At 36.6% G+C, this 72,089-nt stretch overlaps 1 protein-coding gene across 1 annotated transcript; it reads left to right on the top strand.

The window, feature by feature from the left end:
* Nucleotides 1-15,860: 15,860 nt before the first annotated feature.
* CNGB3 (cyclic nucleotide gated channel subunit beta 3) lies at nt 15,861-68,656 on the top strand. Its single transcript, XM_032442595.1, has 17 exons — nt 15,861-15,968; nt 17,716-17,791; nt 26,657-26,777; nt 41,099-41,256; nt 42,725-42,910; nt 43,498-43,710; nt 45,612-45,658; nt 46,578-46,664; nt 47,350-47,414; nt 49,789-49,911; nt 55,848-55,989; nt 57,666-57,825; nt 58,259-58,356; nt 59,423-59,506; nt 60,975-61,093; nt 66,030-66,176; nt 68,431-68,656. The coding sequence occupies exons 1-17, from the start codon at nt 15,861-15,863 to the stop codon at nt 68,654-68,656; spliced, it is 2,160 nt and encodes a 719-aa protein (XP_032298486.1).
* Nucleotides 68,657-72,089: the final 3,433 nt, after the last annotated feature.

Below are 72,089 nucleotides of genomic sequence, written 5' to 3'. Positions count from 1 at the left end.
ATACTGCATAGTGCAGTCTGTTGGCCTACTTGGGCACCTGGCACTTTTCATGTCCTTGTGAACTTTAGGTTATGTCCTGTTTCAGTCTCAGGGTCAAGAATTCCACTCTTTGTATTCTGGACTTCCAAAACATTTACCAAAATCTACTTATCTGCCTCATCAGGATGATTTTAACGTGAAAGGTATTCAGCTCTTTTTAACTGCTCAGTCCAGCAATAGACTTTGCACTGAATTATCCTTCTGCTTCAGAACTTCAGAATTTAAAATCTATATTTTAATTACTTTATTTTAATTAATAATTAAAATTAAAACTTTAATTTATTTTAATTATAACCTTCACATCTTCTCCAGAATTAACAATTTGAATGGGATTGCTAAAGTGGAGAGAAAAAAAAATAAAATTTACAGATATAATTATAGGACAACTGATTAAAAAAGAAGATTCCTTTATTTAATTTGAATTCAACATTTGATTACATATATCTCTGCAAGTATGTTCTGCTTCTCACCTTTCTGGATTTCCAGAATAATTTCATTAATGCTCACATTGAAATCTTGCAAAAAAATATATAGAAAAAAGGGGAAATGTTTAATCTGTTAAACATTAATGGTAAATTTCTGTCACTGCAAAGGTTACTTGTGGCCCAAAAAATATATATTAAAATGAAATTTGTGAGTGTATATTGGTGATGTATATTATAATGCAATTCCCATATATAAGCCTAATTTATAAATGTGGGTCTATCTGCACTATTTCTCTTTTTTTTTTCTGATTAAAAAAACCCAACATTTTAATTAAACAAATTTTCATATTAATTACGAGTTTTTGTTTTCTGAATCCCCTTGCACATGGCAGGAAGAAGGAAATGAAGACGAGAAACAGAGATTTGTCCCTGTGGTGTCATCAGGTTGAGGCATCTGTCTCTGAATATTTAGAGTATTACTATTATTTTTTCCATTATAAGGGTTTTTTGCTTAAAGAACAGTAACTTTTTGTTAACAACATCACTCAAAATCCTACACTTCTAATTGTAGTATTTCAGTATTTGTGAACTCAAATTAAGTAGCTTAACAACTGCACTTGTTTTTTCTCTGCAAATGAAGGAGTAGAACATAATTACGACTATGTGAGTGTCTTGGGTAAGTATTTCCATACTCTAAAACAGCTGGATTTAAATTCATTCCTCACACCAAATTCCCCAGATGAATAACATTTGGCTTCCTAGCAACCTAGTTTGTTCTAGGTCATTTGGACAAATTACTACAATTAAGTTCTAAACTGTTCTGGTTTGAAATTATAAAGATCACTCATGTAGATGACGTCCAATCTCCTTTTCTGTGAAACTCTTACACTGTATAGTGCAAAGAAGTTCAAAGAGATGCTAAAGTATTGTGTTCTCTGTTCACATACTTTCTGTTTTTTATGCCCAATGAAAGGATGTTACATGTATAAACCAGGAAAAAAAACCGTCCCTTGCTCTTTGTGTATAAAAGGAAGATTAGGAGAGACTCAGATGCCACGCTGAAGTGAGCTCAGGAAAGACAACCCAAGTGGTTGGTGGATTGGGGTGTGTGGCATAGGAAGTGAAGAAAAAAGCTCCAGGCACCTTCAGTTTCTCTGGCTGCCGTTACCCCATTGAACTCTATATCTGAAATAATGTCTTATTTCAGCTTCAAGAAATAGCCAAACACAGTTGTTTGCACATTTCTAATCTGGGTTTATAATGTTTAATATCACAATTCTTGGATTATTTGTTGACGTTGTTTTATATGGATAAATCTCAAATCTTGATCAAACCTGGGATGTACTATACAACCACTCAGACATTAGAGTCTCAGCTTTTGTGTAACACGATTTGCACCATTTTGAATACCTTCACTTAACAGCAACAACAAGAAGAAGATAAAAAAACAGCATGGCAATTTACATACCACGGATATAAAAAAAAAACTGTATTTCCCAGATATCATATCGTAGTATCATAGTCTTGTGTGGGTTGGAAGGGACCTTAGAGATCATCGAGACCAACCCCTGGGATTCAAGCCTCTGTGCTACAGAGCAGCACTTCTACCACTTGCGCCACAGAGGGATTCGAACACCCAGGCCCCGGTGTTGCAACGTGGCATTCCTACCACTGCGCCACTGGGGCACACTGATATGATACACATATGATGCCTAGTGATCAGAAACTATCCGTTTTGAAAGAGAAAGAAATGCATACAAGGCAGTCACAGAATCAGCACTGACTTCTAAGGAATATGTTGTACATCTAAGCTGAAAGTATTACATACCATTGTAAGGAGCATCTCATTGATTGCAAATCAATGGGTTCAATCAGTATTGAAAGTAGTGTGTACACAGTGGTACCCAAGCTTCACATTCATCCGTCTACAAGACAGAATGTCATGCAGAAAAGCTGAAGAAAATCTGTTTTCTCCCTGATTTTCAGACTGAAATATGAGCACACTAACTATGTTAGAGTTCATACAGTCACATCAGACAGCACTTCCTAAGTGTATTTAGGCAGTGTAATTTACAGTTGGCTTGTGTTTCTGCCCAATACTATTTTTTACCTAAAACTGGCCATAAATAAGATTTTTTTCTCCATATGTAATGTGTTGTTTACAACAACTAATGATTTTTTAAAGTGATAGACAATGTTTCTTACTTGTTAAATCATGTTTTTTTAAAAATCTGCAGTACAGAATGTCTCAGTTTTTCCTCAAGAATGACACCTTAAAATATCTTTATGAATATTTTATCATTACAGCTAAACATCATAGTCTGGGGAAAACTAGATGCAAACATCACAGGTGTAGTTATGGGTATGGTTTAGACTAGTGATCTAAAAACCCCTGCCAAGTACAAGCCGGTCATGGAAGCTGGATTAGATGGAGCTCTGTAGAACCAGTTTGACCAGTGTTTCTGGTACAGGCACAGAGAATAACAACGAAAGAAGACATGTCTAGCTATCTGTGCATCAGAGTTGCCTGCACTTCTGTTTACCCAGCAGAAAATTTCAAATATGCTGAACTGCTTTGCTTCCAGTAGCTATCCCAGTCTGGCTTATAGAATTACAGAAACATAGAATGATTTGGGATGGAAGGGATCTTAAAGGTTGTTTAATTACAGCCCCATGCCATGGGCAGCCTGATCAAATCAGCATGCCTAGGGCCCTTTACAATCTGGCCTTGAGCACCAACAATCCACAACTTCTCTGGGCAACCTGTGCCAGTGCCTCACCACTCTTAAAGTGAAAAAATTTCCCCCAACATTAATCTAAATCTCCTCTCTTTTAGTTTAAAACCATTCCCCTTTGTCTCATCACTATCAGACCATGTAAAAAGTCTGTCTCACCCTGATTACAAGCTCTTTTTTAAGTACAGGAAGGCCACAGTGAGGTCTCCCTGGAGTTTTCTCCTCCATTCCACAGATATGTCTTTGCTCTGTTGGACCTGGACTCATGGGTGTCTCTGTAGTTAGATCGTGTCATTCTGCAGTAGGAATTAGCTTTATTCTATGTTAAGGGTGAAAGTACCGTTACTTCTACTTACCCAAACCTGTTTCTCCTTGGAGCTCAGGGAGAACAGAGAAAATGGGCCAAACTGCAGTGCTATCAAATATCCCTTTAGTAACAACTGAATTTTTAATAGTGACAAATTGGAGAAAAAGGTATTTCTATTTTTTCAAATGAAAAATAGAGCATTTACACAATTCATACAGCACAAGAAATACGTTCAAAGTTCTTGATGCTGAAGTACATGATTTGACTGCCAGACTACTACTATTTTCACATAGAAAATGATCATTAATATCTTTCAAATAGAGAGATTCTGAAGGAACCAGAGGGAAGCCATCTTCAGTCTGATCAGAGCTAAATTTTCCCTGATCTGATGCTCTTCTTTTCTAAGATGACTGGGAAACTTCACTCACCTGTCTTCCATCCTTTGGGTCTCACTGTGCAGAGATAAGTAACTCACTTTTAAATATTTGAACATTGCAAACTCAAACTGTTAATAGTTGCCTTCGGTAAGTACAATATTCAGAATGTGACTAATGTATTTACTCAATCGATTATATTCTCTGAAGTAAAGAGTGGTAAGAGAGATATCCTGCAGAGACTGAAGTAGCAATATCTAATTATCATGGGTAAAACTGCCATCATCTGTTCTGTAGTGCTACTAACTAACTGGCCTGATTACCCTCACAACAGAGCCAATTTTACACTGGAATGACTCCACCATCTTCAAAGAAGGTTGTCTTCATTTAAGTTTAATCTGAGGAGGAAAGATTATGATTATCTTTTAATTCATATAAAATCATAAGAAACTTAAAGTAGGTCAGTTTGAGTCTTAAGCTATTTGATCTTGCCTCTTATAAAAGAAAAAGTCTTTTAGCACTGAAGAAGAAAAGTCAAGAGATTTATCTATCATAATCATTTGACTTACGCAGATGTATTTTTTATACCTTTTGCTCTAAAATTGTTATTTTCTTCCAATTTCTGCTTATTTATGCTACTTAAAGTGTAATCAAATCAATACTGAACAAAACCCATATTTTTCAGGTTTCAACAATACAGTCTACCAGAACATTTCTAAATACATGCTTTTCTATATTCAGTTCTTTTTTTGCTTAAAAAGAAGAAAGAAATAGTGCAGCCACTCTCCCAGGGGCAGTAAATTCTTCTTCCCTTCCCTTCTCCAGCTCCCAGATATATCATTCATCATAACTCTCCTCCTGGACCAGGCATAAACCACCACGCAGTTGGTTGATTTAGCGCTGTGTACAAACTGATAAGTATTCACAGACTTCTTGACTGACTGGATTCTCTGATCAGCTCAAGGCTAACCTTCAACACTAGCAGGAACAAAAATTTGGATCTTTATCTAATTTTGTGGGAGTTCTATATTTCTTAGCTTTTGTGCTATTGACTTTAACTGGCCAACACTAAAAAATTATTGGGGATGAACTAAATATGAGTAACATGGCTGTCTAGGACTCATTTTGTTTAAGTGTAAGGCTAAAAGCATGAGCACTTTGTTGTTGGAAGTAATGCTGTTCTGTTACACTTTGAGTCATATTTGTTTTGGGTAGTTTAAAGAAGTACAAAAACACAGAATAAGTATATCCTGTGAATTCCAATAAAAGATTGTTTATCCTTCTCTGGAAGTACTTTCATCTGGTTCTGTGAAAACTTTGCATGATGTTCCTAAAAGCTTAATGCAATGCTCCATCTGTCTTTGACCTTAAAGTAAAGCTGAACAGCGGAAATGTTATGTTTGCAGTGTTGTTTATTTGACCTGAAAATGCCTCGAGATTTATTGTAAATTTGGAAGCTGCAGAGCTCTGGAAGAAGCATTTAGCAATTTACCAAATTACTCTCTTTGGACATACCCTGAAAGGTAGAGATACACAATTTATGTTTATTCTTTTGCTCAGTCTTGGACTCTTTCATGCTTACATTGGCAAACACAAAACCCTTTATAAGGAGAGAACTTATTTCCAGGAAATTAGCAAGACTCACAGATGAAAGAACAACAGCAGTTACCTATACAGGACTGAATGTAATACTGCTATTTAATTTCAGAGTGAATGGGGCCTTCAGGAAAAAATAAAAATGTATGATTGTTAAGCAGTAGAAAACAGAACATTATATATGAATAAATTACAAACGTGGAGATAAAGTAACACTGAATAAAAACAGCTATCCTCATATAACTTTATATCTGCCTTGTCCAACAGTATGTCTAATAGCCAGCTGGCCCGTGTTTCTCAAGAGAGTTGTTTCCATCACTCTGTTAATCAAATCTGTTCTACGATAGAGGGTACTTTTCTTAAAAATTTGGATCATAACTTAAGCAGATTAACTCATTTGAAAAAAATAATTTAGCATTTCTGACATTATTTTCTATCCAGTTCTGACACTCATACAAAATACTTTAATGGTTCTTTGAAAGCTGTGTATCTTTTATTATAGTAGGAACTCCTGTTTTAAGGAAAAAAAGTGGAAAATCTTTGGCTACTTGTAGTAGCCAATATCTCAGTAGTACACATACAAGAGCTGTGAGGAGGCATACAATTGAAGTTTCCACATAACACAGGTTGGAGTTGCCCGCAAATCTCACGGTCAGAAAAAAAAAACAACAAAACAGCATGCTATGAGTGACCATGCACAGAACTGACTGATTCTGTTTGTGGCTGCTCATCTTCCTTCTGTAATCCTTTCTACTTTTATATAGGCAATAAGTCAAGTTACAAAGGCAATGCACATTATCACTAACTGCCTTTTTGAAAACAAAAATAAAGTATTCTAAAAATCAGCCTCTGCTGCATTTCTCCCAGTGAGAGATTTCATTCTTTACTTAAGGGTTGTTACTTGTCAGTGTGTGCTTTTCCAGGACGAGTTCCATTTTGCTGAAGCAGCTTGTTCTGATGGAAAAAAAATAAAATACTGGAAAATCCCCCATTAGCTTTAATTCCTCATTCCCTTCCTTGAGGTCACAACAACAAAGGAGAGAAGAGCAATTAGGTGGTTTTTATTTTGTTAAATTGTTGTAGTCTTATGACACTCCTTCAGAATATATTGCTGGTCTCCTTTCAGCATCACTTCAAGTTGGAGGTGCTGCTATTCAGGGGCATCCCCACGGGCCCCTCCAGCTGCTGCACAGAGGTGTTTTGCCCATCTAGTAGCCAGTTAAAGCGGAAGCTTCCCCTGTCCCTTGGCAAAATCCCTGCTGCTGGAGATGCTGCGGGTCGCCCGCAAGAGCCATTGCCAAACCCCGAAGCTCTCGCACGGTTCAGCTGCGCCACGTTCTCCAGCGCCACCTCCCGCCCCTCTGCGCCTTCAAAGCCGAGCTCGCCAGGCTCGGCTGTAAGAGCTCTGCAAGATACATTTGTATCTCATTAAGTTTATCACAAATGACTGCGAAAACGAACAAAGCTGTATCACCGTCCAAGCTCAAGAAATTCAGCATCATTTTATCACCTTTTATGGGAGTAATGTGTAAATGACTGCAAATATCGCACCCCGTGATATATTCAGGATATGCAATGCAGTGCTACCTACAAGGTTATTTATGTGACAGTGGCCTTAACGATAAATAAAGTGGACTTGACAAGGGCAGAGCTAATGATGTGGCTCTCTCATTTTACCTCCCATTCTGTCTCAGGACATTGGTTAGAATTCATCCATTCCTAAATTGATTCTCCTAGCAAGAGCTCCCATTAACCTCTTGTGAACCTTTTATAAGCTGAGGAGCATAGGAATTGTTCTAAACCAGTAAGTGGCAAAAATATGAAGCAAATGTTGCAGAAACACAAATCCGCTGGGATTTATTCTTTGAAATCTTTCACGTTACATGGCTTTGAAGATGATGACTTGCTTTCCCTACATAATAGGTGTAATTCAAGTGACTGATTGCAAGAAATCAAATTTCATATTTTCGAAATATGCTTTATTTAAGAACCCAATATATTGGGATCTTCCTCTGTTTATGGCTCAGTAACTGTTCCAGTTGCTTGCTTCCAAAGATGCAACAATTTTTCCCTATGCTTATGCTTGGTTTCTCTAGAAAACTGCGTATCTTCTTTAATGATTTTCTTCTCAAGATCACTTTCAAGTAATTTGAAACTACTTCTCTTTCAAATAAAACTATATGAAGAAATCCTATAAACATTCTTATCACAAGGGACTGTTAAGACTTATGTTTCCATCCAAGTACAAATTCTCATCACACAGTACAGTCTGTGATTCAAAAATCTTATGGGAGTATTCCAAAGCATAAAAAGCACACATAGACAATTATAAATCAGGAAAAAAACAAACAGTGAGCGGAAGCTGCAGATAGCAGAGATCCTGCTGTACAAGGACAGGACTCCAAGGTTTATGGCTTCACAGAGTGTAGCAGAGTTTGTAGATAAATAATGTGCTTTGGTCTTTAATTTGTTTTCATTCCCAGGAAGACACTTAAGGAATGAATAAACACATCTCAAAATTGCTGTAAAAGATAGCAGAAACTGGAGGGACACTCTTCAAGCCTAAGACACACCTCAGAATTAAGACACCACTCCAAGCAGCTGAGAGTTTCCTCTTCTGCTCCCCAGTAGCCTGGGGAATCTGAATTCACCATCAAGTCATATTTACATGGTTTTTTTTCATGTATAGCCATGAGCAATCTTCATGTGCTCCATAGAAAATTGTTCTTCAACAATATGTAACTATCTCAACGTTTTTACACTCAAAATTCAGTGTAGAATGCTCTCTCACCTTTTTTTTTTTTAGTCTAAACATGCAAATAACCTCTTGGTTCAAGGCAAACTTAGCAATCTCATTTTTAATAGCTTATTTAATTGCTGCTTCTATTCCCCTTTTATTCATTCATGTCACATTCTATCCTATTTTCTTCAGCTAAGTCTCTGTTGAGATCCCATTTAAAGTGAGACTATGTCATTCTCCACATATGCACTTATTTCTTGAACTTTTGAATATATCCTGCTTTCTTTATGTCTATCCTTTATATCATTATCTTTTCTTAGGAGACACTAAGTTTAATTTGTCTATTCAGATTTCTGAAATGAACTTCTGACATTGAAAAATAGCATAGTGTATAGACCATTGATCTGAACAGATGAACTGAACTCTTTATTTCAGCACTGTGTAATTGTATTTTTGAACTTCATGTGTACATCTGGCCAACTGACGTTAGGAAGCATTTCTGTGTTAACAGATACAGTAGCTTCTGAATAGCTGGTCAAAACAGAAAATAAGTGAAATAACTGCATGGCAGTTAAATGCATGGCATTATGGATAATCCTTTTAGTACAAGTAAAAAACCCCTGGAATTTGGAATTATAAAATAATCTCATCCCAGTTCTCAATCTGCCATGACAACAGAGAGTAGATCCTCTTCCTTGAAGGAGTAAAATTCAATTTTAATTGTGTTTTTTACAAACCTTGAGACAGAATCTCAGAATTGCAGGAGTAGGAAGGGATCTCAAGAGATCAGTGAACTCAACCCCCTTGCTAAAACAAATACACTAAAATAGCTCTTCAGGTAGTCATCCAGGTGGGTCCTGAATATCTCCACAGAAGGACACTCCACAGCCCCTCTGGGAAACCTGTTCCTTGGCTATGTCATCCTTACCATAAAGAAGATCTTTGCATGTTAGTACTGAACTTTCTGTGTTCAAATTCTAGGCCAGAACTCCTTGTACCATCCTTACACACCACCAAGAAGAGCCTGGCCTCGCTCGTTTGCCTCCCACTTTCCTTTAGGTATTTAGAATCATTAATCAGATCCTCCCTCAGTCTTCTTCTGGCCTCACCAGGTTAGAGTAAATGGAAACAGTCACTTTTCTCGACCTACTGGCCTTGTATTTTTGAATGCTTTATATGCACTTATGTAATATATATCTGGTCCTCATGTCTGGTAGGCAGAGTACATCAGTTCATTAGATAAATCCAGCATCCAAAACCAGCAACCATTATAGGAGTTTTTCAGTCTATGCTATGTACAACATGAAGAGCTGGCAAGAAAATGACTGGTGACTTAGAGCCTACTATTTATCAAAAGCTTAAACATAATATGTTGTTGGTATTACTGTGTTTTTCTAGCAGCAGCATCTGGCTCCTTGACAGATTCTGTAGGGAATAAGTACTTCAAAGTCAATTTTAGCTTTGCACGTGGTTAGGCTACTGAATGAGAATGGATTGCAAGGTAAACCCTTCTGTATAGCTGCTCCTATAGGACATTTATCTTGCACTATTGTGCTACAGAACAGTACAGCAAATTCAGCCTATTCCTATCCCAAAAATAAATACTTTGAGTAACATTCATATTCAAATGTTTGTAGGAGTACTGCTCCAAAACTAATGCCTCCTATTTTATTTTGTTTGCCCACAGCATCAGAGGTTGATGTGGTGGCTCGGATGCAGAGATTGAACTTACATTGACTTTAAAGGGGGTTAAGCAATTAAAGCCCCTTTTTAGATAGAGAACTTGGCTCTTGCTAAAATATATATCACCTCTAATTTACTGTTACAGAAAGAAAAAAGTTATAAAATCCAGTATTTTTCAGGGCTTTGGTATTACCTTCATAATTACATATGTGTAATGGTGTAGACTCTTGAACTCATGTCCCATTAACTACTTTTTGTCAATAAGCTGAGAGTTCTTACCTAGCAAACTTTTATTAAACAAATTTTTGTTATCACTTCCAAACAAAGTTTGCCTCCATAAAACCTATTTAAGGAGCTGTAGTGATAATTTACTTTAGACACCAGTTGTCCAAGCTACACTGACCTCTACAATGTGCTCACTAACAGAACATCCATTGAACAGAAAAAACAATAGCTCTCAGCTGGTAAGGGATGCATACAACATATAAATAGGCATAGGATATGACTATGGCAATGGGAGCTATGATAAGATGAAAGGAAGTAGAACTTAGTTATCTTGGAGCCCGTCGTGCTTTGCTTCTAGAATACAACCATCAGTCAGATGCCATTAAAAAGATGGAATCTTCACCAAAGATCAATCAGCCGAGTATGAATAAATGAAGATGATGAAACTAAAAACAACTTTTCCAGATTTCCATCTGAAGGAAAACTGACTACTGGTCTGCTGTTTTATAGCTCTAAAGAAACTACAATTTCAAAAAGATAGATAAATCTTCTGCTTTCCCTGATAAAATTTACTGCACTTCATAAACTGTTTAATCACAAACTTACTAGTGCTTGTGATTAATGACTGGAGGAAGAAAAAAGGTCACACTTTATCTAAACAATAAATCGCTTCTCTGTAGCATTGAGAACCATAACTAAGCTAACTCTATAGCAGAAGGGAAATGGCTTCTTTCCAGCTTTAATGCAATAATTGAGCTTTTAGATACTAAATAAAGCTCTTTTCCTACTTTGATAAAACCTCAATTGTTTAACATGAGATTCTGTCAAATACATTAGAAAATCTGATATAATTGAAAAAAAAAAAAAAAACAAAACCAAAAAAACCCAACCCAAACACTAGATATGAAAGCATACACCAAAATAATAATAATAGTAAAAATAATAAATCACTGCTTTAAATATTTTGGGGCTATTTTTCCTCTCCTTAGATAGAAGTAGACTCCCAGAGTTAGCAAATAAATAAATAAATAAATAAATAAATAAAAGATTGCATCTTTCTACAAGAGATAGTTTTACAACCTTGGATTCTCTTTATCTAGGTTTATCTCCAGCATGCAGTACTGTAGAGTATGAGAACATTCAAGTTTAACCCATTAATACTTGAGACTCAGTCTTGCAAAAACTTAGGAATGTACTGAACATTAAATAGAGAAAGAATCCTATTAGCTTCTTCCCACTTCTTCAGTTCAGTAAAGGGGAACTTACCTTTTTTTCAAGTTAGCCATACACAGGCCCAGTACCAAAGAGCAAGATAGTTGACTGAAGTTAAAATATCACTGGTGTAAGTAACCATCTCTCACTGCTGATGCTTTTACGTGAGAATCACTCTAGTGTTAAGCGGGGACAGAGGACCAGTACCTCAGATGAGTGCCGTTTCAGTTCATTGAGCTCTAGAAGGTTAAATTGTCCTTCTCCTTGAATTATGTGACAGCTGAGTAGAGGTAACCTTAAAAGTAAAGAAAGATGCTTTAGCGGAGTGGTTGGAATATTAAAATAAACTGTCAACTAAAATGAGAAGAACCCAGTTAAGTTTAAAAATATTTTTGTTTTTAGCTGGGCTCCAATAGATATTGTAGGAGTTTTTTATCTATATGGTAAGTGTCTGAGTCAATTATTTTTAATCAGCAGAGTGTATTCCAGTGATGATGTATTTAAAATTTTCAAGTGGAGGCACAGCTTATTGTTCACATTGCCTCGAAAACTTGTGCAAAAAGGCAGCAGGAAGTATTACTTCTCAGAAAGGGTAGTCAGGCATTAGAATGCAACTGCCCAGGGAGGTGGTGGAGTCACCAGCAATTGGAGTGTTCAAGAAACGTTTGGATGTTGTGTTGAGGAATATGATTTAGCCGGGAAGTATTGGTAATGGTTGGACTAGATGATCTTCTAGGTCTTTTCCAACCTTGATTATTCTGTGATTCTGTGATTCTTCACACTATTACCTGAATCTCAGTAAATGACTTCCTGTCCTTGTGTTTTAATCCATCCAGAAGCTCAGCACCACTGAGCTGCTTGCTCATTCTCAACACAGTAGAAAAATAAAAAGGCTTCTGAAATGGGGATGACTTCTGAGATATCTCAAATCATTACTGATTGCACAATAAGATAGAGAAGAGACAAAAATGTATCATAGTTTGAGATTATGTGGTCTAGTGATAGGGGCTATTGCAAGCCCCACTCTTCCATTGAGCTAGTCCTTTTTTAGTGCTCCAGGTAGGTTTCACAACTACTTTTCAGGAGTTGTTCCTGTGTCCCTTGGTCTGTGGGAACTCCTTTTGAATATTCATTTCAGTGAACAAATTGTTGACAAAGTTCTCTTGTGATGAATCAGATTTTAGGCAGCAACAGAGTTACTAAAGAAATTCTGCCTATAAACACTCATAAGAGGCACAAATACGTAATGGTGATGCTTTTTTTCTTTAGGAGCAGGGAGAGATGAGGGGCAGAAAGAGGGAAAAGCAAAGACATACAACAGAGATGCACATTTACTTGTAGTCAGGACCTTTACAGAACTTTCATTATGCCTACAGACCACTGGCATAATTAAACAAAAGTAGGCTTATATTTTCCTTCTGTCTTATACTCCATTTCTTTGATTCACACATTACTTGCATCAAAAGAGGTCACCAGCAAGAGCTGCCATAAGCTGTTGTAATATTGGCAGGCTGACAGTCAATTTTGCCACCTCTTCCAACCCACACATCACATTACGGCAAGATGATTGTATCTCTCACTATGGGCTAAGCCAGGGAACATTCCAGAAGATATGGCTCCTACCTTAAATGAGTAATTTTATACAGAGAAATGTGAAAAGAAATAGGAAATATCAGCACCTCGTCTTTTCCAGCCTATTGCTAAAGAAGTATTCCCATCTGTTTTTCTTGTAAACTGATCAGATTCTGTTAATTGGATTCAACATATAAAAGTCAGTTGTAAAGGAGAAAGTAGGATCTTCTTGAAGGCAAAAACAATCAAGATTATTGTACATTTTCAAAGTACTCCATACCTCATTTGTGGCCTTCCAATACTTGAAGGGAGCTTATAAACCGGAGGGGCAACGACTGTTTATGAGGGTGGACAATGATAGGACAGTGGGGAATGGTCTTAAACTCAGACAGGGGAGGCTTAGGTTAGATATTAGGAGGAAGTTTTTCACACACAGGGTGGTGACGCACTGGAACAGGTTGCCCAAGGAGGTTGTGGAAGCCCCATCCCTGGAGGCATTCAAGGCCAGGCTGGATGTGGCTCTGGGCAGCCTGGGCTGGTGGTTGGCAACCCTGCACATAGCAGGGGGTTGGAAACTACGCGATCATTGTGACTGTGGTCCTTTCCCACCCAGGTCATTCTATGATTCTATGATAAGACCTATTACTGTCTCAAATTTGAGCCATAGTTATTGATTCTGATAATTTTGTGTCACTATCTATATGCAACATAAGAAAGCCCTTATGAATCAGCGTAAGAATAACTGTATCAAAACAGGGAGAAGTCATCTTTTAAGTAACCTACACCCTGACATATACAGTTGTACATGTACATATCTTTATTATTTCTTATGTTGCCTCACTGAATGCTGCCAATACTAATTCATATCTCATCATTACTGCAGTAAAAGGTGTAGAGAGACATTTTCACTATAAGCGTAAATTCATCCTCTTTGTAAAGGTATAGTTAGTTAGATGATGATAGTTGTTTTAAAAACAAGAGTATAAGTAGATATGGAAAATATGAGCTTGAGAATATTTTTTGTAAGCATATATTAAAAAGTCCTACTAAAGTTCTCAAAATTACAGAAGACATACATTACTGCTCTGATTTTTGTTCTATAAAAACAGGGAAAAATTTCAAATGTTTTTCTACTCAGAGAAAAAGTTCCGATAAATGTGAGATGCAGTTTCTGACTACTACTGCATTACTTCTAGTTGTCAAGATTCTTGAGTCCTAAAATGAATCTGAAGACAAATACCTATGGAAAATATCTGCACATTACATTTTGCATTGTGAGAGAATGGAAAGTGAAACACAGGTTCTGATGTTTGTAATATGCTACACGTTACTTAATACAAAAATGAAAACTTCAGTGATGGCTATTGGTCCATACATACACACAAACATAGCAACAGAAACTGCCAGTTGAGAATACAAAGCCATCCTTGGGATTCAGACTAAGCCCATTAAGTATACTGAAAGTTAAGTCTTGGCTCACAGGACTCATGCATTTTATAATGAGTGTCAGGTGGGGGGAAGAAGTCATGCAACCTTTTGTATATTCTTATGATTTAAGAAGTATTTCTCTATTTAAAACAGTTTCAGATGGAAAAGGTTCATGCCAGCTGTTTTGGAAGTGATTACATTTCAAGTGGATATGCAGGATTTAAATGACCTAAGCTTCTAAGACACCTGCTATATTTCCTGAAATATAATCTCTTGCATAAAGTTTAAATGTAAAATCCAGTCTGCGAATGCCTTGCTCCAAATTCACTTATTGATTTAAAAAAAATCCTTGGAAGAATAATGTTACCCAAAGTTCAGAAAGTCTATACATATATGATTTTTTTAAATAGGAAAGAAAATGATGTGGGCACATCATTAATAAAAATAGGATATACTCCACCTGTATGGACAGAAAACTTGAGGCAGATTTGAAATCCCTGTATTCTCTAAGGTTTGTCATAAATACAGCATGTAGTAAGAAGTGGTCAATGGCAACATAGCTAAGCTAACCAGATACATGCTGTCTGATTTGCTGCTGCACTCTTAATCTTCTTACTTAACAGAGCATTATGATATTCAATTAAGTGAATTGCTTTTAGCACATATAGAGCCTGATAAAAATAACTAAATACCCATACTACATGAGAGAGAAATGAAATAAAGGCAGATTAATCACTTTACTAGGGTCAGGAGGTGAACTTGTACCTCTACTGGTATCAAAATATTATATTTGCTATGGTCTGCCTATTGTATCACATTAAGTGGTTGCAAACATCTATTTCATTAGTCACAGACCAACTCAATAACACACTCATTGACTATGGATGTCAACAGTTATTAACATGTTCCCAAGGGCACTCTCCTATTAATGCCTGTTACATTCTCTCTTCATGTCTTTTTATTATAAATTAAAACAAAAAATACATTATCTAAAAAAGAAAAAGAAAAAGAAAAAACACAACATTTTGTAGCTTGGTATGAGAAATAAGAAATACACATAAATTTGCAGAAATTCTTAACAGTTATATATTCTCCACTAATGCATATTACTTCCATTATATTATGCTTTATGTACATCTTTATCATAGTCAAGGAATATTTTTGATAATAACAAGGAATAAAAATATTTATTAAAAAAGTAATGAAAAATTATATTTTCATAATGAGAATACTGTTGATCTCAAAAAGGCTCAGTCTGCAAATAAGCAATGTTTCCCACATTAGCCAATTTAATCCACTAAAATTACACATAAACATAACATAAATAACATAAAAAATAGGTACAAGTGGTGAGCAAAAGCCACAGCTAGAACAGACTGAGAAAGGAATTTCTTTAAGGCATCAATCAGAACTAAACCTGATTAAGAATTTAATTGGCTTGATTACTGACAGCAAGAAAGCATATGTTACTTCCTACTCACGGTAAAAGAGTTATAGAGGCTTCAGGACAGCTGAATGGGCAAGATGTTTAAAAGACTAAAAGGAGTGTTTTCTAGAACAAAATTATCACCCGAACAAGCAGACGGTGAAAATGGAGGCATTTCTCCTCCATGCAAGCCATCTACAGACCAGGTATAGTGCATTGTTTATAATCTTTTGTTTAGGGAGTATTTATGTTTAAACAGATTTACGGCAGAGCATATTCATCATTATTAAGCAAAATCAAATACATGCCTTTATTCCTTTCTTTCTTCCCACCTCTTCTTTATGAAGAAAGATTTCCTCCTTTAGCAAATGACTTGCCAAATAGGACTAACCTAACACTGAAAACAGGGAATTAGAAGCATTATTATGGCCACTTTCTTTGTGCTGATATATTCCTCTTTCACCTTGTTCTCTGCAGGCAAAAAATGTCAGTATATGTGTTCTTTATAGTGGAGTGACATACAGGAATACATCACCCTGCTTTTCAACTGTTTTGTGAAAAATAATTTAGTAACCTTCTTTAAAGCACATATTAAATTTGGCTTGCTTTTAATAATATAATTCAATTTGAAAAATACAGCAAGTCATTTAAGTCTACAGTCAACATTTTTTTTTAGCAGTTCTTTGCTATAAAAATTAACTCATTCTTTTCATTTCAGTTAATGGATTTTTTTTTTTTAAAAAAAAAAAAAAGCAGAATACTCCTCCTTTGTTACCTTTGAAATATTTTATATTTTTGAACCTTCTACCAATAATGTCAGAAAGTGTTTTGAGTGCTTCTGTAGTTTCCTTTGTTTCTTTTATTTCTCTTATCTTGACATAATCACAACTTCACAAGAAAAATGCTAACAATTTACGGTTCAATCAAATAGATAGGAATGCAAAACCTGTTATTTAGTATCAGTCTGAGCTATTGATCTGAAATCAGGCTTACAAATCAATAAAAAAAAAATCATTAGAAGGCTAAGTTTAAGTGCCTTTTTACAACAGCTGAACACTGTTGTAGGAAAGAAATACGTATTTAGATTTCCCTAGAGACATGGGTTACTCTTCACACCAGAATGATTCCACACATCAATGCAAGATCCAAATGGTAGTATTAAAATGATACTGCTGAAGTATGGATAGACAAATGAACGAGTTAAGAATTAAGACATTTCTGTTTGTGAAAATATATTCTCTAAAGAGAAAAGGAGACAGGTACTTAACATCTGGTGACTGTAGAGCAGTAGACTCACATTGACATTTTAATTTTTGCAGATGAATGTATTGTTTTGAGAAGGGAAGAGAAGAAAGCAGGAAGCCCTGAAATCTCCTGAAGTCAAATAATTTTCCAAGTTCTTACAAAACACAGTATCTTTATTATTACTATTATTAACTAGCATGATGAACAACAGGCAAATACATTTAGTCTGGGTTGGCAGATTCTCATGGGATTGATTAGATCTGTGCTATGATACAGTGCAGTGAGCATATAAAAATCCCTGTGCACTTCTCATTCGCACCCCTCAGACCAATGTTAACACTACATAAAAGCAAAGTACATGATGTGTTTTAATTTAAGGATGCAAACTAGCTTGTGAGTGGCAGTACTGAACAAGCCAACCTTGACAACATTAAAGAAGATCTAGGATCAGGCAGAGGCAGAATTCTAGACCACATAACTATAGTTGTGCAGCACCTGTGAAGACATCAAATTTTAGTTTCTGCATTTGAGTCTTTTTGTGAACCTAGCTGGAAATTCTAATCCAAGAACATACACAAAACCCAGGAAAACAGCTCAGTAGGTGTCAGCTTGGTTAGCCAAATTTGTAGCAAATGCTGCAAATTTCAAACCATACTTATCATTCTCAGCAATAACCATCTAATTTCTATTCCTCCTTATTTCCTTAAGGATGAAAAAACAAAAAAAGATGACCCACAGAAAACTGAGGCCAATAAGAAGGCAGATCCTTCACCAAAGGAACAAGGTCAGTAAACCATTTATGAGTGCACCAAGATCATCTGGAAAAAATATATATGAATACTGCATACAAAATTGTTCCTCTTAAAAATGCTGAGGAGGCTGGCCTTATTTTTCATTTCTGAGAATAATTAAGAACTCTGAATTCTCACTGAATTTGAGCCAACAATTTGCTGTAGGAATAGCAGCACTATTCAACCATCATAAAAAGGCAACAAACTTTTCAAGCTTTTCACAAACTCCATTAGCTTGTCCACTTTTATCAGTCTGTCTAACAAAACCTATTTTCTATTACTCTAAGCCTGATTTCATCTTCTTAGGAATTCTTATAATACTGGCTTAATTAACATTTACTGGCTTAAGTTAAAAAAGCACATATTACAATGCATCATCATATAGATGAAAAAATAAAAATTAGAAAAACTCTAGCCTAAATGATATTCAAATCTATTGAGGAACACAATCAATTGAGCTGTTATTCTACAAACAGAAGAATTCAATGCTATTAAAGATGATTTGCCATCACAAGATGTCCATGTTTGGATTAAAGAGCTCAGGGCAGTAATACAGGGTAATTATTTCCCTTAACAGCTGGTTGTTGGGAGCTGTGACAGCTGGCCATGGCTATTCTCCTCCTTCATATACCTCTTTACTTATCTATTTTAATAGACATACCTTAGATCAGAGTACCATAGCTCTGAAAGAAATATATAAACAAAAAAAACAGTCACTTAGAACGAACACTGCAACAGCTACCAAAATAAAGTTTAATAATGAGTGAAGCAATAATCATTCACTGACCATGACCCCTACATCTGCAGCATCTCTTTCCATCCTCCAGTAGCGAAGGAAAGCCTAGAGCCTATGTTTTTTCAATACCTCATCCTTTTTCTTTGTGAGGACAATTCAGGTTCCTGTCAGCGAACCTTCCACTTTCTTTCCATAAGTTATCTTTTTAAGAGAAGAGCATTGCAAAAAGATCACAAGAAAACTTGTATGATCACTTCTTGCACTTCGTATAACTGTATATCACATCCTCTTTCCCCATATCATAAAACTTTAATCAAAGTCCATTGAATGTAACTATCCTATTATATGTATTCGACTGTATTAATAAAACAATGATTAAAAAATCTGAATGGATTAACTGCAACTGTAAGCCAAACACTGTAAAATTAAGTCAGAAGTTACGTGTTTCTCTAGCAACATTAAATCACAGCTGCTACTCCATGGCAAAATTAAATATGGTTATAGAAAATTATTCTGCTTCAATCCAAAATCTGATCTACTTTTATATTGTTATGAAAATTCATGGATCCATATTTCAAGGTACCAATTACTACTTCTTTCCCCTTCTAAAATGAAAAATATGAGAAGTGGTGGCACAGAAATAACTACTTCACTAATTATTGTAGGACAGTGTAGCAGCTAGCAGTGCAGATACTTGTCTGCTTGTTTTTAAAATCCACAGTTCTCTGGAAGTCTAAAGGTCCTATTTTCAAACAACAAGAAGAGAGCTGCTCTTTTGCATGTAGGTAACGATAAGTTAGATAGACAGTGGATATACAATCCAAAGAACTTGCACAGGCACCACACTGAATAAGGAACTCCATTAACTCAGGGAAGGAAAGTGAGGCTAGTTTCAAGCAGATCATGCCAAGGCTGTTCCAATAAATAAAGTCTCCTACAATACTTAGTAATCTTTCTAACAAGTCTAAAATCCCATAGTCAGCTGTTAGAAGTAGAAAATAAATAATATCTGTGGAGAAGCAAGTGACAAGAGACTAGACACAGCATTTTATGATGTATGTATGTATTTGGACAGAATTATCAAAAGTACAGACATAGCTCATCCAAAACTAGTTAAAAGAGACCAGTTAAGGTGAGGAATTCAAACTCAACAGAGAAAAGGTTTTATGAGATTTAATCAGCATGAAACAGAGAAGTAAAACCTCTAATCACAAGCTCTTAGCTCAGCTACACCAACCTGAAGTACAAACCAACATCCTGAGGAGAGCTCATCTTCATCCCCTTCTTGTCACATGCCCAAAAGCAGCCATCACCTTCTCCCCTCCTCCTAGCACTTCACAAGTCAGCATGATGTCCCCTGCACTCAGGAGGCACAATTGGTAGAAACTTGGTCATTTACATCTCCCAGCAGCTCCTCTTCTGGCTCCATTGCTGGCTGCTCATTGCCTCCTCCCCACCTCCTCAGTTGTCTGCTCTCACTAATTAATTGCTTTCTGATAGCTCCTGCATAATTAGCTCATTCTGTAATTCACTGTGCTAAGTGGATTTATGTCATAATGGATTCACTTTTTAATTTTTCCCAATATTGCTTTATGTACTCAACAAACTATGATTCAGCTAATTAGAGGTTATCTGTGATATTGAATACAAGTGCTATAATTTCTTTGCATTCTTATCAGTCTCCATAACTGCCTGGCTATACAAACGCTTCACTTGTTTTACAGTTTTCCAATATCTCTGCTGATGGTTACACTATTTAGAAAGTCATGTCCAGTCTCCACCTGCTAATATGTCTGTTTTATCATCCTCCATAGTCCTGCTTGCAACTGTATGATTCTTTCCAACCTGTCCTTTTTCTGTCCCTTTCTCTTATTTCTTCTTATCATCACACATAAAGCTCTTCCAGAGCCTGTTCTCTTTTCATTTTTCTCACTTTTCCCTCCGTATCAACTGTCCTACCCAATTCCAATATCCTTTCAGTCTTCCTACCTCTGCTAAAATAGCAGTTATCTCAAAGATTTTGTCCAGATTCATAGCCATATTTATTAAGCTTTCCCTAAAGCCCAAGTTGTCATATCTTCGTTCTTGATAGAACCTGATTGAGAAAACCAGTCTAAAGCTATCATTGATATTTCTATATATGACATTATTGTATATCTGAATCATAAAGTAGACATAGCATCCCATTTAGGAGACCATCATTTTCAAATTTCAAAGGTATTTAGCCTTTTCAGAGATGAGGTGCTTTGGAAAATATTCATAAAATGTTATATACCAACTTCTAAGTGAAATGCAAATGCCATGTTATAATGTAAATAGGAATTTGATCTTTATGTTAGACTCAGAAAATCTGTATTCCAAGTGGGAAGCCCAAGTAGAATAAAAAACAAAAAAATTAATGCAAATTAAATCACCATCTCTGAATGCCTAGCACCTCTAAGTCAGGACAGCTCTAAAGGAATTTTAAGCCATTCCAGATTCTCTCCCAACAAGTGCACTTGGATCCTCAATGAACATTCACTTTTCCACTAAATGTTTGGCTAAACAAATAAAAACAGCTTCTACCTTTTGTATGCTAGCCTAGCCTAGCTGTTGTGGAGACACGTTCATATCAAAGCAGCTCAAATCTAAATTTTTCCTATGCCAGTGCCCTAACTTCCCATGAAAAATCTGGATTAGAGAAATAGGGGAGGAAATCTGGTCACCTTCCTAATTGCTGTGCCACTATGCAGAAATGAATTCAAAATCTGTGAAGACTGAGAAGACAGTACAACACAGAGGCTGGGTCTAAACTAGGAGTTTCTTGAAATACTAAGCTAACCTTGTAAGAGGGAAGAAGTTTGATATTTACATTAAATCATTTTTCAGGAGCTAAAACCTGCTTTTGGCCAGTTATGAATCTTTCTCTTCAGCTATTTTACATAACCTGGCCCATAAAACACAAAAATCCATGATATTTCAAAAAACACAGATTAAACACAGTATTTTGATATAACCTGCAGCAGCTCCATGAGCCAAACCTGTCAGTGTAGATGCTTCTATGCAATAATCTTATTCCTTGTCTTTTGATAATTTATACCCTTCACTGGCACACAGTCAACAGACAGCTATTATTCTGATAGAATGTATTTTTTCAAGATTATCCAAGACTTGAATATGTTTAATCAGCTTGCTTCCACTCCTGCTGATGCGAAGCTTTTTAATTCCTTTCAGATATCCATTTTTCATGAGAATGACAGAGCTAAAAGCTGGGAAAACAAACTCAGCTTCTTTAAATGATCCTTCTTTTTGTTGTTATTAGTATGCAAAATAAGCTTTTATAATACTATAGTTAGCCACTGAAGATGAGATTTGTATTAAAAGTTAATGTACACCTTCTTATTGTTTTGCTCTGAACCACTGGTTTCTGTATAATTTTATCTTGCTCAGAGCATTTGTTCCAAAAGTTTTACTTGGAAAATTACAAATCTGTGTATTTTGTAATGTCAGAAATGAATTTTACCTCCTTCTTCCATAGGTTTTCCTTCTATTTAGGTTTCTAGGCATTTTCATTACCCTACAGGCACATTTTTCAAGTATTTATGGATGCAGATCCACTTCTGGGAGGCAAGGACGATTAGGCAAATTCCTTTGACAAAAGCAACCCAGGAGTATTGTAGATCCAAGGCCGGGGCAATACCAGATGTTTATACAGACTGGTGGAACTCCTTGAAAGCAGCCCTGTGGAGAAGGATTTGGGGTCCTGGTGGATGAGAATCTGGACATGAGCCAGCAGAGTGCACTTGCAGCCCAGGCCAACTGTATCATGGGCTGCATTAAAAGGAGTAGCCAGCAGGGAGAGGGAGGTGATTGTCCCTCTCTACTCAGCTCCTGTGAGGCCCCATCTGGAGTACTGTGTCCAGGCCTGGGGCGCCCAGTACAGGAAGTATGTGGAGCTCTGGGAATGGGTCCAGAGGAGGGCCACTAAGATGATCAGAGGGTTGGAGCACCTCTCCTATGAAGAAAGGTTGGGGGAACTGGGCTTGTTTAGCTTAGAGAAGAGAAGGCTCTAGAAAGACCCCTCTGTGGCCTTCCAATGTTTGAAGGGAGCATATAAACCAGAGGGGCAACGACTGTTTAGAAGAGTGAACAGTGATAGGACAAAGGAGAATGGCCTTAAACTCAGATAGGGGAGGTTTAGGTTAGATATTAGGAGGAAGCTGCTTTACAAAAACAAGAACAAGGGAGCTGCACAGCCTGGGCTAGTGGCTGGCAACCCTGCCTATGGCAGCGGGCTGGAACTAGCTGACTTCTATGATCCTTTCCATCCCGAGGTGTTCTGTGATTCTATGACATCAGTGGGCTATTCCACTGTTAACAGGAAATAATTAAAAAAATCAAACCCCTTTCCTATTTAGTCCTGGAACCATGTGTTTTGAAAACTGCTTTAGATGTTTGCATCTTGGCACAATTCTGCCTTCTTTTGCACTCTCATTACTTCTTTACCGTGTTCAAACATATTTAAAACCAATAGAAGCTTTATTGGCTATTCCACAAGCCTTGTCATTCATTTGATGGATTGTCATCCATTTTAGAAATCAACTCGTGCTCTGGATTTTCTCTAAAATGACTTACACATTGTTCTTTAAAGGCATTCCCTTGAAGCTGGTCTCAGATGTTAAATGGGTATGATTTAGATTTTCTAAGCATTGAAGAATGTCTAGGGCTTTTTAAATGTGACTACACAGAGAACACTCCCAAATTCACACAGAAAGAAGCAACTAAAATGTGGCATATAGCTGGCAGTGAAGCCAGGCCTGGATATCCTAATGCAAGTAAGCTTTGTGCTTGTACTGGAAATTTATGAACTCTAAAAACTTGTGGAAGTTTGAAATACTTATCTATTACAATGCTTTCCGTCAGTCTAAGTGCAGACAGCATTTAAAGATTTGTGTAGGCTGAGACCTCAGACTGAGTATCTTCACAGTACTTGGCAGGCTGAGAAGCCATTATCCTTCTCAATTGGGATGCTTATAAAGAACCTTACGTTTTGTTCCTTGGTGGTCTTCCTATACAGTATACATGTTGCAGTGCCAGAGACTGTTTCATCCAAGAGCCTGTTATTCTGTGTAGTGTGTCTAAACTGATACTATATTTCAAAAGAATGCCCTTCTGAAGTCAATCATCTCTTCTTTTGTCCCCCAGTACACTTTAGTTTTTCACCAAAAAGAATTCTAGGGGTGTGTGACTGGTTTCCTTTAGAGTAAAGAGTGGTGAGGCCCTGGCACAGGCTGCCCAGAGAAGCTGTGGTGCTCCATCACTGGAGGCACTCAAAGCCAGGTTGGAAGGGGCCCTGGGCAGCCTGAGCTGGTGGGGGCAGCCCTGCCCATGGCAGGGGGTCGGAACTTGATACTGTCTTTCAACTTAAGTTATTCCATGATTCTATGATGACAATAAACCAGAAGAAGCACTTCAGGAGTATACCTGTTTAACCTGACCTGCTGATAGTCACTCACTTCTGAGGATCACAGTAGACTCAATTTGGATACAACTTAAACACTAGGCCTTCAGCATCACTTCAGTGTATTGATTGTTCCTATCAGGTCACAATTCTTGTCTAGCATAGATGCAATCAGAGGCAGGTGCTATAATAAAGAAATTTCCCAATAAGACAGAGAAATGCTGAGATTAGTCCTCCTGTCACCTGTGAATTCATGGCCTTTTTCATGTTGCCTTTTTTTTTTTTTTTTTTTTCCTCCCAAAAAATCGGGGAACTAAAATTGTAGAATTCAGAAGGGAGCAGAAACAGTAGATAGAAAGGAAAATTTTGGCTTTTCCCTCTCCTTTTCTACATTGTGTTATGTTGACCACGAAACCACAGGAGGCTTATGTGCCAAGGAAAGCACAGAGCCAATAGTATCATTTGTAGACATCCTCTGGGATCAACGGAATTTTAACAGGTTAAGGAGAATTTAATAGATTCCTTTCTGAATCAAGAGCCATAAATTAGTCAGTTAAAAATGCATCATAAAATGTCTTTATTTTCTGTAACTAGAGCTATTCCTCGGTTTTCTTACAGAAGATGTCAGTGAAATTCCTTGGAGAAATGCATTTTATTTCATTATTAAAATATATTCACTGCATTAGAAGACTGAATCCATTTTAAAATACTTCCTTTGACATACCTATAATACATGTATATATAAGGGGATTTTTACTATAACTCAAAGAGAAATATTTGAACTGTGTAATCAAATTGTAGGTAATCCTTCCATCCCATCTTGAACCTTCCCAGTGACAGTAACAGCAGAAGTCCTCTGCTGGCCTTACTTCCCTGTACATGGTTTATTCTTTTCCCTAAGAATCCCCAGGTGGACCCTTCAGGCAAGAGGAAATATTCCCCAGCCTAGATTTCCAATAGAATTTTCCTCAAGACAGTACTGGGATACTAACTCCTGCAGATAGGAAACAATAATCTTCATTTCTATTAGGTGGGCAAGATATTGTTATCAATTTAATCCCTAAATCCTATTGAATGTCAGAGTTTTAAATGGAATTCCTCTCAAAAATCTTCCCAGCTTGCAGCTGATAAGACAAATCCTGCAACTTATTTTTTCATACTTCATATCGCTACATTTCTCCCTAAGACTATTAGAAAATTAACCCCTAAATTTCCTAAACCAAAACAACCAGCATGTTAGGGAACATGGATTTCTTTGCCTTCCCCTCAGTTCATTGTCTGATTCTGACTGGAGCATTTCTTGAATCTTCTTACTCCACACTGGGTCTTTGATCCTGGTTAAGACACTAATTCCTGTAAGAGTAGCAGTCCCACTGAGCATCCTCACTTCTTAACCTAATTACTAAGAAAAGAATTATCTCTAGAAATGCCTGACTGGTTCTGTAAACAATTGTTCATCCTGTAAAATCTGAAACTCGGCTCAAAAAACATCATGCCTTTTCTGAAGAGATGTATGGGAAAAAAAATAAAAAATAATAATAAAAAAAAATTATCCCAAATCTGAATAATGGTCATATAGGGATAGTTTTGGCTATCTGGTTCTGTAAGCAAACTGACCCATTCTCCTTCACTCAGTTTTGTTTCAGTGCCTTTGAAGCAATGATTTTCCAGCTGAGTAGCTTACAGTTTACTAATGTGACTACTTGTACCACTCCAAAATGAATAACTCCCTATCAAAAATACTCAAGGTTTTACTTCCTTTGAGCTGTCTTGAATTTAAAATACTACATAAACAACAGGGTTGTGATTTATTTGCTACAATGTCTCCATGCCAAGCTTTTTCCTCTGTAATCATATTACTTAAAGTATTTATGAAGGCTGGGTTTGTTCACCCTTTATGCAAAGTGGCAGACTGATGACAGCTTTCAACTTATTTTTCACCATATACATTTAAAATAAATAAATAAGACTAATTGGAAGAATTCATCACATAAGTTCTCTTAAGTAAGTGGCAAGATAATATACCATTTGCATACAGGAAAGTGAAACAAACTTCTTACTAAATTTCTTTCAAAAAAAATTCTTGAAATAAAAATAAAGCAGAGTAACCAAGGTTGTGTATACTCACATCCATAATGATGTATTTTAATCATAATTTACTCAACAACAAATGGGACCGTCACAGCAGCTGAAGCAACAAGAGATACAATGCAGTTCAAACACTGGGACATAAATAATGTCATCAACATTTGCTATGCCTAAGCAAATAAATTGCTTTTCATTTTTCCTCCTGTATTTCATGAGGTATATCTCAGCAGACCTATCTATCTGTCCTCTATTTTTAAAATATGTACACACTATAATTCTACTATACTGCACATGTTCTTCTTGTTTATAAATTTAGAGGAGCTGTGTACTGATCATTGTTGAGCTGCTTGCAACAAACATCGAGATTAAGAAACACAGTGTTTCATATTCTAAAAGATACTCTCAGCATAACATGTTCTGTTCAACTCACAGTGAAACAGATTTATGCAGGAAATCATTCAAAAGCCAGGTCTCAGTTACTAGTGTCACAACCACTGAAGAGATAATGGAAGCCAAGTTCTGATTCCTCTAAAACTGCTGTAGTTATTCTTTAAAAATCGGTATTCAGAAATTAAAATTTATTTCCAAATGCAGAGAGAGTTCCAGAAAATACAGCCAAGTCTTCACAAACTGCACAAACTGAAAAATCAACAGAAGCAGCTAAGGCAACTCAACAAGAACAGCAACAGCTCAGTAATGGGAAAGAAGATGCCAAGTGAGTAAAATCAATTTGAAAATGTGAAGGTTTTTTTTTCCTGATACCCTGACTGTACATTTTGGTGTGCAGGATTTCAGTTCTTAGGAATGTCCAGTGCTGTAGAGATCTGAAGAACATTTCAATTCTAAGGCAACCACATATACACAGTATTCATTTAGTACGTGCTCTTGATAGATTTCTTGATACCTCATTCTAAATTGTGGGAATAAGGAAAAAGATTTCCTTAATACTCATATAAAATAACTCCAGCAATTCTGAAAATTATTATTATTCTACCTTAGCAAAGGTGTAAGCCCCAGGTTCCTGCTGTGAATAGCTGAAAGTTTGTCACATTATCCTGGCTCAAAAGATTTTTACTCTGTACATATTTTTGCTGTTATACTCTTAAATCACCATTAGAACACACCGTCAGTTAATTAGAACACTCTTTTCCTGAGAAGAGACAAAGAAATTAAACAATAATTTTTCTTCAGAGAAAAAGCCCTTCAGGAGAAAATACTGATTCATTCTACCTTTGGAAAAAGCATAGGTAAAGTTTTTGACTTATTAAAATAGGATTGAGAGAGTAATCCAAGAATGTATAATCCTGTAATAATCTATGTTTACTACAGCACCAACAGGAACCTGGAACAAATGTCTGCAAAGAATTTAGAGGTTAGACACAGTTTCCAAATTAGAAAAAGTTGATCAGAGCGTTGTTCAGTTTAGTTTTGAATCCCCAAAGATTTCTATTCTGCAGTTTCTCTGGGTCCTCTGGTCTACCTCATTCCTTGCCTTTTTTCTGTAAACCTCCAAGAACAGTCTGGAGTCATTTTCTCTATAACCACTTACAGAGTCGCAGAACACTGCAGTTACCTCTATCTTCTTAACTCTTCAGCTCTCATCTCAACAAACCCAAATGTCTTAGTGTCTCTTCATACATCTAGTCCCCAGGTATCCCAATAACCCCAGGCTAGTGTTGTACCATTTTGTCAGTGTCTTTTTTTTTTTTTTATGGGAGAAGCTGCAGCTGAACACAAATATCATCTCACAAGTGACATAAAAGAACAAATAACCACACTCCCTCAGTCAGCTGGCTGTGTTTTTTCTAAAGCACAGAAGTTACCAACCTTCACTGACGCAAGAACACACTGAGTAACACTGATTATTTAATATGGATTCATATTAAATTTGGCCTGCCTGGACCCTCAGATCCTTTTATGCAAAGCTATTTTCAACTCAGTCAGCCTCAAGCCTTTACAACTTGCATGGGGTTAATCCAGGTGCAGGAATGCATCATTTTCACAGCTTCACGAAGTTCTCCCTTGCCTGTCTCCCAGCCTGCTGAGATCCCTTTTAAAGGAAAATTATGGATATACTCTGTTCATAACAGGGTAGAAACTCCTCCTACTTCCTTTAGCATTCTATTATTTTGATTATTCTGATGACATAAATCAGAAGCATTTGCTTGACATGTAGTTATTTAATTTATGGAGAAGATTGGCTATTTCCTCACCAACTCAGACTTTGCAGTACAGTGACAAGCAATAATCAAGCAAAATACTAATGCATATGCCTCTATAAAATAATACATGCAACAAAAACAGCTCTGACTAAAGTGTCTGTAAACATTATAAATAACTCAGTAATTTGAATGTGACTCAGTAGGTCAACAATCAAAGCCAAGATTAAGCCTTTTTTTGCAACTGTAGGATATGTTATATATTTACAGTTCCACTGGTAAGTTCTGGTTAACACAATTACAGCATACTTACGAAACAAAGGGCATGTTGCTTGTTAGAAGAAGAGAAAACCTGCCTGTTAAAATGAAATTTAAAATGTTTCTATTAAGCATTCTCAGAGCTCTTCTGACTCACTGCCATCCATGCATGCGGTTAGATGCATCTAGTCAGTCTAATTAGAACAGCTTCTAAAAAGACAATATATCCTTGGCAAATTCCACTGTGAAAACAGTTAGCTGCTCAGTTCTGCAGTAGGGCTTGAGAGGCACAGCACTGGTGTCATCACATTTGTATGAAACTAAACTAAACAGATCTATTATAAAGCTTTCAGAGCTGGGGGGAGAATCATTTTAAAATGGTGAATTTAGTTCATCATCCCTAAGACTCATGGGAGTCGATTCAGACAAAACTGTCAATCAAGTTCACTATTTTATTTTGTCTATGTATTCAAATTTACCTACTTGAATATTTTTAAAGGAAAATAATTGCCTTTGTTATACGGGAAAAACTATATAAGTTTATAAGTACATTCAGAATTTGAGGTGAATGGAAATGATCATGGAAATGGTATTAATAGAAAAAGTTTCACCTTATCTTCCTTTTCTGTAGCTTTCAATTTTTTTAAATGTATCTCTGCAGGCTCAGATATGTAGATTAAGGAAGTATAAAGGTAGTAGCCATGTTTGAAACATCATACTTTCCAGTTAGATCAGGCCTGTATTTCTCCATACAGAATTTCACAGAATTGTAGGGGTTGGAAGGACCTCCAGAGATCATCAAGTCCAACCCCCGCACCAAAGCAAGTTCCCTACACCAGGTCGCACAGGTAGGCGTCCATTCAGGTCTTGAATATCTGCAGAGAAGGAGACTCCACAACCCCCCCGGGGCAGCCTGTTCCAGTGCTCCATCACCCTCACTGTAAAGAAGTTCTAGTGCACAGTCATGTGGAACTTCCGATGCTCTAGGGTGAAGAAACTTCCACATAATTCAAATTTTAAAATCCTTAGGCTTGGGTAATATTGCATTATGAGCATTCATATTAATGCAGTAATCTGAAGTCAATAGGACTACTTCTGACAGTTTGCAGGGTGAGCACCAGATGTGTCCTCCTTCCAGTTCATCTGCATTAGAATAGACTTTTACTCATGATGCAACACAGCCTGTGTTATCTATTAATAGGTAAGAAGTTTTCTGAGTCTCCTCTGAAGCAATAAAATAGTTATTTCTCTTGCTAAGTAATTGACAACTTTGATAAAGGCAGCACTTATTCCTGAAAACTGCCACAGAATCTCTTTGTTGACGAGAAAAATTTGCTTTCCCATTGGACACATACTCATTTTTCAAATATAAAAGTACATTGTGATGGACATTAATATACGGTGGAAAGACATAGCTCAGGTTTTCCTACAGCAATCTCAACACTACGTCTGAAAGCATAGACCTACAGACAGCTACCAAGGCACTGAACTGCAACAGAGACTGAAACTTTTAAGTGTCTGTTTGCTAATGGCTTAGATAGGATTCCACACAAGTCTGCCTCTCTGCCAATGCATTGTTTCTTCCCTCCTCCCCTAATGACAGCACAACAGAACAATAGTCCATTTCCATGAATAGCTATTTTCTGAGCAGTAATAATTTCTAGGAAGGAGGGCTAAGATTATTCTGTCTCTTCACAGCAAGAAATGAGGGAACAGAACGTCAGAACCTAATTTGCACTCTTATAGAGGATGCTGGCATCTCCTTCATATTACTACAAGATTTCTTTCTGTTGCAGTGGGTTTTTAAAAACAAGTGTTCATGTACATAGTCATACAATTTTTTTTGAAATGCAGCATAAGCATTTCAGTCAAGATACTCTCCAGCATGTAAGCAAATGTGGCTCATCCTCAGGAAATAACAAAGACTGCTCCTGCCTCAGGAGCAGGGAGCTGCCAGAGGGTCCCTGGGCAGGGGTCAGCCTGGCTGAACTGCAGTGCTTCTCCCCACTGTCGTCAAAGGTAGCGACAACTCTCAAAGACATTGCTTTAGATCTGGCCCTGAGCGCAGCAGCTGCACTTCCAGGAGCAGATAATTTGCTTACTCAAATAATCATTTCTCATTTTGGTACTTCTCATTTTAAAATACCTTTTTCTTCATAACTCAAAAGATTACCTTGTTCCTTCACTATGTAGTTTAGAAACGTTATCACCATTACATCTGATGAGGAGCTTCTGCCAGTCTGAGTTCATGTTGATGTCTAAAGGACATGACAGCCCTTTCCTTGGTCCCATCTTCTCACCCTTTGTACTGCACTTGTGCAACCAAGTGGTCATTGGATCAGCTCGATCCAGGTGGAAACACTCATTTTTTCTATGGTGTCCTACCACCCTGGACAGACCACTGAAAGGCAAAGGAAGGATGAAATGAAGTTGTCAAAGTTAGCAGAATCAGACACGTGTTTCATGAAATCAGCACCCTGAGAATAATGGGCTCTGGAAAACTGAACAGACAAGACATTCTGATGATTTCTCTTGGTCTTAAAATGTAAAAAAAAAAAGAAACAACACAACTCCAAATATTTTGAAAAAAGCACTGGCAAGGTTATTGCTCTGCAGTGAAATAAAGCCAGAAATACACCTCATCAATTGCAAAGCATAAAGAATGTCTTAATTATGAATAGAAAATCCTTGATGACTTTGGTTGAAGTTGCAGTTCGTTCAAAAAAAACCCTAAACCCTAAGATCTCCAGACCCCCTTGCTCTGCAAAAGTGGCACACTCATTTGTACACAAGAGAAGACACCATAATTTGCTTTGTGAGGGTACTGTTTGGACCCCAACATCTAATGAGGAATTTTGAAAAGATGTAATTACAAAGATGATACAGGAAAGACAAATGCAAGACCTTTTTATGACCCTACACTGAAGCATGACAGTCAACATAGTGCTTGGTGCATGTGATGGTTGGTTAAGTCAGCTATATAAACGGTAATGGCATAGAGGTGAGTAGAGGTGAGAAAGTTACCTAAGGAAGAATTAACAACAGATGACTGACCCCAAGGAGTGAGACTGAGAAACTGAAGAAACCTAAAAAACATAAAGGATGGAAGAATGGTACACAAAACAACTGAGAGCATAGATCAGAGAAAAAATGGAGGGATAAAGAAGCCTCCAATGACACCCTCTCTCTTCTGTGATATTTAAAATCCTTTAAGCCTGGATAAAGTTGTAAGAGTGCTTCATCTTTTCAGATTACCAAGATGATTACATTGTACTATTTATATTATGGTAGTACACTAAAACCCCAGTCAAGGATGGCAAACCCTGCTCTGCAAAATGCTGTGTGAAATGACCGTTGATACTTGCAGGCCTCATATCCAAGAGTATATGAAGGAAAAAAAAACCAAAAACGTAGGTAACCAGGACTTCAGAGGCTCTTGCATTTCACTGCAAAATGTTCTGTTCAGAAAAGAGCAAAAAATTGTATCTGATATGTTGCCTACAGAATCTGTTAACAAAGCATATTCAAATAAAATGCATGAAATAAATTTTAACATATAATTAATAAATAAAATATGCTTAACACTCCCATGTTCTGCTTTTGCAAATTCAGAAAACCAGCCTTTAACATTTTCCAGGAGAGCTCTTGTGCTGCAAACTGTCATGAGATCAAGTGGCTCAAGAAGACTGAATTGTGTTTGCATTTTGCCTTTTTCATAGCTACATCCCATTACCTAGTAAGTTATACCAGCCTTTCTTAAGCCTATAAAGGAGATGGGTTTTTTTCCTTTCTAATTTGGCTAATAGCAAAAAAAAAGATAACAAAACAAACAGAGATTAAGAGGTAATTTGCTATGTGGTGCATAGCCAGGTTAATAAAGAGAACTCCTGCTGGTAGCCTGCTCTGTGAGTAATGTACTTCATTTAGCTCAATTACCTCAACCAAGAAAATTAGAGTACTTATTAGTGCTTGCCATCCACTAGTTGCTACACATCAATTCACCATGCAGATGTATCCTAGAGAAATGATGCTGAACCACAAGAACAGAATCTTAGCTCCTTGGTGAAAGAGGTCAGTATCAACTCTCTAGAGAGCTTCCAAAAATCATAGCTTACTGTTAGAATGCCAGGGACCCAAAAAGACGACACTCATGGCTCTAAATTCTAATTGACTTGGGAGAAAGTAAAACAAGGTCAGTGCTGAGCAATCCTGAAAAATCCCATTTTACAAAGAGTTGCAAACATTTTCCAAAGAGAAATACCTTTCTTTAGCCATTTCCAGCTAAAGACTGCAGCACATAAAATTGCAGATAGATTTAACATACCCCGTACATTTTGTAAAATCAAAATTATTTTCTTAAATCTTATATATTTTCTTTTACTTATCTGTCAGAGCTCATCACTTTTAGTGCCTGCATTGTAGCTTTTGCAGTGACTAAATAGAGAACCTGAAAAATAAATAACAATGTATTGGTGTACCAAATCCAAATAAAAAGGTGAATCTATACTTCTTATCCCATATTCACAGTTGTTGGACAAATTTTGTTGAGAAAAAGATCTTATAAAGAGGTTAATGAAGCACTGAAATGGATACTTTAGGGAGACTGTGGAATCGACACCACTACACATATTTTTAATAAGTTTAAACAAGCTTCTTTCCGGAATGGTGCAGATGTATTTCATCCCTTTTTGAGTGGTAGGATATTGGATTTTAGCACATCTAAAAGTTCTCTCAGTCCTACACGTGTGTGATTATATATATTAGGATTTCAATGAATTCAGGTGGGAAATCAAAGTGTCAACTGAAATTGAAGCTTTTTATTTGGGAAACTTTATTGCAACTTTTTTTTTTTTTTTTTTTTAATTCACACTGTGAAATATTGTAATGTTTTCATATTCGCCTCTAGTTATTAAAAATTAAGGAATGGAAAGTTTAAAGAAGGATTTGCACTGTGCTCACGAACTGTATACAACACTTACATATATGTGCTAAAAAATAGCTTTAAACATTCCTGGTAAGAGACAGATACCTCAGAGATTTACTCACTTACAAATAAGAATGACCCAGTGGCACATCAGCCTTGTTTATTCCCATATGGTGCTTTCCTATAAGGTTCTGTTTTTGTTCTAGAATGATTAGTGATAGAAATGATTCTGCCTTTATTTTTTAAATCATGCTAAATATCCAGTGCAATTAAGCAACTTCATATCACTACTGACATTAAAGAAAGGTGAGTTTTAAAAGTTAATTAGTACTTTCAACACGTATCCTACTTTGTTCTGCACATATCATACCATAAAATTGCTATTCAAAATAAAATCTTATTTACGTTTTAGTCTTGTACCTCAATCATAATTCCATGTGTTCAATATTGAGGCAGCCTTCTCCCTAGAGAGTACTGTAAGGAAGATTAGAGGACTCACAACCTGTTGCAACTGAATAACTAAGAGGATTGTCAAAGAAGTTGCTACCTTTGAACTAAACAGAAAGAATGTCATGCAGCCTCGGTGATTAAATTTTTGTCAGTGCTTCATGAGGAAGTCTGTTTGGAGCCCAATGTCAGTAAATAACTCAGATAGACAGACAGTGGCTTCCTTAAATGTTGTTTCTTCTTTATCCATTTTGCTATAAGAATAAAACATGAGATATGCAAAATGAATTGTCTTTATATCTTGTCTCAAAACACTTGCTTTGGGCCCAAACAAGCATAATTTCTTTACAAAGACTCTGAACTAAGGAAAGTCATCAATTCCAGTGGGTAGTTTAATTTTCATGGTGTTCACTTAAAGCTTATGGCCTAATCTCGAATGTATATACAATCAAAAGTACTCACCCAAATATTATATTGTTACCTTCAAATTAATCAAATATATAAGAAAATAGACAACAGGAGAAAATTAACATCAATTTTAATTCAAATTGCATTGTGAAGTAAGCACAGCCCTAAAATAGAATGAAAATTTTAAAAATATTTTATCTTTTCTTAGTGCAAAGAAAATTTAAAATACTGCCCATATTACAGAACATGCAGCACACAGGAAAAGACATGATCTCACAGATTACTAAAGTTGGGTGTCATTCAGCCACTTTTCTTCTTTAAAAAAAGAAATTATGAGGAACCGGATGATACAGAATTTAAGACCGATGAAGAAAATTAAAACTAAATCAATGACTTCTTGACATTCCATGGGATTGAAAGCGTCAACAATCTATTTCAAGTCCATTAAATATTATTTGTATGTTAAGCTCACATAGAAGCTGACATACAAGCTCACAAATATGTATGTTAAGCTCATATATGTATGTTCACCTCACATTGTTTACATTTGAGCGGTTTGGACCTTTTATAATAACTGACCTAGTGACACCTATGCATGTTTGCTAACTTATTCACTTTCCCTGTCTATGTATTTCAAATTTTCTGAAGATTTCCCACGTATCCATTTTATTACATTTTAATACATTCTAGGGAATCACTGTCTAAGACACCTTTAATGATCATAGCTGACACATTCTTGCAGTATATCAGAGTTATTTCAGCTGTTACTCACTCATAGAATCACGGAATCATTTAAGCTGCAAAAGATCTATAAAATAAAATCCAGCCATCATCTAATAGCAAGTTCACCACTAAACCATGTCTCTAAATGCCACATCCACACATCTCTCTCCCAAGAACTGAAACTCTACCACTTCCCTAGGCAGCTCGCTCTATTTCCTAATTACACGTTCATGAAAAAATTCTTCATGATATCCAATCTAAGCATCCTCTGGTGAAACTTGAGATAATTTCCTTATATCCTAAAATATTAGAAGGCTATCCACACTGAAAGGCTCTCACAGCCTGTAAAGGCTTAGAAACTTTCATACTAATTCACGCTGTTTCTCTCCACATCTATTCTTGTTACAATTTTGTTCAGCTCAAATATCTCTTCTCCCTGACTGTTTATCTACTAATACTTAAATTAGAGATAAAGATCCTACTGCCTCTCAACCTCTTTTGTTGTTCTTTTATAAAACAGGTTGTCAGGGCCCTCAGTCATTCTAAGAGACTTTATCATTTCCTGTATGAATTCACCTTTAGAGTATAGATGGTCAGAATAACTCTAACCATTTTCTTATATACCTACATTCACGCTTCCTTCACAGACAAAATACCAGATGCATTTTAGGTCTATGGCTTCATTGTTGCTTTTCATAACCAAAATACATTATGGTTCTTAGGCACCCTGCTGTGGACTGAAACTACTGGATATTTATCTTTTGCCATCTGCAATTGAAAATACTACCATTTGCAAAATAAATTCTATTTGTTCTTAAATAAATGTCTTCATTACGTAGCATTAGATTTGCTCTTATTTCTATTATTGGGTCTAAATAGTTTAATTTCCCCGTGTAGAAATTAATCCTACTTCGTAATCTTCCCAGTTCCGTTTCCTGTTAATCATCATTAGCAGACTACTACATTTTGTACTAAACAAATTTTTGAAGATAATACAACAGGCCATTCCTAAATGTCCATAGAATGCCTGTTCAGGTAAAGAAAGATAGACTCCTTTCATAAACAAGAGAAGAAGCATATCTTAGTCATCATGAACCTTCCTTCAGGGAAGCTTTCTATTGACTATGAAGAAAGCTTAATCAGAATAGCTACAGTCAAAGCCATGAAGAAAACCATGAAGTTCCCTATGTCATCTAAGATTGGAAGTGGGAGTAATATATAGGTGGGGTTCTGGTCTCTGTAAATCTACCCACAGAGGAATTGAGAGTGCATGCTGAGGATAACTTTGAATCAATACCTTTCATGATGCCCAGGTCTACATTTTTCTGTCACACTGAAATATTTCTCAGCTATACCACCGTGGTTTGTAGACATGTGCGCAGCTATCCATTGTCACATTCTTCTGAAAGCTGGTTATTTGAAATAGAGGTTCTACATAATTTATTCAAGACAACAAATTATTTAGTCAAGACACAGGTCTCAGTTTCTCAGTGCTCAGTAAAAACAAAATCTCTTGCAATGATAAGAACAGCATTCCCAGATAGACAGGAGAAAGTTTTTTTAAGTGATGCAAAGAGAAGTATTATAACTGAATTCAGCAGAAAGAAATATGTTTGGGTTTTTTTCAGACTGCATGCATTTATAAAATACATTTTCATATTTCATACACCAGGGGCTGATGTGGTAGATAAAAGAGGAAGTTGAACTCAGTATTTGGTATTCATGACCAAAAAGCAGAAAGGAATTAAACTCCAGATTGCAAACTAAAAAAGGTTAAAATTGCTTTATTCTAAAATCATCCATTGTATTTTGATTCCTGTATTATTTGAACTCTTAATACAGAAAGATTCAAAGCTGCAGTGCTTAAAAGATGTTACATACATTAGCACCCTCTGTTCAGTATTTCCATAACCTGTTCTCTCAAGGCCTTTTTCTGATGTGCTATTGGTGCCTAAATTTTTTTCTTCACTTGGAAAGAATTATATCAAGAAAAAACCTACAAGATAAAAATAATTTAAAAAACTAATTATAGTTATCACTCTATCATTATATATATTACCAAGTCTAAAAAAATACATTACTATTATAATTCTATCATTAGATATCTTGCTATTGCTATACAAAACGTGTTTGAGGTAATAACCAAGCCACATGACTAGTACATGAGATATAGTCCTAACTTCCCATTTCTTGGGCCATGTGAAGTAACTACTTCCAGAAGGTTCTTTCACTCTGTAAAGGGATACACGCTTTTGTAAGTATAGGTCTAAGCCTCATCTAAAGTACTGCATAGATGTCATATATAAATTTGCTTAAAGAATAATGCATCAGCTTAGAGACAAAACCTTGCATTCAGCACAACTCAGCAGAGAAAAGCAAAGAAGTGTTTTTCTGCCCAGCCAGGTAGTGTGCCAGTAAGGAAGGAGATTTACCTCTGAATTTGCAAATCTGCTCCAGTACAGCACAAAATATTCAACTATCTAACACAGACAAAGGGAAAGCAGCAACTGGTTGACACCACAAGCTTATTCATCCTCTGAAACCTTTTGTACACTGAATAAAGCCAGAAAGAGCCCAGTGCAAAATCAATACAGTCTGTAATTACATCTGTGAGATGAGAATGAACATGATGATATATTCAAATGAGGCATTATCTCCTTCACAGAGCAGGTTAAAAACATAAGTCATAGAATCTGCAAATCAGAGAATCATTAAGGTTGAAAAAGATCACCAAGATCATCTAGTCCAACCATCAAGTCAAATTAGCCCTTTTCACAGGTACAAAATATCTGAGTCATAGAGAACCAGAATCAGAAAATACTGTAATGTAGTGTGATGAACTAATTACTCTAACTAAATATGGTCTCTTCAAAGCAGAGAACAACTTTAGCAGGCTCTCATACCCAGAAAATACGCTTTTGTTCCTGATGGCCATTCACGCTTGTCCTACTGGCAGATATGTGCTTATGTATATGAATTTGTAAAACATCCATAAACAGAGTCAATAAAAGGCTTACACATTAAAGAGCACACAGAGTTAAAGGAACATCTCCAAACTAAAAGAGGAAAATACCTTAACAAACTTTGCTGATCTAAGGGCAGGCTGGAAGTGCTGCTCCGGGCCTCAGTTGCACCCAGAGCACAGCATGCAGTGACAGGCAGTCTTGCAGCACTGGCATCACCTACTCATGGCATGTGCCACTAAGAGACAGAGCAAAGTTAGAAAGGGCTTCATTAGCCAAGGTATTTTCAAGTGTACCTTCATAAGAAGGCACAAAACACACCTTAAATCAGATGTTTTCAACTTCTAGCCTCTTCCATTTGTGTTAATCACAGAAAATTTAAGCATCTCATTATTAGAAAGTAACAGAGGAAAAAATCATGCAAATCAAGTGTCAAGGAAAATCAATTTCTTATCAACTGTGTTTCAAATAGTTTTAAACAGATTCACAGGTTTTCTAATCAGTACCAAATAACAACATGATTCCTTTGGGTTATACTGCAGAGATAAAGCTCCCCATTTATGATAAAGCAGACTTTAGCTTGTTTTGCAGAGGCTGTGAAACAAGAAGAAATCCCACACATCTTTTTGGCTTCTTCCTCAAAAGCAGATAGCAGTGTCCTTTGTCGCAACACTTCTGATAAGTGTATTATTTTTTATAAAATAGCTAATGCCTTGGGCAAATACAACAACAGTGAAGTGCAGAAATTATTTGAAATTCCTCGCATAGAAGCTGTAAAACTAATTGTGACATGTTAGCTCAAAATACAAAAGCATTTCATTATGCTGCAGATGGCCAGAGTAGAGGAAAAATGTGATACAAAATAAACCTTGATGAGATGAAAAAGTGCATTAGAACAGTTTGATTAATCTCCATCCTGGGGAGTTTTAAGAAATAGAATCTACAGAAGTCTTAAATTAGAGGAATAAATAAGCACATACTTCAGACTTGCACTTTTTCTGCTTCTAATGACTTATCTTCATTTTATCCAATGGTTTTATTGCTGTAGCATTTTCACATCCTTATATTATACTTTTTTGGGCAACATGATATGTGTTGTGTCTCCAGAAAACTGTGATTCTCAAACAGCTCTGACATTTTCCTTTTTTAGTTACAGCTCCTTCTGTTAGGAACATAAAAGTAAATTTAAATGTTGAGGAGACATGCTGTTTATTCAAAGATTACCTTGCTGTATTTTTCACTTCTTCCTTCTCCAAGATATTGTCATGCCACTTTCCCTCTATTTTTCTTCTCCAAAAATGGGTAATTTCAGGCCTGCTTCACTCTTCATCTGCTGCTTCTCTTACTGTAGCATCCTCACCCCCATGTTATTTGATACAGAGCTGGAAAACTGTAAAGAAAGACAGGACAGTACTCTGCTATATTCACCATATCGAGCATAGCTGGCAGGATTTCAGTACAGACGAAGCAGCTGCAACCAGTGTGGGTGTAAACCACCAGGTTTACTGCCTGCACTAATCACATCTGTCTCTAGCTGTCTCTGACACCACTGTGGAGCACCAGCTGAAAAATGTTACATCTAGGATACAGAACAAAATCATAGAATCACAGAATCACCAAGATTGGAAAAGACCTACAAGATAATCCAGTCAAACTGTCCACCTATCACCAACAGTTCCCACTAAGCCATGTCCCTCAGCACATCTAAAAGTTTCTTGAACACCTCCAGAGATGGCGACACCAACACCTCCATGGGTAGCCCGTTCCAGAACCTGACCACACTCTCAGAGATGAAATATTTCCTAACATCCAACCAGAATCTCCCCTGACACAACTTGTAGAGAGCAATAAGGTCACCCCTGAGCCTCCTCTTCTCCAGGCTGAACAAACCCAGCTCCTTCAGCCACTCCCCATGAGATTTATGTTTCAGACCCCTCACAGCTTCATTGCCCTTGTCTGGACATGTTTCAAGGTCTTGATGTCTTTCTTGTTGTTAGGGTCCCAAACTGAATGCAGGGCTCAAGGTACAGCCTCACCAGGGCTGAGTACAGTGGGATGATCACTTCCCTGCTCCTGCTGGCAATGCTATTTCTGATACAAGCCAGGATGCCATTGGCCTTCTTGGACATCTGAGTACACTGCTAGCTCTTATTCAGCATCAACTGATATCCCCAGGTCCATTTCTTCTAAACAGTCTTCCAGACACTCTGCCTTAAACTCTACATCCTAGTCTCTACATAAAAGTCCAAATGCCTTGCAGAGCTGGTTGATACTCCAAAATGGCCCCATCTTGCATAGTAACAAGTAATTGAGGATTAAATTTCAAGTGAGAATAAGCCCAAAAGGAGTCAAACAAGAAACAGTCTCAGCCAGATGTTCTAATCAACTGTGTGATATGTATAGATCCAATTAAAATCATTAGTGTCAATGCAGAATTTGTGAGTGAAAGTGCTTGAAAATTAAAGGTCTCTAAGCCTGAAGAAATGATGAATGCTGAAATGTAGTTATTGTGTCACTCCAAGTCTGAGTAAATATAGAGTTTGTGACCTCTTAATGGTGGAGAAATTTTTAGCAAGAACACCATTCGTTTTTTTACAGTTGCTAAAAAAAGATTTTTTTTAACCTCCATTTATCAAAAATTCATAAAAAGCCTAGATCAAATAAATGAATGAAGCTAGCATATTCTTATCACCTGTATCACTGCATCAGAGTCTGTAACTCAGTCGTGTCCCATCATCTTCTGGATATAGCACAGTAATGATCACCTTTTATTTCACAGATGGGATCATGCCTTGTATCTTAGCCAAAACATAGGATAAGCTCTATGTCTTAAGTAGCCAAGTAAGAAATTAGTGAAAAGTAATGGTAAGAATTCATTTGTATAGCAGGGTTTATAGAACATATGGTATCCTGAACTCCTCTGTTTGCATTATCTTGTAGATTGCTGTTAGTATCCAGCAGTATCAGTGGACACAAACAGAAAGCAACATAAGTTAAATTATGTGCCCACCTAATAATGAATTAAATGATACGAATAAACACCGTGTCCAATAAAGATCCAGTATTAATGTTTGACTTCTGCTTGTACTGTAGAATTGGCACAGTTTCTTCCATAGCATTTCAGCACATAAAGCTCTTCTCTTTCTGTTTTAAGCAGCACACAGAAGGCAACAACTCAAGGATTCCAAACAAATGAATATGCTGATGCCCAGCTTCAGGAGATTGTCAGAAAAATGCGGGAAAGGGCCACAGCCTATAAAGAAAAGCTGAAAGACCCAGTGCTGTCCTCTCCTGAAGGCAGTCCTACAGCTTGTAAGTGACTATAGAGTACAAGAAATAGTTGTGCATCTGTTGAGTGGAAAGATGAAAATTCCTTTGCTGAAACAGAAAATTTTTCAGTAAGTTTTTCTTACCACATCACATTTACTCATTGAAATGGGTCAGTTTGTGCCTAGTGAAGTCAAGTTATCTGTAAGTATTTACAGGAAGCCAGGTCCCATGGTACGAGTTCCTTTTGAACCCATCACTACAGGCTTGGATGGAAAATCTTGGTTAATGTCTAGAATTGTCTCTGTCAAGCAGTTTTATACATTCTAAAGTAGATCCCAAATATCTTTATTCATTACAATGAATCTAAAATTTATGAGGAAACGTATCTCACTCACTAGTAGATACAGAGCAGTCTGAGATTAGATCTGTTGTGTGAAAATAAATAACATGTTATCCAAGACAGCAATCTTTAAGACACCCTGAGGACTCTACTTACACATTTCAGACAGAGCAAACTCATCTGAAATTCATTAAACGTTGACTTTAGATAAAATATGAAACATCAAACAAATATAATGCTCTTCCTCTTTAGAGGAAAGTTTGTTTTACTTTATTTCTTTTTCATGAAAAATCAAATGTGGTGATTTGATATTCTGCTGTTTTGAGATGTTTATTCCTTATCCAGTTTTTAACAGGCTAGAAAAAATAGTGTCAGAAGTAAAATGAACTGTATCAATGAAGAAAATTATTCCACTTTTTTTTAAAATTACTCTTTGCTCAGTTACATCTTTTGTTCTCCACATAGAACTCACAATTATTTCTTTCTCAAATAACTGTAGATCCACTTCTTAAATCTGCTTTCAAAGATTGTGTAGCTTACTCAGAAATAAAGCAACCAGAATTAATTGGACAAATATGTGGACAAAATTATCCAGCATAAAATAGAATGGAGTTCAAAGGAATGCCACTAGGCTTTCTCACCTTAGAAATATACAAAATCATAGGCTTCCCATTAGTTTCACCTGCTGTGTTAAGCATATCAGATCTTACAAAAGGTGAGAAATCTGCCCATGTCAGAGATATCTTTTCTTATCTCCATCCTAATTGAACACATTATATGCAACAATCATATACCAAAATATGCACAGGTGAATTAAAGAAAGCTGAATTATGAATTACTTCAGTCTTTTATGGCACTTGCTTTGGGAACTGTCCAAGAAACTGCAGTAATGTATACTGGACTCAACAGGAAGTTGAGTGATAGTATTATTACTAGTGATTTATTAGTAGTATTACTATCACTATTAATAATAGTAGATGTACATGATTATATCAAATGTTATTTTATCCTCCAATCTGCTTTCTAATGCACTCAATATTACAATCAGTAGTAGCTTTATTCACTACCAAGTGTTGTTTAATATGATGAGGCTCTTGTACTTGTTAAAATCGGATACCATAATTAAGCCATTGTTAAAATGGCACGTTTTGTGGCATTCTGTGTCACTAGCACCATCAAAGAAGAAGCCTCCGCCCCCACCAAAAGAAGAAAAGAAAGAAGAAAAGAAAGAGGAAGCAGAAGCAAAGCCAGAAGAGGATCACTACTGTGATATGCTGTGCTGTAAATTCAAAAAACCTCCACTGAAAAAGTACATGACCTATCTAAAGCTACCAGACAGCATAGATTCATACACAGGTAAATTAAAAGCTGTGCTTTAAAATGGGCTAATGCCATGTTGAATTAGTGGCTTAGTTTTACATTGTACTTGCAAGCCAAAGTATGGTCTACATTCTGTTTTGCAATTCAGAGGAACACACATATCCTACCCTCAAGAACTTTAATTACAGATAGGGAAAAGAGAGAAAACTGATGATAGTAGCAAAGATATGGAAAGACAGAGTAATTTCTCTATTGCCACAAAGTTAGTGTATAAAACAACCACAGTCAATATTCAGTGTCACTTGATCTAGAATCTGTGTCATAGATTAGGGCCAAATAATTCATTTCAGCTATAGCATGCACCAACAAAACATTCTGAGTTTTTCAGATGCATTAAATTTTATATGCTGTCACAAACTCTTCTATTTATCCTTTTGCAATTGCTATTGTAATTCTTAGTTTCAGCCTGTGTCACTTTATCAGCCTGTGTTAATTAAAAAAGAGATAATTATAGGTAGCTCTACGTGGGAAGGTTCCCAAATACTGCATTAACATAACTATGTCTAGCAGAATAAGAAAATATTCCAATTTCATGTCTGCAAATGCATTGTTCTGTCTTTCAGATCGCCGTTACGTAGCATGGCTTATGCTTGTGACAGTGGCCTATAACTGGAATTGCTGGTTCATCCCCCTTCGCTTTGTGTTTCCATATCAAACTCCAAGTAATACAATATACTGGCTTGCCATAGACATCATCTGTGATATCTGCTACCTCTGTGACCTTCTGGTTTTCCAACCCCGAGTGCAGTTTTTAAGAGGTGGAGATATAATTGTAAGTATTGGAAGTAGGATTTCCACCATTAGTGACTATGTATTGAAGTGCATTATAGAAATCTGCTATGTTTTTTTCTAATATGTCACGTCTACACAACTTTTTTGGTTAGCAAATTATACCTATATTCTCCTTCTCTGACCTTTTATTATTCAGTTTTGGAAGAAGAAAGTGTATCTAATGCCTACACTCTGGACAAGCCCTGGAATCTGGCATATGGAAGTTCTTAAAAAAAGTAAAACAGATTGGAAAATAACAGATGCAACAGTCAAAATAAGCATAAAATGCTTTCTTACCAGGAGTAAATAGGTGCATCTTTACAGGAATGAGTGATTATAAGATTATATACTCATATATGCATATATGTTTTGGCATGTTTTATGTGAAATGTTCAACTTTCTGTTCATGTTATTCAGAAATCACAGCAGAAGACAGTGCATTGGCAGTGCAGCTAGAGCTGGACAGGATGTAAATGTTTTCTTACAGATTGTGAGGTTATATATATATATATTTTTTTTACAAAAGCAGAATAAATTCTTGTAATCTCAGGATATTTAAAATTATTTATTTGAAATCTTTTTTAAGGGGGAACATATATATATTTATAAACAACTCTGCCTTTTGCTACTGTTTAAAATAATCTTTTTACAGAATAATGCAAAGTAAAACCATGTGTGCATGCCTGAAAAAAGGCAAAGGCTTACCTGTGGCATATAATAGGGAATACAGAGCATTGATTTTTCTTTAATATCTTTCCTACCTTCAATTCTTTAACATCTTATAGAAGAAAACCAAATGCACAAAACAAATAAGTTTAGAATTTCAGCATGATGCTATTATGCCCAACAAACAAAAAAAAATCAAAATTATATATATATTCAAAATCAATTTGGAATTAGATTTAGTTCACTGCTTTTATGTAGAATATTATATATTGTGCATAAAAGAAATTGCTAATACATTTACAGAGGAACCTCAGATAGAACTACATAAATATAGTGCAGATAGATTGCAGTGCAGTGCAATGTATTTTTCCATGCCTAGCCATTCAGTAACTGGTAATCTTGCTGAAATCCTACAAAACTCAAGTTCTATGAAGAAGGCTGAAATTGTAATGGAGTTGACCTTTCAGTTCTCTGAAATAAAACTGCTGAAGCTGTTTGTACAATTCACAGATTTTAGTGGGTGAAGAGATCATCTTCTGCTGGATCTCTTGTATTTAGTATAATATCTAAATGATGATAGTAAAAGGAATGGAAATATCTTTAAGATTACAAGTCTACTTTAAAAATGTCTCTGGTATAAATACTGTAAGTATAATAATAGATATATTTGTCTGCTCTTTTGATTAGCCTTTCTTATTAAGGTATGAAAATCAGTTCCAAGGGACAGTAATTTAAAAATAAATGCCTAATCATTACTAATGAATGCAATGTTGATTATTATAATACTTAAAATGCTTGTATGTTAATGTTGGCTTTCAATGAGCTAATTTTGAACAGCTCTATTAGAATCTTTCTCTTCATTTCTCTAGAAACTACTGATGTAGTTTGGCCTCCCCAAAATGGAGAAGTGTTGCATCAAGCAACAGCTGGTACAGAGACTTTGAGAGGAAAAAGGCAAATGTAGCATAATTCATTAGACAAAAACTCAGATTTGGATAAAAAGCAGATAAACCCCAAATCTAGATCTAATGAAATTTGGCTTAAGAAAAAAATGTCAAACGAAAATACTATTTCTTCATTGGAGTAATGGATATTACTCCATTCTTTCAGACAGTTTTTAAAGGCAATATTAAAAACCCTTATTAATAGAAGAATATTATTACTGTAGAGTAGCAAAGGTTATTCTTCACATGTGGTTCTTGACTTCGCTTTTTTCTCTTTTCATGATTACTGTAGTCAGACAAAGTGGAAATGAAGAAATTCTATCACAGCACTATAAAGTTTCGGGTAAGCAGATCCTTCATTACTGGCGTCAGTACTGTTGCTTCTGTCAGAAGGATTACATGGGATCTCATCTTTCCCTGAAAATTACTGTTGATTTTAAATGCCAGCAGAAAGTGTAGAGTTGATGTCATGTTAGTTCTTCAATCTGAAGATGATGTTGCTTCATAGTCATAAACAATATTTAATTGTAAAACATAATAGTTGTAAATGCAATTCTAAATAATAATAATTGGATAAAATAGAATTAATAAAATTCATAGAATCGTTGAATATTTAGGTTGGAAATAACCTTTAAGTTCATCTACTTCAACCATCCACATATCACCAGCATTGCCCACTAAACCACACCCATAAGTACAACATCTATGGATGATATGGAAAGGCAAAATATAACAAAAACCAGTATCAATAATAAGAATTATGAAGTTAATAATAATGAGATCCTATGATCCCATGGTGAATATTTTGTATGCAACAGATGGCTTTTGCAGGCTGCAAGCAGAGAGTCTAATTCATACTCTCTCAGACTGCTTCAAGCATCCTGGCCTTGAAAGCTGTAGAAACCTCATGTGTTTCACCTCTCTTCACCTCTACTTTCCAGCCACATGTCTACCATTTCAGTCTTGTCAGAACCCTAATTGAAATAACAGAATGCACTAATAGCTAAACATCTGAGACACTGTCAACAATCCCCATGAAACAGGTAAAAATCTCAGAAACAAGAGGCTTAAGAGTAGGGCAGAGCTGTTACTGTTTCCAAAGGGATAATCTTCCCTAATAGTACTTTGGAAGTTATAGGCATAGCATACTGACTGTTGAAGTTTTATATTCAATCGTGATTTATTCTAAGTAGGTTTTTGACAACAAGTAAATGCATTATGATTACTTTGAAGTTTAAATTGATCTCTTTTCTCTTCAATAGCTCGATTTGATATCAGTATTGCCATTTGACGTTTTATACTTTTTCTTCGGATTCAACCCAGCGTTTAGAGTAAATAGGATGCTAAAGGTAAGTTCTGCATTAAAGACGACAGATGACTAACCCCACATAAATGCTTCTAAAAGTAAGTGAAAAGTTGTTTATAATATTTAGGAATATGGCACTTAGAAATTGGAAAATATCTTCAGGAATCACCTGAGTCTATGCAACATCAGTAAACTAATCAACAAAGAATACAAGTCAAGATATAGTCTAGCCAACCAAAGTCCTTTCTCCTGATGATAATGCCAGGTTCTGGAAAGCAAGGGTGTGAATTTTAAGGGCAGCATAAACTGTACACAGCATATGTAAAAATAATAAAACCACTTTTGTCATAGTCTCCAAAGATGTGGAGTGTGCGATGGAGTGTCTGAGGTGGAGCTACACGGCAGCCCTCTCCCTCCCTTTCATGATACTTGCTGTACGGGTTAACAGGTTTCCTCCAGGCAAGAACAAACCCTTCTTGAGCTCTCTGTGCTATGACAGGCTTTACACAATTGCAGAAATCTGACCTCTAGAATGAGTGGGACACTTAACAACCAAAACATTGTTTTATTCAGTTTTCCTCTTTGGTTTGCAATTCATCTTTTAAATAAACTTATAAAGAAAATTATACTGCTGCAAAATACATTATTTTCAGAATATGTATGTGAACAGTTACAAGAAAAAGATGTGGGGTTGAGGATAGTGATTTGATTACTTCTTTTCCATTCAGCATAACACATTCTTTGAGTTCAATGACCGTTTGGAAGCTATCCTGGACAAAGCATACATCTACAGGTATGTGCTCATTAAATCCTTGCAGCATGCAATCCCAGGCACAAAATACCTGTTTAATTTCATAAGTCAGTGAAGTACAGGATGGAATTTGGTACGTCTTTAACTGTTCTGTTTAAAATGATATATATTTTAAATCTTTTTATCTTCATTGTAATCATTCAAATAATAAATGTAAAGCTTCATTCATATAGGGAATCCTGTTCAGCTCAACTGGCCTGCTCAAGAGTAGAGGTTATTTTCAGGTGATATGTTCACCACCCTAAAGTTCCTGTCAAAAATTAACTTATTTGAACAATCTGACAGAAGTTTCTTTGGCTAAAGAGCTAACGAATTACATCATATGGTTTCTAATAGCAGAGCCAAATCCTCAGGAGTTGTTTGTTTGTACTTAATAAATAATATAAAGTCATGAGCTTGAGCATATGTATGTCAACATTTTTCTTCAAATATATTCTCCCCACAAACCTGGAAACTTAACCCTTCACTACACTGACTAAACTTCAAATGAGAATCAGTTCAATACAGATCTCCATGATTATAATTGTTGCCTATTGCATTCTGTTCCCTGCTTCTGCATTTCAATTTTCATTTTGTTTCCAACTCAGGCAGCTCATGGACATGGATATGGCAAGTGTCATATCTGCCTCAGCAGTAAGCGCTTCTAGGACTCAAATAACTCCACTACTCTTTCACTAATCCTATCAGCTACTAATAGTGCCACCAGCCCTGGATTCTCCTGTGTTATTCGTTCAACAATAGCTTTGTCTCAGGCATGGGACATGTTCTGTTCTTCTGTGCTTCTGCAGCATGAGTTATTAATTATAATTACTTATAATTAATTATAATTAATTTATAATTAATTAATATATTTAATTATATCACCATGTTATTAAAATAAAGGTTAACATCTTATTTTATTTCAGAAATTATTACATTTAACTGGTAGACTTGATATTCATATCTTGCAAATGAGATATTTTATGCGATGTAGAAAAACAAAAAAGAGGTTGAAAAATGTTATTCTTTTCACAAACTCACCAGCTTGAGTTTGTAGAAACAGAGTCAGCAAAAGTTAATATATCTTATCTACTCAGTATGTTGGATTTGGTACTTGTCCAGAGAAATACAATATACATAGTATGAAGCACAGGCCACATTTCATCTGCCTGGATTCAAACAGGTGTACAAGATCCAGAATGGGCACTATTGTAATACTGGTAGATAATGTCAGCTATATGCTGTTCTTAACAGCTTATGGTCCTACACAGAACTGTCCTGGAATCACATCAACATTTAAACAGAGAAATGGCACTCACCTGCTGGCATCCTAAAGAAGAGTGCACATAGGCAGAGTGCTCAGTAGCATGGAGATGCAAAGGAGAACATGCAGTGGCACCAGATGTACAAGCAAAGGAGAGAAGAACTACTGAAGAACCCACAAAAATATGATCTCCTGTTAACTTTATGCATCTAATTCAACTAGACTTTATTAAATTTTCATATAACCATCCTCTCTCAGTTACTATGCACTCAAATTGCACTGCCTTTAGTGTTTGTTGACAAAGTCATTACAAGAGCAGCCTGTGTGTGTTTAGGCAAGTCCTGTAGTTTTCCTTCTATTTACCTGAATGTTTGAGTAGAAAGATAAGTCCAAGAGATCTTCCTTTTGATCCCCATGCACTGAACAGAGGATATACAATGAGATCATTACTGTATTAAATAGAAAGCCACTCAGTGCTTAAGGAGTTCATCATTGGTGTTATTTGAAGAACCATCCATAAGTGTAAGAACTGGGATTAGGAATGATATAACGCCTGCTGTAGCCACTAAATCACACCATTTAGCGGATCTACTGTAGGCTTCCTAGCAAAGCTCTTGTGAACTATTTCATTTCTGACCTCAGACATTTCTTGGCTCTGAATCACAGATTTGGAGCCTATCATCTTATCTTGAATGGGGTTTGGCAAACAGAGATATTCTAGCCTCATTGGTATAGTTTCCCATTTCTCTAAATATTCATAGCCAGTTAAAGGAGTGGATTATGAAATTATCAGGAAACCATAATGTGCAAATGATCCTGTGTCAAACATGCTAGGAAAGATAATCATTTGATCTTGGACAAATGTGAGAGAGAAGGATTTTTTGCTTGCTATTTTTTCACAGAGTAAATACAGGTGGGGAGCTACTTTAACAGAGAAATGGCACTCACCTGCTGACATCCTAAAGAAGAGTGAACATAGGAAGATTGGATGTTTAGTATATACAGTGTTGACACAAGAAAAAAAGCAAAAGATTCCATATTAAAGGAGAAAAAACGATTAGCTTTTTACAGGAATTCAGTCATCTGTAATTTGGAATCTGTTGACTTTTATAGGGTCATTCGAACCACTGGATATTTGCTGTTTATCTTGCATATCAATGCATGTTTATATTATTGGGCTTCAGACTATGAAGGACTTGGCAGTACTAGATGGGTATACGATGGACAAGGAAACATGTAAGTACTTTTATCTTGAAAGAATTTTTCCCTGATTTTACTCCTTCCTGTACCCCCTCTCTTCCCCATGACTTTTCATGCAGGGTATGTGTTGCTTTACAAGTGCATGGGTAGCTAACTTTTAGCACCATGTCTACTGAAGAGCAGCTTTCATTACTAACACATATTTGGAGGGCAGGTGCAATGAATAATTGGTTTACTATTTTCAGCTTTTATGGGTTTATGAGTCAGCACTAAGCACTAACTTAATTAAACATTTAGAAAACAACAAGGACCATAAATTAAAGTTACTGATTACCTGCGCCCATGGGAATTGTTAGGAGGATGGCAGAACAATACCTCAAGGAAACTGAAGTCACAGGTGTTGTTTTATTTTTTTCTTCCACATAACGTTGTGTCATTAAAATACAACATTTTATTCTGGCTAAACACCATCATGGTTGGCCTGAAAGAAATTCTTCTGGATTTCTTTGATCATTAGAGAAAGACGTGCTTAACCATGTGGCAAGGAGTGTCCTCAGTGGGAAGGAGTGGATGTTGGCACATTTTTCACAAATTCCTTGTGACAGCAAAAGGCTGGGTGCCAGATAAGGGACATTCATTAAAGTGATGGAAAGGAAGCAAGATTAAAATAAGCAAATTCCTCGCATATTCTGAGTGTAGTTATATAAAATCATATCCAGTATCTTCATATATATGAAATAATTTGCATTTCTTTCAAATACCATAGAATAGTTAAATACGCAGAAACTCAATTTGTTCATTAATTATGTAATTTTCAAAACCACATATAATGTACTGCTGATGACATAAATTACTCTTTAAAGAACTTTTCACGCCTCTCTGTTAATAGCTTGGAGACATACTCTTATTGCTTGAAATTGTTTTGTACTTCACAGCTTTGATGTGGAGTCACTGTTTTGAAGGGTAAGAAAAATAGCCTTTGGAGTAAAACACATTTCATGTAAAGTAGCATAGATTTTTTATAATTAGGGCTCTCTTAAAAAAAATAAAAAAAATAAAAAAATAATTAAAAAAAAAAAAAAAAATAAAAAAAAGAAGGCATCTGAAGTTTTCACATACATCTAAAATAACTCAGCTTGAATACTGCAACCAGATGCAAGCTAGCAGGCTTGTTGCTCAGGGGAACCACTTACGTAAGTATACTTATACACAGGTATTTACTCGCACGATCAAGTATTCTGGATACCTCACAAGAAAAATGCATATTGAAGTTCTTTCACAGCTTTTTCAGTAAATGTCATTCTTGGGAATATTTCCCTCCTAATTGAAAATCAAGATAACTACAACTAAGCCATCTGAAGTCTCTCAAAGTAGAGAGCTTACTCAGTCTTCAAGCTTTTAATGTGTTGTGGTTTTTTTCAGAACAGCCTAGAAAACAGGTGGAAAATTCTTATTTTTCACAGTAAAAAATATTTTCCTTTTCATTCATGAAAAAAAAAATTGGTAGAAGTCGTTTACTCGCCACAGACAATGCAATTGTGCACTGGCAATGGGCGGGTTTTAGCATTTAGTGGTATGCTTTCCATGAGAAGGCAGAAACACTTTTCAAATGATGTTACACTGAAATCACGTGGGATTTAGGGTAGAATTTATTGTTTAAAATAATAATAGATTAGTAATTTAAGTCTTTAAACTGAGATGATGAAATAAAATACACAGAAGCATATATTCCCATACATTTCAAAAACCCATTAATCTACCTCACCCTCACTGGTGGTCAATGTATACAATTAATCTTTCACCTCAGTTTAACTTAGACTGTATCATAAAATCCCAGGTATGTTGAAACCCAAGCTTTACTTCCATTGCATCATACCCAAATCAGACACTCAGGATGTTCCCTGCATTAAAAGTGCATTTGATGAACTTCCTGTAATTAGGCAACAGACCTCAGTCTTTACTAATGCAAGTGAATATCATCACAGATGCTGCACCATAATGCAGAGTTTATGTGGAGAGAGAAACAGGATATTGAAAAGGTCCCTTAATTATAGATAAGTGAACAACTTGAACCATATGTGTTTATTTTCAGTCTAGTTCAACTATGTAAGAGATTTGTTTAATTCCTTGGGAAAATGAACAAATTCTCTAGCAAGTGATTCAAAGCAGGAACCTAATGTCATTGTTTTGAATTGACCCCCAGGCATATCTGTCTCCCTTGCTACTGCCTCTAAGGAAAATTAAACCCAGGGAACTCAAATTCTCATGCAACCCCATCCATTCAACATTAAAGATAGGTACAAATCATTTCACTTTGCTCATAATACATCTTTTCTACCATTTGCAAGTCATCCATGAGTGGAATGCAAAATTCCCCAGCACGTATACTAATCAAAGCATCCATTTACATACTAATGATGTTTCTCTATAAATTGCTGCCTTCCAGCTCTGGGGCAACTTAGCAGATATTTGGAAATCCCAGAACACGGAATCATAGAATCATAGAACGGCCTGGGTTGAAAAGGACCACAATAATTATCTAGTTTCAACCCCTCTGCTATGTGCAGGGTTGCCAACCACCAGACCAGGCTGCCCAGAGCCACATCCAGCCTGGCCTTGAATGCCTCCAGGAATGGGGCATCCACAACCTCCCTGGGCAACCTGTTCCAGTGCGTCACCACCCTGTGTGTGAAAAACTTCCTCCTAAAACCCTAATATGATCACTGTATGTGCCTAGAACAATTCAACTCCTTTGGTTTGCAGTACCCAACATGCAGTAAGACTGTTTTAAAGATGTTGTAAAAGATGCTGCATATGTGCAGTAAACCATGCAATAAACCATGCTTACAAATAATCCTGGAGGGTCACACTCACGGTGTTTGCCATGGAGATCATTTTGTATCTCTGGAAAAAATGTGAAAGCTCAGCCCAAGCCTTATAGATGTCAAATCTAATGCTTTCAGCCCTGCTGCCTGTAGCGATATTTTACATAAGCCTTTGTAGTTTTCACCTCACTGTCTGAACTCATCATGCTCACTGTTACTCAATAAATAGTTCACTCAAGAAAAAATAAGTACTAAGAAGGACGTCATTAGAACACCACCAAATAACATCTCTATTCCACTTCAAATCTGTCCTTGTTTTAATCAGGGAGGAGCCCTGAAATAATTCCTCACTCAGCTGTGTCAATGCCACCTTAAAATCTGACAGCTGTATGCACAAAAGTTTCATTCAGCTCGATTAACCAAAACTATGTAAAAAGTTCAGCATGTTCTGAAGTAGACTTTTATGTGGAAGATATTTTTATTGGTGTAACGTTACAAGGTATCTTACATGCAGTATTTCTAAACTTTTTCATACCTACGACTTATTTTAGGAAAAAATCTAGAAGCTGGATTGCCTAAAGGATAAACATCCTGTCCGTGCTGTGCAAAGGGAAAATCCCCTTCTTGTCTCAGGTTGTTTGCTCTACCAGTAATCATACAGAAGTCAAGTAAGCTGTATGGTAAGCAGTGATGTTTTCCAGACTCTCTAGATCGCTGGAAGCAGAGCTGCTGACACCACTGAAGCTGTAGTAATCTGGTTGTTTTTTCTTTTCTGTCATTCCCTAAACTAATCTTACAGTCTAATTTTTCAGGAAACACATTCCCTTCTATTTCAACTCTTCAGCTGTTATGTCTGATGAAAACAAACAGTAAAATAAATGAATAGAGAAGATAAAAAACCTGTCCCTAAGAGATGGTGAATATCCTGTCACTTTGCTAGTAGAAAAATTCCTTTGAAGTAAAATCACAGAAAAATTCTCTGCATTAATGATGTCCTTAGAAAAAGGTGGGCAGTTCTGCAAAAAAGCCCAAAGAGTCTTCAAAGAAGCATGGCTATGGCACCTAAATTCTTCCAAGAAGCTGCTTCCATGACCGGTAGAGATGCCCAGAATGGAAATTATATCACAGAATATCATGGTAGACATAACAAGCCAGGCATTCAAGGACATTGTGAATGAGAGAGTTTGTTAATTAGTTTTATTTCCTATATTACGAGCACAGAAGTACTGCAAATTTCTTCCATTCCTCTTCTTTTTTCTCTATGATACAGAACTCAGATTGAAAGCTGCCACTTATGCATATTTTGCTTGAAGCATGAATAGGTGAAGCTTTTTTCAATCCTAAGTGAAAATTTTGCACTGGTGTAATTTAGCTCTCCTTTCATTATCTCTAACAAGGAAAAATTATACAATGACACCTATGCAATGAATTTTTTTATTTAAGGACTCTGAATGGAAACTACCAGTTCTGTCTATTAAAATCTAAAACACAGAAACTGTGGTAGAAGTAACTACTGCATTTCATTAATCTGAGAGCAAGAAAAATATGAATGCAGTGAAAACAATGAAAAAAATGCTTGGAAAATTCTGATGTTTTAGGTGAAATATTTGAAAACACTTTAAAGTGATTTAAAATGAAACATTCTTCATTGGAACTAGTTGTTACTGTGAGTTCATTCTCTTCTAATTGCACAAAACCGACCCTCTAATATTATTATTACATGAACCATTTAGGAGTGGAGTTAGTATTTTAATAAGAAAGGATTTAAAGGGAGAGGCACCAAATTAAGAAGTACTCCTGAAGACTGCAATTAGATCAGGGGACCTCAAAATCCTGGCATGCATGAGAAGTTGCATGATGGAGTGTCTCAATTTCTCCTTTCTTATTTTGGGGAGGGAAAAAGCCGTGGGGGAGGGGAGGGGTCATCTTTGGTTTGTTTGCATGTGTTATTTTGAATTTGTTTGCTTGTATTTTTTTGTTTCAAACTCAGTAAATTTCAACAAATAGAGAGAATCTTGATTGTTTTTGATGCAGTAATCAGTGAAATGATAGGAAATCATACTTCTAATCATTAAAAAAGTTGAAATCTAATTGTATAGAGACTTATAAAGTCAAATTCTAACGAGTGTGAGGTTTTTAAAACCATTCCTACAAGAGTTAGTTGTTCGCTCAGCAAAAAAAGGAAACAATAGCACATTCATGGTAATGATCAAAACTAATGAATCCCAGATGCATACTATGGGGGGATGCTAGACTACTAATGGTGCCATATTTTAGCATGAAATTTAAAAAAAATAATAATAAAGATGCCAGTTTATTTACATGAAGATTTAGTGTGGCTATTCTCACAAAATCCAAATAGTGAATTCTGTACAGGTCCTTTTTTTGTTTGTTTGTTTGTTTGTTTGTTTTAATAGACTTGAATGGAATAAGCTCTCATCATGCGGGGGGCTATGAAAAGAAAACTGAACATTAAGAACAAAAATATTTGGTCAAAGGTCTTGCTCTTGAGTAGAGGAAGAAAGCAAATGGGTACAGGGAAAGTCATCATAACCCATAAGTCGCAGTACAGTCTTAATGAGTGACCACTGCTTACTGCTATATTTGTCCTCCAGATTATGAGAATTTTTGTGAAACGCTTGAAGGGTGTTTACATGGTAGCCATGAATAGTCCTTCCCAATGGAGGAAAGCAGTGAAGAATAAAAGAAAATGTTCATCATCAACTGAAACTATTTTCAAGACATGCATGTATCTAGTCTACTACACATAAAATCTGTCAAGTCTCTTTCTACACCATGGCTTCTTCAAGCCTACCCACACCTTGGCATCTTCACTGGTCAAACACTAATGCAGTAATTTCTATGCAGGCCGTTTCACCTACAGAAGTCTTCTCCATTGCTCCACAAAGTGACTGGAGAATGTGAAACAACTGATGCATTCTCTGTATATTGTATTTTAGATGTCAGTGAGGATATTCTGTTCCATGTGATTTATGTAACTCTTGTCATTTCTAAAATTATAACTATTCATAAAAAATGTCAAACGTTTTTGGCATCACTGAAATGGCCAACCCAGGCATGTATATATTTAGCTTCAATCATATTGATACCTGCACTTGATAACAAAATCCCTGTCTGTATCCACAGGTACCTGAGGTGTTACTACTGGGCAGTTCGTACTTTAATCACCATCGGTGGCCTTCCAGAACCACAAACACTGTTTGAGATAGTTTTTCAACTGCTGAATTTTTTCTTGGGTGTCTTTGTCTTCTCCAGCTTAATTGGTCAGGTACGTCAAAAATCCAATAATTATATAGGTTCAGAGTACTGTAGTGTAGCGATAATATACCCAGTTTTGTTCTATTTTGTTCCAGGATAAACTTTAGCTTCATTATGGATGTCCCTCTTTTTCACTGTCATCCATACTAATTCTTCTGGCCACTGCATGCGTTTACTTATTTCCCAGTTTTGTAACTTTTGCGCACATTCTGACCTAAAGCTGTTAATGGAAATCTCAAAATTTCTGTCAGACTAGAATTGTGCTCTTTTCCAGAAGACACAAAATATTTGCTAACCAGAAAACTGAATATTTATCTTGGCTTTCATTTGGCAGGAGGGGAAAAGAAAAATAAAAGCCCATAGCAGAGCAAATCAGTTATACTTTCAAAACAAACATAATCCAGCATGAATGATATCCAGCATGAAACTGTTAAATTTGAGCTTTAAATCCATAGGTTTTAAAATACCTTGCCTCCAGAAAAACAAACGGTGTGGCTCCTATGTCAGATTGCGTCTTATATTGGATTTCTGTACAAATCATTCCAGATCTTTTGATTTGTACATGTCTGCTATTGGGAGAATTAAGATGAAAAGATAAAGATGAAAACTGGTACAAGTTATTGGGTTAAGCATCAGAGTTTACAAGCATGTAAGTCTACATTTTGCTAATTCGATATAACTGTCAAAGTAGATCTGCTTTTGGCAACCAGTGTAGCCAACTGCAGAATCAAAACTTGCTATTAAAACAACTTCATTGTAGTTTGTTGCAATTCCTGTTTACAAAAAGATCTTAAGATTGTTATTTCTTTTGTGATCAGTCTTATTTTGTAATCAGGAGCAGAACTTACCCCAGCAACATACTGGGACACTGCAGTATTAAGCCATTCTGCAAAAAAAAAAATTATGTTTTTGTTGGAATGTCAAATAATGTTCCTGCACTAAAATGTTCGAGATCAACTTATAGCCCAAAGTGGATTTTTAAGACTGATCAAGGTTCACTTAACAGTTTAAAACTGGCTGGATATTGGTATCAGTTGTTGTTATTACAGAAATTTGGCCTAGTTTTTAGTGACAAGACAAGGGGGAATGGCTTTAAACTCTAATGTTAGATTTTAGGAAGAAATTTTTCACTCAAAGGAAGGTGAGTGCTGGCACAGCTCCCCAGAGATGCTGTGGATGCCCCATCCCTGGAGGCGCTCAAGGACAAATTGGATGGGACCCTGAGCAGCCTGATCTGCTGGGTGGTAGCCCTGCCCATGTCTGGGAGCTGGACCCGCTGATCTTTAAGGTCTCCTTCAACCTAAGCCGTTCTATGATTCTGTGGTACTAAGTGATTCATTTCTGGCTCGTGTGGCACAACAAATTCAGAGTACCTTTATTACAGGTATTTAAGAAAATATTATATGTATTTTTCATCCAGTTATAGAAAAAAAAAACAGAATAAGTGGGAAAACACAAATGAGTTGTTTAAAAATTATAGTGCAGACTGTTCCTTACACAACTATCTTATGTCTTTGATGTTTTTGAAAAAACAGATGAAGCAACTCTATAAAACATGGAACTGAATGTATAATTAATCAGGAATTTTGTAAACAAATGTTTTACTCCTTTTTTAATGTTGTTGACAACATGCTCAAATGAAGAATGTTTTGTTGAAATGTATAGTAACATAAGTGATGTTTGCAGATGAGAGATGTAATTGGAGCAGCTACAGCGGGACAGAACTACTATCGTTCCTGTATGGATAACACTGTCTCTTATATGAACACATATTCAATTCCAAAACTGGTTCAAAATCGTGTTCGAACCTGGTATGAATACACGTGGGACTCCCAGGGAATGCTGGGTAAGGCTTTTCTATTCCATTTGTGTAGCAGCTGAGTGATCTCTGCAGATATAGCTATAAGGTGAAATGTACATTTCTTCTTTGCTGAATTTTGAGGGTGAGAGGAGGATGTTCAGTTTCCTTCAGAAAAGCAAAAAACTCCAGAGTCATATGACACTTACTGTGTCACAAATTGTATTAATTTACATAATACTCCAGTTATAAGTTTGGACAACATTCATAATTTAAAAGAAAGAAAAGGCATACCACCTATCTTCCTTATTTGAACTCAGGAATGCAAGAATTTCTTCACCAACCGCTTCACTTCTGTGAAGTTATGTTTCTATACAATGCTCAATTTTACACAGTCTTTCTTCATTTATATCTGTATTTTTTCCATCTCACAATGTTTTGCTGTTGTTTGTCTTTTCTTTTCTTTTCTTTTCTTTTACAGATGAATCAGAATTACTGGAGCAGATGCCAACCAAAATGCAATTAGCCATTGCGATTGATGTGAACTTTGCCATTGTCAATAAAGTTGACCTATTCAAAGCAAGTACTTTAACAAAGGAATGCAGTAATGTGTGGTATTTGTAGGGTGGAAAGCTTGTTTTTTTGCTTCTTGCTACACAAAACAATACATTTGTTAATACTCAAGGCAAACTATGTCTATTACATACCTCAGTCAGTGGGCACAGGTCAGGACAAAGCCAAGGGATAAGTTGGGATTTTTCTGTGTGTGTAAAATCAGATAAAAATGAGCAAATGAGGTTGAGAGACAGACCTGTCATACCCACATGTTAAAGCTGATGTTATGTTCGGACCCTAAGTGATTGCAGAACATAGTTATCCACAAGAGCCAAGCATAGAAGAATACGATTTTTGACACAGTTCACCTTGCTGTCTACTGCTCAGCACTGTCTGAGAGATCACCAATATAATATCCGTTCTGAGAACATAAGTTTGATGTAGTGAAAGCTGTGCTTCAGTTACATTTTGTTCAAAGAGTTTTCTCATTGTTATCATGATAGGTTTCCAGAGAGATTACTTTAATGCAGTACTTAACATTGGATTTGTGACACAATAAGTGGGAAGATGTTGCATTTTCAGAAGTAATCTTGAAATACATTAAGCTTAGCAGGTGTTTTGGGGTTTTTTTTAAGGCAGTTGCAAGAAATTGTGATATCTCTGTTTAAACATTACATAGTAGAACTGTTTCTGCAAGATTTTCTGAAGACATGGAATTCACAGATTCATACCGGCATTTTACATTATCTGATTTTTTTTCTGGATCAGTATTAAAAAGTATTCCCTAAGAGATCTACAACCCACAGCAAAAAACGCTGCATTTCTACAGCAGTCTAACTTAGGTATAAAGAAGCTTACTGCATTAAAAATAAATTAGAGATGGTCAACCCAAAAGGAACTTTATCAGTATCTGAAATGAAAGTTCTTTTATGTTCTTTATAAGCTGGTCCTTGCCATGTTTTCCTTTTACATGCTACATGCTACTTCAGAAACCCAGGATTGTACATGTCATACTATGCTATCCAGTGTAAGCACTAATAATCACTTGTTTTCCTGGATCAATACAGCATAATTCTGATTATTTTAACAGGGATGTGATACTCAGATGATATATGACATGCTGCTAAGGTTGAAATCCATTGTGTATTTACCTGGTGATTTTGTCTGCAAAAAGGTGAGCACTGCGGTGTAGTAATACATATTAATATGTATTTTAGAAAAAGAGTTCAGATAGAGGTCAAAAGTAGCCTTCAAATAAAATTAATTCTGAGTGAAGAAGATAATATAAAAATAATTAATATACTATGTATAATAATAACAACTTTGCTCTCAAGTTTCAACCTAGAACAAGACCATGTGGATTTTATTGTTATCAAACAAAATTACAGTAGCATGGGAAAGTTCATAATGTAAACATGACTTATCTGGTGACATCTCATGAAGTCTGGGTGTTTAAATTGGAGCAAGCTCAATTTTTGTATAGTTATATAGACAAATGTAGCCTACAGATCTCAATCTGTGATGCTTTGCATGTGCTTCATTTGCATATCACAAGCTCTGAAGATAGATTCCCAAGAATGTAGAAAATACAGTGCATCCCATACTGCTTCCTGCAGCAGGACCTGATCTTGCTCTGTATTCACTCAGTGTCATCTCCAGACTGTGAACTGAATGCTGTCACATTGTCCCTTAGAATTTTAGCTTAAACACAGTCTTATATAGCAAAGGTAGATGACTCATCTTCTGACCAAGTGATCCCAAGTCTGTTTGGTCCAACATCTGTGGTAATCCTATTGACGCTGTAAGTCATAGCAGGTAATAAAATCCTGTTGGAATTTGAGAGCTCCTACATAGATGCACATTGACCTCATCAGACTTCACTTAGGAGGCTCTGACATACAGGTTTGCAAAAGCAGATTATGAGATAGAAGTATAAGCCATATGTTTTCAATTCTGGTGGAGCTGCTCCTGCATTTTGACTTTTAAATTGAAATTGCTGCTATACTCCAGTAACATAAGCAGAAAAGTAATTACTTGCCTGTCACTGAGATATTATGAGAACTATTATGATTATGTTTATTCCAGGTTGCCTGCTTTTTATGATGATACTGATGAATCTTAGCAGGTCTTGTGGAAGATAATAGGGAAGCTAATAACCTCTTAAACCATCCAGTCATTAAACAGAATTAGACAAATTTTTGAATGATTGTTTATTCTTATTTTCCTTGTAAATTAGTTAACTGAAGCTTAGAAGCAAGAGAATGAAAACTGAAGTTTTTTAAACCATAAAGCACAGGCTTTTTTGCACTTCATTAGATATGCTGCGGAATTACTTTTGTTTCCACTAGAACAGAGGAGGAAAGTGACTGATACAATCCTGCTTGTTATTAGTCTTCATTTTTCAGGTTGGCCTGGATGGTTTAACTTCTGCTCAAATACTGTCTCACATCAATTAGATACACTAAATCAGTCCTTACAATTGTGCTCAGTGCTAGGCAAAGAAGAACATTTATTTATCTGTAATGCTGGTAAAACCAGGCATAAGAAAGGGGAGAGACATTTACATAGATGTTTGTCAGATGATTTTACTTTAAAAAGAAAACCAAAAACAGTGATCATTACCTATGTGTTTCTGTTCCTAGGGAGAAATTGGCAGAGAGATGTATATCATCAAACAAGGTGAAGTTCAAGTCCTTGGAGGCCCTGATGGCACAAAAGTCCTGGTTACACTACGAGCAGGAGCAGTATTTGGGGAGATCAGGTTGGTTTACCATTATTTATAATACTTTCTTCAGAAATGGTTAAATAGTCAATGGTTAAATAAATGGTTGTTTAGCTTCTCTCTGGTTAAGTATGAGAGACAGCATGGAAAGGTTAGAAAGCTGGGTGAGGTCAACCAAGAGAATGCTGAGCAGGAATATACAGATACCTGAGATAAAGTCCATGTAAGTGAAACATCAGAGACTAATCTGCCAAGACCTCAGAATCCTAAACAACAAATAATGTATAATATGTATTCAGGACAATGAACACACGGATACATGGATGGATTTCTCCTTCAGGATTTAAAAGGTTGAGCACATCTCCCAGTTCCAAAGTCTGCACAAAGGCAAGACCAAATGTATTTTATTGCCTGTATAGTGAGACCAGCTGCCCTTACACACTGGAGAGTAAAAATGATAATTTCCAACAAAGGAGATAAAAAATCTAAGAAATCTATAATCAATACAGATTGATTCATTTAGGAGTTGAAGGAGACATTAAGTTGACGAAAATCAGCATCTACATTTTCAGATGCATTTCTTTAAGAGAATATAAAAGAGAAAAGGGTCTGACATACCAGGTTTGGGGGTCTAACTTTCTCTGGAGAAGAAAGTTTTTCTCAAACAGTTACAAATGTTTTTTTATTTTCTGCACATAGCTGCTTTGCAAAATCCATTAGCTCTTCTGTGCCTTGTTCACCAATTAGACAACTAAGAGCTAGATTTTAGGCACTGCATCCTCCACTGATGCTGGCCTGAGGAAAAGTAACAAAATACATGTGCTGCTGCATGTGATAAACTGGATTCTTGATTTCTTCCAGCTACACTCCTGTTACTGTTAATCCTCTTGCTGGTAGCCTTAATCTGCCTTTTGAAAAGTGGTAATCAGCTTTGTGTTAGGTTTATATTTATCTTCTGCTGTGTCTCCCGTTGTGGTAGTGGAAACTTTCCCATTTATTCATCTATGGGTGTACAGAGCCTTCTCAGAGCTGTGTGTGGAGAACACTTGATATACCCCATAGATACAGACCTTCCTCCTTGAGTGGGAGAGTGAGGCTATATCAGCTCTTTGCAAGAAAGTTATTTTAAAAGTGTTTCTCTGTGTAACAATACAACACCAGAGCAAAGCTTTGAAAGAAAATGGCATGTTGTGCGCTATGCAGAAAGTATGAGAATGCAGGTAGGGACATGAACTGAAAGGGTAAAAGAAAAGCTGCAGCATCCCGGAGATATAATACATACAGAGTTTTCAATTATTTATTAGTTTTGCATTTGGAGCGAGGACATTGTTTTCATACTGGGGAATGTTCATGATTGATTTGAAAACAAGGAAGGGATTTTTAATGTTTTGATCTAACAAAAGCGAGGACTTGTTTCCAGATGAGATCTACACAGCTGCTTTTAAAGATTCATTTCCCAGTATGTTTTATTCTTCACATAATTGCCGGGATGGCCAGCAAAGCCCTCAGCAATGCTTTTAACCTACACTTCTCGTCTTTTTTTATTCATCGTTGACCCACTGTGTTGATGGAGACAGCATACTGGTACAGACACCGTTATTTTGCATATGACAGGCAGTGGATGAACCTGATGAGAAAACAAATAGCAACTAGCAGAAATCTCCAAAACTGAAAAACAAAGACACAAAGCACTAAGTATACCAGCAGAAATTTATCCTTTTCCTTGTGGCAGTATGTTAGAAAATAATGAGTTTATACAGTGCCCTTCTGTATAAGCTCTGTCAAGGTCTTCTGAGTACTGTACAGCAGAGGAAAATGAAAAGAAAAAAAAAAAAAGTCTTTAATGGATGAAATATTGCTTTATTTAGCACATCCAAGTTTTCCCCTCAGCATTCGTGGTGTGGTTAACACCTGGGATTGAACTGTCATCGTTTCCACCTGATTTTTTTAATCAAGATTTGTGTAGACAATCATGTCAGTTTCATTCTGAGCGGTCTAATGATATGAATTATAAGATACTAGCTATTTAATCTCACTGTTCGAAATGCATATAAATCATGCTTATAAAGTCTCTATGGGCAAAGGAGTTGAAGACAACAAAGAATGTTCATTCCTGTTCATTCCTTTCAAAAATAGCTCCTGAATTATACTAGAAGGCCAAAGCAAGACTGATGTTCAAGCCAGTCTTTTGCCAATCCTGTTTTAAAAATCATTGCAGGAACAGATTAAGCAATAGGAGCTGCCTTCCAATTAACATCTTACCCTCATTACTACTTTCCTGTACTGATAATGTCATCTTAGGGAAACAAAATAATCTCAGAAACAGAGGCAAAATGGATGCTGCCATAATGAGAGCCTGTCTGCATAGATAGCTGAAAAAGGAAGAAATTCAAGAGAGGGAAACTACAACACAGCACTTCATTAGCCCAGAGAATTGTACACATTGAACTAGCTGTCCTAATTCATTCATTTATTATTATCTCACTACAACAATTTCCCATCAGAAAATGGAAATCCTGGAGAAATCACAGCATTTCTGCCAGGAAGATTTCTAAATGCTTGGCTTGGTTTTTAGCCTTTCAGTGGGTGTTGCAACTTTAACTTCCCTTTAAAAAGTCAAAAACTAAAGGGAATATTCAGCTTTGTTAAAGACTGAGTTTCTACTTTGGCCCAGCAGCAGTAGCTGCTGCTTTTCAGTGAGCTCCGCCATTTCAGGTCTGACATTCGTCTCAGAAGCCAGATCCGGACTCCTTCCTGATTTACCTGCTCTTTCCAGATATACAGATATAGCCAGTTGAGGAGACACTGCACTGCACATTCAGGTGATATGCACACCATTCCCTGGATCAGTTTGCTAATTTCAGTGAATGCTTCCTTCCTACTGAGCTGAGCTATAAAGAAGAAATAGATATGCTAAGTCATTGCTTTGACAACTTCATACCTCCAGGTTTAAATTGCTATCATAAGAATTCAGAAGTTATCATCTCATGCAAGTATAAAATCATTTCAGGCTAACTGCAGTAAAAACTATAAGGTAAAAAGGCAATTTCCCTTATTGCTGTAAATGTTATAGCATCAAGAACCACTGCAAGGACAATGCCAATTATTTGTACAGACTGAGTCTATCACATGACTTTCAGCAGAATGGCCAAAACAGAGTCCATAATGCTGCCTTTACTCAAACAGGATTCTGTTTGAACAATGACTGCCTCCGCCATGAAATTCACCTCACATCATCACCGTAAGAAAAGTGCTGTTCTCTTTAGTCCTATCTATCTGCCTCAACAAAATGAGCTTGTTATTAGGAAAGCATGGAAATGATTGTGCAATGACTTGTTGAAACGTGATTTATCAGAACTCAAAAACTGTTTTGCAATTTTCTTCAACTGCCTTTCTTATTGTGCAAATACTTCTCTGCCTGAGAAATTGTGCAGCACTGTAAAAGAAGACAATTTGCTGCATTTTATACTTGACTTCATAGGTTGATTCTTATCTTGGAGCAAAACTTTGTGCCTGTGTAAAAACAGCCTCGTACACAGAGTTCAGAGGTCTTGTGATCCTTTATAAATCAATTATATTATCAGTAGAATCTAATGCTTATAAGTGCTATATGCATATCCTTAATATTAAAAAACAGTACTGGTATATCCTGATTAGTACTGATGATAAGTATATGATCATTTTTTATAGAGTCCTGACTATCCTTTATTAATAGCCTTTATGTTTAGTTATTATAAAATATACTTTATACACAGTAACACACTGTGAAACATTTAAGGGAGAAATCTCTATGATGAATCTCCTTAAATAGTGATAAAGCAATTTTACTACTAAGAGTAAAATGCAGCTTCTGTTGCTTAACATCAAAGAGGGTCAATTAATTCTTTCCATTTTGTTTTCTTCTGGACAATTTAATTTTCATGTAGATACCATTCCAATGTCCAACCCCTGCTTGCTAAGCTGTTCTAACACTTTACTTTCTAAACAAAATAGCCTTCAGTTTCTGACAGACACATTTGTAACTGTCAGATTGAAAGGCCTTCCAAATCCATATTGTTAAACTTGCCAACATCCAAATGTGAGATGTGATATGTGAGAAAACCAAAACCCCACTGAAGTTATTCACTCAGGGAAATTACAATTCTTGGAGTCATTTATTCATTGTAAATATGCCTTCAATTATAATGGTCTTATACTGCTCTCCCTATGATGTTAAATCATTTTCAACAATAAAAATGAGGAAATGCCAAGTTCACACAAGGACTAAAACAAATGTGGTCATTGCTGTGGTGTCTTTAGGGAGAAATGTGTGACCAGAGAAGGGCAATAAAGCTGTGAAGAGTCTGGAGCACAAGTCTTATGGGAGTGGCTGAGGGAACTGTAATTGTTCAGTCTGGAGAATTGGAGGCTCAGCAGAGACCTCATCACCCTTGTTGTGCGGAGCTGGCCTTTCATCCCAGTTAACAGTGATAGGATGAGAGGAAATGGACTCAAGTTGCAACAGAGGAGGTTCACCCTGGATATTAGGAAATATTTATTTTCTAACAGAGTAGCAGTGCATTGGCACAGGCTGCTCAGGGAGGTGGTAGAGTCACCATCCCTGTAAGTGTTCAAGAAGTGTGTAGATGTGGCACTGAGAGACATGGTTAGTGGCCATTGTGGTGATGGGTTGATGGCTGGACTAGATGATCTTAGTGGTCTAATCCAACCTCAATGATTCTATGTTGGTGTGATACATCTCTTCCCAGCAACACTTTCCACAGTCCAGGACCAACAATCCTGACCAGAAGTGACAATATGTCTTCTTAATATAAGAAGATATTTCTGATCACAACTGCAAAGGGACTTTACAGAAATCAGATATTACACTGGGGTACATTAGTGAGCTTTTTTGTTACGTTTTCAGTGGAGAACCAACTTCAGAGATTCCTCACTCAAGTTGCGAGTTGAATAACAATGTTTATTTTCATTGCAGCCTATTAGCCGCAGGTGGAGGAAATCGACGGACTGCCAATGTGGTGGCTCATGGTTTTGCCAACCTTTTCATTCTAGACAAGAAAACACTCAATGAAATCTTGGTGCACTATCCTGACTCAGAAAAACTTCTGATGAAGAAAGCCAAGTATGTCCTAAGAACAATTTTTAAATCATTATGTTTAGCTTGTGAATGGACAGTTGTGGCTCCTAGATATATTTCCATTCATTTATCTGAAGAATAATGTAAATATATTTGTATTTAGAAGTCAGATTTTGTCTGCTAGTACATACAGGAAGCCATGCTTCCACGGCAGGGATTACAGTAGTTGTGTGAATGTGGTAAATAGAGGAAAGTCCCAAATGCAGCTGCACTTCAGGTAACAAAACAAGAGGCACAGATGTGTATCAGGACAAAACTCCTTACACTGACAAGAAGTCAGAAAATGCAAGACAGATGTGTGTTAAGCTGCAGGTTTTCAAAGATGCAACCAAACACCTGCAATTAGTTCTGCAGAGATATGCTTCAATGCACCCATAGGCTTCATAGGCTTGCATGCCTTTCAATATATGAAGGACCAGTAAGAAGCTGATTTAAAGTAACACCTGGTAAGACAGAAGATAAGCACACAGATCTGAAAGCTGTGCATTCTGTGTCACCAGAAAAGCCTAAATATCTGTTCTGTAGGAAACTTTTTGTCTGTTGAACTCTTGTCCATGGCATTCCTAGCTCATACTATGAGGTATGACAAAAACAAAAGTAAGCCTCAAATCTGTAACCATACAAAAAGCCAAAGACATTGAAGAGCCTAAATTTTCTCCAAAGTGCCACGTGCCAGCCAGTTACTGTGGACTCACACAGTGACAGTAACAAATACTGAGAAAAGTAAGCTCTGGTACTCAGTTACTGAAGACCAACAGCACATATTCTTGGCTTTCAGATGCAGTGAGGGGCCCCTAAACAGGCTGATATGACGCCCATGGCACAAAGCAAGGTAGTGTCAGTTGCACAGATCTTGCCCATCTGTTAAGAGTTTTCACATCTGTCGTCTTCAGAGATCAGTTTTCAACACCAACAGGTACAAAGACAGAACAAGCTCACTGACTAATCATCCCTGGCAATTATCCTTCCTGACTTCCAGCTTGTTTGAAAACAGTGGTACAGTCATCATTACTTGTTATTTCTGTTTCAGTGTTCTACACCTTCATCTCCTGCTTCTTTGCCCACTGTAATCATATCCTGCTAAATCACTGCATTCTGCTTTCTCCGGGCAACTTCTCTCCATGGAAGGTGTTTAATAATTACCCATCCCTCATATCTACATCCCCACGTGGGCCCAAAGCCCTCTCTACATGTAGGGCAAATGAGGGCAATGATAGAGCCTTTATTTGAGTAACAGGCACTATAGGAAAAGATAACAAAAGGAATTAACTCACCCCTCCTGGTAACAGCTTGGAGAAAGGGATGAGCTGAGGAATGTGACCCTCCCCTATTTGTACAGTCCCCTAAAGGAGAAAAGGATGGGTGGAAGGGAGGAACTCGCCCAGACTCAGATTGCACAGAAGTAGGGTGGCTCCAGACCCCCCCACTGCTCCAGGCACTCACATACTCTCCCAACTCACCCACTGTTTCAGACTGTGACCCTGGGATTCCACTACACTAGATATCAACCTTAAATTGGGTTGTGTAATTTTATGTTCTGTGCATGGTCAGCCATGTCTCCAGAAAAACTAGGCACCAGCAGAAGACTTGCATTATTTTGACAGAGATTTGCAGTTATGTTCAAATTTGGAACCAAATTAACAGTGTTCCCAAAGTTACAAGGTATAAATTTCTACCATCACCATTCATTCTCACTTCCTCCAATTAATCAGCACAGCTACTGAAAGGTGTGAAAATCTAGTAATTTTCATATATTCACGGTAATTTACTGAAGAAGACTGAAAAATGTACCACCACCTGACAAGACCTACACTAAAAATGTAGTTAACAGTTACTTACTCAAGCATCAGTTAAACTCCAGATAGAGTAATAAATGCTCTCTGAATTTGCATCCAGCAGTTCAGCAGTGAGACTTTCCGCCTCAGGTACTGAGTCTGTACATCCTTCCCCTGCAAGGATTTATCACCTTATAAAACAGTTCTGCTTTGTAGTACTTTAACTTGAGCCTACAGTAGTTTAAGCTGTAAGAAATGAGAAAGCAACTTCAAATTAGAACAGTATCCTTCAATTTATTAGATACTACCAAAGCTGGTAAAGCCCTCACCCTTATCTGCTTTCCTTTTGCCATTGAATCTAGAATAAGTTTCAGGTTTTCATCCACACATGACATTTCAGTTTTGCCAGAACATCTCCAGCTTTCATTGCACTGCTCTGTGTTCCCATTTCTTCCTACCTCCAGGGTGCTGCTGAAAGAGAAGGGGAAACCTCCTCCTGGACCACCAGTGCAGCAACCCCGGGGCTTGGCCGGTCTGTTTGGGCAGAAACAAGAAACTCCAAAACTGTTTAAAGCAATGTTTGGAGCTAAAGGAAAAGGAGGCCTTGCTAAGCTGCTGCAAATGAAGAGAGAACAAGACATTCAGGTAACGTCACAGATAATAGAACAGATTCTTTCAAGTACTGGATAGAGAAGTAGGAATTATACCAGGAGGGCTTGTGCAAATGGAACAGACAGAAATGCAGCTTTAGAGCACTCACTAGCAAAAACTCCAAGTAGCTGAGATACAGTCATGGTAATTAATCTCTGTAAATGTGGACTGTAAAATTTTGCTAAATCTTTCTTGATCTGGACTCTAGGAAGAACAGATTAAAACAAGAGCAAGGAAAACATCAGCAAACAAAAACCCTCAAGAAAAGAAAGGATAAAACAGACCCTAAAACACAAAACAGAGCATCTGATCTGATAATGCATATTTGCCAACTTTAAAGCAAACAGGCTTGGCCATGGAATTGGGGCACTGGAAAGTATGTGCAGAATCACATTATGCTTTTATTTTGTATGCTTGCATAAGTACATAAAGGAAGGTGAGACCTGAGGGAAGGTTTTGTGCACCAAAACATGCCTGCTTTGTCCAGCTGTATTAGTGAGAAACAGGTATTATCACTACCCACAAGCTCTTTCTTGGTTTTATTGTTTTGTGATCTTGAAATAGTACTTTTCACATGGAAATTGAAAATTCCAGCAGTGGAATACAAGTTGAATCCTATTTAATCTTAGTATCCCCGTGCTGTGCCTTACCACTGTACATACAGAACAGGATTTTTTCCTGAATTTGTTCTGCAGCATTGGAAAACATTTAACATTTTGGTTATAGGAACATGAAGCTGAAGCAGAGAAGACTGAAATAGAGGAGAAGAAACCACCAGAACCTGCAGCCCCATCTGCACCCCCTCCACAAAAGGAAGAGCCAGAAGCAGACACTAAGCCTAAACCACGTCCAGTTATGCACAGAGGAACCACTAACGAATCTCTGATCATCACTATGTCTCCATCCCCAAGAGCAGAAGAAGGAGAGATCCTTAAAGTCGAAGCTAAAGAGAAGAAAAAGAAATAGATGGTGCTTTGGGCTGTGTTTTGTTGAATTCAAAGGGCTCAGTGTGACTTTGCCTTTGGGTACAAAAGATAAAAGTAGAGGCTACTCAAGAGAGAATCTACCCCGGCTATTTTTCTTCTCTCCTCTCCTGAAGCAACAGGACAAATTGTACACCTACATCTTAACCTTGAGGCTGAAGAGAGAACTCCTGGTGTAATACAAATTAGAGATCTGACTGGATTTCAGAACAGCTTCCTTCTTGGTTGATCTATGCTCTCCATTATCTCTTACTCCATCTTGTTCCTGCTTCTCTTTTTCCCTCTCCTGTTTATTCTCTCTTTCTTATTGTTTTTCCTCTTCATTAGTTTGCTTGTAATTTTCATGTCTGTACTGCTCTACTTTCTTTTCTGGTTTCCTATAGCTGTCCTGTTCCTTGTTACTTCACTACTGTTGCTGAGGTTACTTATGTTTCTGTCAATCCTTCTCTCTCCTCCCCTTATACTGCTAATCAGTGACACGCTTTTATGACAGCACAGGTCAGCGCAGAAGGCTGATGCTCAGCATTAGAATGTTTTAGCTTAGGACAGACAGCTACAAAATAAAACCATATAAATAAATAAATAGAAAAGTCACAACATACAGAATGGGAAAGCAGGTTGTGTAGTTACTGCTAGTCTCCTGAAAGCAAAAGCAGTTGTCTGTATTGACTCTGGTGAGTCAGAAGAACAGAGCTAAGATATTACCCACATGCCCCTCGGGAGCAACCTTTAACTTTTGGTTGCTGATTTACACACTTCATCTTCTCAAGGGGCTGGATATTAATACTGCTCTCTGAAGAACAAGCATTTGATACTGGCTAATTTTATTGAAGAATCTCTTATCTAGAGTGGCCAATTTAGAAATAAGAGCAATTTTATAAAAAGTAGGATTTGCATTTTTTTTTGGCCACGTGCTACATGATTCCAAAAGGCTGAATGTTCCAGCTGTTCATTTCCACCACAGAGCTTACCTCACAGCAACAAATGAGCCACACACCTTATAGGATGGGCATACCTACGAACTACAGCAAATCCTTTACCTAGAAAGCTCTCTCTCAGCTGTGCCACTAACAAGAAGCTACCAAAGCCAACCTTCATTGCACAGACTCAAAGCAAAAAGAGATATAAATTAAACAAAAAGATGAAGCAGTGTTTTAAGCTTAATTCTCAATTGCTTTCATTTTACACTTAACGTGTTACAAATACCTAGAAAAAACCCAACATAACACAAGAAAAGCCTCCCCAATAATCCTCTAAGTTCTTCTATGAGTTTGTTTCCTCTCCCTATCTATTTTCATACCCCAATGCAAACATAGTGCTGTTAACTACAATCATTATCCAGAGGTCTGCAGTCAAATCATATGGGCAGATTTTACAGCTGACCAGACAACCAAGATACAAGGAAAACACCATACCATAGTAGAAAAACAAAAATCCTTTGCAGGCTATTCATGTTCCTGTGGGCTACAAATTGTGCTGATCTGTCCTGTTGGTCACCAGTCATAGGCACAGCTGCAGAATCTGTGGGCACCTTGGCAGAGGAAAAGCTAGATGTGTTCTCTGTGTACTCTAAACAGCCTATGAAATGGCTGAAAAACAAATCACCCTCAAAAAGAAAATTCTGTCATGTTAACAGTGAGGTCAATGTTTAACATGAGAAGAACCATTTTTATTGGTCTGTCAATTCCTATTTGATATGTAAAAAAAGAAAGGATACCACGCAACAGTGGCAGAAAATGGTATAGTACACCACAAAGAACTACTCATTTATTGTCCATCTGGGACATCTCAATACAAGATCAAAATGAGAAGTGCTACAAGACTGCTTTACAAGTGAGGTCTACTGTGAACATGATTTATGAATTCATTTCATTCACGGCTCTTAAATGACATTTTAAGGGGCAGTTTTCAAAACATTAAGTGGGAAAAGTACGTAATCCCCCATATTTTTGCAATTCTATATTGATGAGTAAAGCAAAAGATCTAGTCCCCTTCTGCCAATAAAAATTCTGTCAGGTTTTCAAAACAAACATTTCCATGGTTGGCATACTGAAGTTCAGTCACGTATTGTGACTGCATTAATTAACTATTAATTAACTGCAATAGCAAATGTTACACTGGAGCAACAGAACATCCCACAAGTTGTTGCCTCGCTGCAGCTCTTAGCAGCTGAGGTTTCCAAGAGGAGCTTGCCAGTTTCATCTCCAAATCTATCCAGCTATGCAAAGCTCTCTTGTTCCTTAGATGCAATATGAAAGAAGTTTCAGCACTTAAGGTCAGGGCTACACAAAGTCACCCTCATTTCTTTTTCAGATATTGTTGAATTATTTCCTAGAATCCATCTATATTTCTGAGTTGGGAGGGGCAGGAAGGTCCCGTAGTTCAAAATTCAACTATTTGTAGGGTTTGCACAGAAAGAAAACCATGCAGCACAAGAAACCTCAAGAAACGCTCCTTGTGTAAGGTGCATTAAACCTTGTGAAACTGCT

Source organism: Coturnix japonica, chromosome 2 (genome assembly GCF_001577835.2).
Source record: "Coturnix japonica isolate 7356 chromosome 2, Coturnix japonica 2.1, whole genome shotgun sequence".
NCBI lineage: Eukaryota > Metazoa > Chordata > Aves > Galliformes > Phasianidae > Coturnix > Coturnix japonica.
Note: the sequence above shows the minus strand (reverse complement) of the source record. Positions and strands in the feature narration are given on the sequence as shown.

What these genes read in the sequence shown, in the direction of transcription:
- CNGB3 (XM_032442595.1), top strand. Translation starts at nt 15,861, where the DNA reads ATGTTTAAAAGACTAAAAGGAGTGTTTTCTAGAACAAAATTATCACCC. An exon ending in GACAAAGCATACATCTACAG is followed by an intron (nt 47,415 to 49,788) that starts GTATGTGCTCAT and finishes TGACTTTTATAG; the next exon opens with GGTCATTCGAACCACTGGAT. An exon ending in CTTCTGATGAAGAAAGCCAA is followed by an intron (nt 66,177 to 68,430) that starts GTATGTCCTAAG and finishes TCCTACCTCCAG; the next exon opens with GGTGCTGCTGAAAGAGAAGG.